Below are 72,089 nucleotides of genomic sequence, written 5' to 3' on the forward strand. Positions count from 1 at the left end.
AAATGGTCTCAGTGACCAGGGATGGTTCTTGAAAGATCCCTGGGACGCTATCCTCTGTAACAGACACACACTGCTGCTTTGCCTCAAAAGCTTAACTGCACCGGGATCGCCGAACTCTAAATGGGGTTTCCAGAAAGGTGAGGGAAATATAGAGAAGCATGAAAAATAAATAAATAAATAAAGAGAGAGAGAGAGAGAGAGAGAGAGAGAGAGAGAGAGAGAGAGAGGGAGGGAGGGAGAGGGAGAGAGAGGGAGAGAGGTGGAGATTCCCCCCAAATCCCTTCTGCGTTCCACATGCACAGGGTTGTGCTTCTCTGCACAGAGATACCTGGCCAGGGGTTTGGCTGGGAGCTGACATCCACCCAGAGGAAGGGGCGAATTTCCTCTATTATAAGTCATAACCGGGGGCTACCTACCCCCTACCTACCTGGGTGCATTTTCCCATTTTGCACCAGACACTGCTTGGAGTCCGGGAAGGGCTGTCCCCTCCGCCCTTTTCACATCCTCTCCCTGTCCTCTTTCTCAGGGTCCATCTTGAGATCTTCAACCAAGACATCCTTACTCACTTCTGTTTTGTTTTGTTTCCAGCTCAGAACTGAAAGTGGGTTAGATTTTACTGACCCAGACCATGTTCTAGAATCCTGTTTCTCAAATTTCCAGCTTGAGAGCCACCCACAGGGTGGGGTGGTCTGGGAGGAAGTAGTCTCGGGTGTGAGCTAGGCACACCTAGTTTGTTAATCCCCCACAGCCCTCTGTCCTGTGGGGAGGACTAGCTGGTGAGAAGGACTGGCGATGTCGGTGGCTGAAGCGCCCAGAGCCTAGAAATTCAGAAGCTCTAACGAGGGTGGTTCCTGGTTCTTATTCACCAAAGCTATTTCTACTTTTTAATGTAGATTTTCTATCTCAAGTGTCTCCAGCAATAAAATGTGGCCAAAACCAGTCACAGCTCACAGGCATACTAAGGTGAGCTGCTATTAGAATGACAGCACCACCAAAACCATTTAAAAAGCTTTCAAAGTTCTATCTCTTCGTTGGTATAGCCCCACTTTTAAAAACAGTAACTATAATTCATTTGTCCCAAAGAGACTTCCTTCCTAAATTAGCTACGTAAACGAGGAACCTCTGGATTTAGAGATTTTCCTCTGCAGGCCCCAGGAGCAGCTAAAGATTAGCTTCTGTCAGAATGAATCCATTTCCTTCACCAGTTTGCTTCAGAGGTTCAGGAAGGTTTGCCTTCGGCTACTGGGTCTCCCCTTCAGGTCAGCATTTCCCAGCATTAACTAGGGCGGTTGTTAAGAAACCCTGACCGTGTGGGGGGATGCGCTCCTCCATACAGCTGAAGGAGGCCTCTTTGGTGGACTCCAGCCAAATGGTGGGGGTTTTTTTGTTTTTTAAGATGTTGGGGGTAGGAGTTTATTAATTAATTTATTTATTTTTGGCTGTGTTGGGTCTTCGTTTCTGTGCGAGGGTTTTCTCTAGTTGCGGCGAGCGGGGGCCACTCTTCATCGCGGTGCGTGGGCCTCCCACTGTCGCGGCCTCTCTCGTTGCGGAGCACAGGCTCCAGACGCGCAGGCTCAGTAGTTGTGGCTCACGGGCTTAGTTGCTCCGCGGCATGTGGGATCCTCCCAGACCAGCGCTCGAACCCGTGTCCCCTGCACTGGCAGGCAGATTCTCAACCACTGCGCCACCAGGGAAGCCCCCCAAATGGTGTTTTAACCTAAACTCACTCTCTTGCCGTTACTGGAGCCAGGTGAGTCACAGATTTTGTCTTTCTTCCCCATTTTCAAAGCCAACAGACAATGAGGAAGGTGGAAGTTGCCAGTGTGTGAAGAAAGCCTGTCTGGAGCCTCCCTGGAGGCTGAAGAGCAGAGGGAGGCTGTGAAATCCTCCCGCAGCTTCAGGAGAGGCTGAGGGAAAAGCCCCTTCCTTGGACAGGGAAGAACCTTGAAAACAAACGCATGAGGGACCCTTTAGGCTGGGTCCATCAGGCCAACTCAAGAGACATCCTAACATCCAGGATGCAACAGAAGAGTGTTCAGGGCAAACTGGTGGCACGGATCCTCAGGGACTGTTACCAAATGGAAGGTTGCAGCGTGGGCGTGGGCAGGGATGGTACCCACGCTGGCCCTCAAACCCAAGGAGCTCACTAAACACAGCTGAAGTTGTTAGGGAAAAAAAGCAGCACAAATGACGAGGCTTATCTTTTTTGCTTACCCTCGGGATCAAGCCAAGTTTGAGGTCTCCCCATGATCTCATCCTCTGAAGCATTCAAGTTCCGGATCACAAAGTATGTGGTCATTTTCCCTTTCCCTTTCACTTCAATTTCACCCCTCTCAATTATTTCAAAACCTTGATTTTCCAGGGCTCTGCCCAGAGAAAAGAAAAATGCCCCTGATATCCAAAGATCACAGGTCTGCAACTTGAGAGTCGGCTGCAATGGGAAGGGTGATGCGAGAGGAGGAGTCTGGGACCAAGAAGAGGAGTACAGGGAGGGGACCATGCAAATGGACAGGGCTGCGGGATGACTACGGAACGTGGACTTGCTTATGTATTTACTGGCCGCTGAGAGATGGTGGAGACAAACCACAGAACGGTGCAGACCAGCAACGTTTCAGATTCATGGCCAGCTGCCTCAGCCAGGGCTCAGCACTCACCAACCTTCCCTCATCTTGGCCAGTTTTGTGGAGATTGCAGACCTTCACCACGCTCGTCACGTTCCCGCATTTAGCACCTGCCCTTGTCACCCTCACGCTGCTGACCATGCCTCCTACTTCGAGCCATGATCCATCCACAAAACTACAACCCTTAGAGCGGAGACCCTGCACCTTCTCATCCCGCTGACCACACCCATCCTTTCCCCCAATCTGAGAGGATGTCTTGTTCAAGGGCATCCCACCCACTCTCCCTTCCTACCTCCTCAACGCTTGGCGCCCTGGACCACCTCTTCCCTTATCTTCAGCTCCCTCTTCACTCGCCACCTCCCCTCAGCCTGCCAGCACACCAAGGTCTCTTCCATCCTAAACAGAAGTAAAAACCTTCTCACTTGATTATCTTCTGCTTTAAATCCCATACAAACACAACTGCTGTTGTAGCATGAAGGCAGCCGTAGATAATGTGTAAATAAAGATCCTGGCTGTGTTTCAATAAAACTTTATTTACAAAAACAAGCAACAGCCGAGATACGGCCTGTGACTATAATTTGCCAATCCCTGAACTGGACCATATGCTCCTTGAGAGCAAAAACTATCTTATAGTAGAGGCTCAACAATATAAATTGTCTGCCGCAATGTCCTCTGTAAGTGTGGCTTGGAAGGAAAAACACAGGCTTCCTCCACTACCCCCATCTGGTGGCTACTAGGTACTCTACCTTCTGGAAGAAAAAGGGACAAAGAGATGCATGAATAAGTGAATGGTTACCTGTAGGCCCTGAGGCTAAGATGCATTTTGTTGGGAAGCCCGTGACTTTCCATCCTACAGACTGTATTCACAGTGTCACCAAACAAGCAGTTCCATGGCATCTTGTCCCCCATGACACCTGCCAAGACTGGTGCCGTAGGGATGCCCACTCTGATCTGCAGAGAGAATCTCACTGAAAAGGGACCATCAGATACTCTTGTTTTTATTTTTAAATTAAGGTATAATTTACATAAAAGGCATACATAAAATGCAGACCTTAAAGTATTTAGCTCCACGAGTTTGGCAAATATCCCTGTAACCACCATCCAAAATAAAACAGACTAGGTCCATCACCTTTGCAAAATTATCTTGTGCCCCTTTCCAGTTAAGGTCCATCCCTCCCTGCAGAGGTCACCACTTTCTTATTTCTTCTCCCAGAGGTGAATTTGCCTGTTCTGCAACTTCACATAAATGGAGTCATATAGTATATCCTGTTTTGTATCAGACTTCATTTATCCAAATCAATGTTTTTAAGATTCACCCATACTGTTATATGTATCAGTAGTTCATTTGTTTATTTCTAAATACTAGTCTATTGTAAGAATATATCACAATTTATTGTGTCCAGTGTTCTCTTCACAAACATTTAGGTTATTTCCCATTTGGAGCTGTTGTGAACATTCTTTTACAGATCTTTTCATGGACATACATTTTTCATTTTTCTCAGGAAAATACCTAGAAATAGAATTCCTGGATCACAAGGCAGATGTATACATGTATTACAAATATTTTTCCCATTCTGTGATTTTTATATATGCATTTTCCTTAATAAGCAGACATTTTTAATTTCAATGAATGTATTAGTTTGCTAGGGTTAACAAAATACCACAAACTGAGTGGTTTAAACAACAGAAATTTACTTTCTCACCGTTTTGGAGTCTGGAAGTCCAAGATCAAGGTGTCAGCAGGTTTGGTTTCTCCTGAGGTCCCCTGCTTCACTTGCAGATGGCAGTCTTCTTGCTGTGTCCTCACGTGGTTTTTCTCTGTGCACGCACATTCTTGGTATCTCTTCATGTATCCAAATTTCTCTTCTTATAAGGACACCAGTCAGATTGGATTAGAACCCACCCTAACAGCCTGATTTTGACTTGTTACCTCTTAAAGGTCCTCTCTCCCAATACAGTCACATTCTGAGGTACTGGCCGTTAAAGCATCAGCATATTAATTTCAAAGGGAACACAATTTGGCTTAGAACAATGAAGTTAACCTCTGTTTTTCTTTCGTAGTTTGTGCTTTTTGAAGCACTAAGAAATCATTGCTTACTTCAAAGTCATGAAGTTATTCTTCATATTTCCTTCAAGAAACTTTATGGTTCTATCATTTAGGTCTGTCATATATATCAAATTAATGTTTATAAATGGAGTGAAGTAGGATTGAGGTTCATTTTTCTTCCCATATGTATATTTAATTGTAACAGAACCCACTTTTTTTTTTTTTTTTGCGGTGCGTGGGCCTCTCACTGTTGTGGCCTCTCCTGTTGCGGAGCACGGGCTCCGGACGCGCAGGCTCAGTGGCCATGGCTCACTGGCCCAGCCGCTCCGCGGCATGTGGGATCTTCCCAGACTGGGGCACGAACCCGTGTCCCCTGCATCGGTAGGCAGACTCTCAACCACTGCACCACCATGGAAGCCCCATCTTGATCTTTTAATTTATTACATTGGGGGTTTTATACAGCAGCTGTATCTGTGTTTGCAATGGGCCGGTATCATGGACATGATACATGGCCAGCTTTTACTCTGAAGACTGCCATGGACACCATAACCAGGACCTGCAGCATTTCTCAGCTTCCAAATCATTGAGGTGATGGCAAATGTGGTGCATTTTCAGAATCTCCTTCCTAGGGATTATCATTTGGGAAAATCCTATTCCATCTTATAATTGGCTTTATTTATTTTTAGTTGGCTGTTTATTTTGCAGATCTGACTGGCAGGAGTGGGAAAGGGATCTAGATTTTAAAAGACTGAGACACTGCTCTATGCCACCTCGGGGCAGTTAGGATCAGCTGAGCAGACAGAAGAAGACATTTACTTTTCATCACCAAACGTGTCCAACTTTTACAGTGTGAACAAACTTCTGTACGTGGAAGAGTAGCTTCCTGTATTCCTGTGAGAAAGGCGAGCAGATGTCTCGCTCGTGGCCACGTGCTGAAGGGAAAGCTGTTCTGAATACCTTCTGGCACCCCGGTGTCTGGACAGCTGGCTGGAGACAGTTGCACACCTCAGCCTGAGTTCCAAGCCTGTCAGACGGCATGCTGGATATACAGTTTCCCTAAGCGAAGAAAAGTGGGCTGTTTAGTAAACCTGAACCACTTGTTGAAAGTCTCGAACAAAACGGCAGGAGTTAGAAGTAAGCTGGCTCCCTATGGATCGAACGCTACAAAGTCAGTGAGGAGACGTGCTCAGCGCTGTCCTCGGTAAGGGACAAAGGAAGCCAGCGTGAATCGCATCACAATCCCGAGCTCCACAGCCTCTTCTCACATTTGAGAGAATAACATCCTAATATCTCTATTACTTAGTAACATTTGCAAGAGAAGAGACGAGTTGGGAGAAATGACCCATTTTAATGACTGTCACATACCCAGTAACCATCCGAGCAGACTACTAAACAGAATTCCACATTTTTGTGCGAGGTGGCTGGTATTAAGCAAAGAACTCAGTTGCTCTCTGCCTGGATGGGTTCTGCAGTAACAGGCTTCATCCCTTCTTTTGCAGACATTCTCATCCCCAAGGCAAAGTTAGCTATTCTTTGAGCATGGCTTCCAATAGGCACTGGTACACCCCCTACCACCATAGAAGCATCTGCTATTGCTTCCACCTGTAAGGAGCAGCGGTAAGGGGGGATTCAGAGGGTTTTCTTAATGCACTAAATATAACACTAAATATTTTTGTCATTTTCCATGTATTGATAGAAGGACCATAGTAAAGCTGGTGGTTATTTTCTAGGGGCATGAGGGAAGAGGTGAGAAGAAAAATGGCTCAGGAAACAGCCATGAAGGAGCCAAAAGGGCTTTCTGCTTTGGTGGAGACAAGTCCCAGAGAAGACAAAGCTCCTGGGGTCATTGTATGATGCTGTGTATTAGACCCACATTATTTAGGTTAGACTTGCTGCTGAAATGAAGGAGTACTATTCTCCCCTCAAAGGCAATCTTAGCATTGGGTAGTATAAGAGGATTTTTTAAAAAATTAAAATCCTAAAATGCCTCTAATTCCTTCTTAGTTCTTCCTCCCATCCCCAATCTCATCCACACCAAACCCCAGACCAGTGAGGGGCGAGGAAAAGGAGGACCCACCGCCAGGTACGTGACCTGCCTAGGCACACAGGGACACGCACCCCAGAGCAACCACATGCTTACTTTGTAGACATCGTGGACACTGGTTAACCTGTCGAACTTGGAGTATATTAAATTCAGCATATTCACCATCTGGATAGGTTTGCAGGCAGCACAGATGTTCGTAAATGTCACTGAAGACAATTGTGCATGTTTTAAATTCTCCTGCAGCATAAACTGGGTGCCAGTGATAGCCAAAGATGGAGAATACCAGTTCTACTAATTCTGTATCCAAGTGCCCTTTGGGAACCAAATCTGACTGTGCCTTGGAGTAAAGGAGCCGGAATGCCCATCACCATTCACCATCCACCCACCAGATATTTATCGTCTCTTATGATCTGGTCATAATGCTGGAGAATCTTATACTGTGAAGCAGACGGGGTCCCTGCCCATAAGGAGCTCCTAATCTAGTGAGGAGACAGAATGCAAACAAATACTCAATAAGACACGCAGAGGGGGCTTCCCTGGTGGCGCAGTGGTTGAGAGTCCGCCTGCCGATGCAGGGGACACGGGTTCGTGCCCTGGTCTGGGAAGATCCCACATGCCGCGGAGCGGCTGGGTCCGTGAGCCATGGCCGCTGAGCCTGCGCATCCGGAGCCTGTGCTCCGCAACGGGAGAGGCCACAACAGTGAGAGGCCCGCGTACCGCAAAAAAAAAAAAAAAAAAAAATTTTTTTTTGGTTTCTATGCCCAAAACTTAAAAAGAAAGGGAGTGTTTAAGTAGATCAGAATTTTAAATGTTAATAGTAGCAATAATAATAACCTCATGGCATTGGGGAAATGCCACAGTACCTAGCTTTATAATTCCCTGGCTGTTTCATATAGGGGTGTTTGATTTCCTTAGTTAGATTATAAATTCTCTGCAATCAGAGATGACCGTCAAGTGAGTAAACATTAGAGAATCTGTATCCAGCCTCCACTGGTAGGTGATGATTTGACATGTCTGTGCATTCACATAAATATCAGAGGAAATCAAAATGGCTGAAGGCATTTTAACTGATAATTTTTGGACCAATTTATTTTGCCTAATTGCCCTTTGAATTAGTTCATGATCAATTCAACTTTATCAATCAATTTTATCCATCAATTTTATCCAAGGAGATTGATAATGACCACACTTAAATGGTCACCATCCATCACACCTCCCGCAGAACAGTGGCGTGAGTGGGCACAGGCCTCTCCTCCACCTTCAAGATGCAGAAAGAGAAGCTTGGTGGAATTGAGCCATCCATGGTAGCCACAAGGATGGGAAGTGGTCACATTTAGAATCCCACCCTGCCATCGCTACTGTGTTCTTTTGTCTCTTGGTAGAGTGATTTCAGTGTCATTTCCTTTTTCTTTAATGGCAAACTTGCGCTTGCACTCACTAGTTCAAACCCCTTGGCACTGCTCCCTCCCATGCCTATCAAGAAGGTGCTGCATTCTGGTTTCTGGAGGATGCTACAATGAAAAGGAAGGCAGTGGTCCTGCCAAGCTAAATCCTAGCCTCCCAAACCCTAGGTACTCCTCAGGGACTTGAAAGGCCCCCCCAGCCGTAAAAGACTATATGACTGGGGGTGCAGTGGTTAAGAATCCACCTGCCAATGCAGGAGACACAGATTCGTGCCCTGGTCCGGGAAGATCCCACATGCCGCGGAGCAACTAAACCGTGCGCCACAACTACTGAGCCTGCGCTCTAGAGCCTTGGAGCCACAGTTACTGAAGCCTGTGTGCCTAGAGCCCATGCTCCGCAACAAGAGAAACCACCGCAATGAGAAGCCCGCACACAGCAATGAAGACCCAACACAGCCATAAATAAATAAATAAATTAATTAAAAAAAATAAAAGACTATGTGACTTACTCCTCTCCCCAGCCTATCCCCAGTTCAAGAGGGAAAGGGCCTCTTACTGATTCATCAAATACCACATGGAAGGGAAAAGCATTGCAGAATGTCTTCTCTTCAATCCAGAGCCACTCGGGATAAATTGGTTCAAAGGTGTCCCTGAGATGCCCTGGATGGAGAAACAGAATCCCGTTCACAGGCAACTCAGGCCACCAACACAAGAGAGTATCTCAAATGTTTCCCGGGCAAAGCGCAGTCCCCGCTGCTCAGCACAAGCTCCCTCAGCGTTTCCAGATGGCCACGGCAATTCTGCTTCCAAATTAAAACAAACAGAAAACTTGCTACCAGGTTGAGAAGCCCTCCTGCCCCCTGCCAAGTTTCTGCCCGCCGCTGAAGAGTTCCTGGGCCAATTGAGTGTGTCTCGCCATGAAAACAGGGCCGGCATTGAAAAGCTGACAGCCAGACAATGAGCTCGCGCAGCACAGCGCGCACGCCCGGCCGGTGTCAGGGACATTTGCCATGGAGCTTTGGAGACTGACAGTTTTGGGTGGCACATGAAAATTTAACCAACAGCCCTATTTGGCAGGGGGTAGAGATTCGAAATGGAGCCTTTTTGATATGAAAATCTCCTAGACAAAGCATGTCAATTGCATGTTTGACTCGCTTGCCATGGCTTGAGGGACTCAAAATTCAGTCCTTTGAGCCCTGCAGACCTTCTCCCAGACGCATGTCATCACGACCCATGGGGCATGACCAGGAGTCTCCAACTCCCTTCTCCTAGTGGGCCGGAGCCCCTGTTCTGACTCGGATCCTAGGTGCTGATCATGAGACCAGCTCAGCGCCAACAGGGGCACTTCTGAGAACGTAATGCCTTCATTTTGCAGGTGGAAGATGGAGGACTTAGGTTCCCCAGGGACAGAGCCAGAAATCTACTATCCTGGTTCTCGATCCAGGGTCCTTCGCACTTTGGACACCATGATTCTTATCTACAGACTTCCGGGCCAGAAATACATCCCAGTCCCGAAGGCCTGAGGAGCTGTGGAAAACTCAGTGTTCTTGATAATATGTCAGCACTCATCCTCCTTCTCTTCAACACAGTCACCAAAAGGGGTTGATTCCAATCCCCTCTCCAGCGGCTTCCCCTGATTACAAGGAGAACTTGTGCCTCCAAGTGACCCCCAACACAAATCAAAGGGGCAAAGGAAGACAAGTTAGAGTCTGATGTTTTAAAGTTAAAAACCATGCCTGCCAAGTCCAAGCTCTGAAGAAATCAGTGACATCCTGGGCTTCCCTGGTGGCGCAGTGGTTGAGAGTCCGCCTGCTGATGTAGGGGACATGGGTTCGTGCCCCAGTCCAGGAAGATCCGACATCTCATGGAGCGGCTGGGCCTGTGAGCCATGGCCGCTGGGCCTGCGCGTCCGGAGCCTGTGCTCCGCAGCGGGAGAGGCCACAACAGTGAGAGGCCCGCGTACCGCAAAAAAAAAAAAAAAAAAAAAAATCAGTGACATCCTGATTATAGAGGACTCTGCCCATTTGTGTGCACAAAGCAATCATTCTGCTCTGAGAGCCAAGGTTGGGAGAAGAGCCCACTTATCTTTTCCAAACATGACTATGCGTCTCACAACTTCCCAGCTGGACTTTTTCACGGAACAGAGACACTCAAATATTTCTCTTTCATCCTAAGGAAAGCTGCCTCCAGGGCCTGCAAATGACAGGGAGAGAAGCATACAGGTCTGGTCATGTGACAGGAGATGCACGAGGATACACTGTTCCTCTGTGATGGGGCCAGAGGAACAGTGAGGCCACACAAGGTCAACTTTAGCAAGACTTCATAAGCCCCAAAATTGTTATCCAATTAATTCTCATGCTGTTTCTCCACCAAAGGCAGCAAGAACTTTTTTACAAAATCTCAAGGTGAGGCTGGCAGGAAAATCACACAGAAACTTCTCTTCCTGTGGTTGAAGATTCTGCAGTGAAAAGACTCTGAGGTGAGCTTTGAACACTCTAAGGTATAAACATTGTGTGCTCCAGGAATCACAGACTTCTCTGGATATTCGTATGAGCTCTGTGGACACACAGAGTCGTGCACCTAATAGATGTGGAACCTAAACAGATAACAGTCACACCGCAAGCTGCAATCGAGGCAGCCAACCACAGGCTCATGAGTTGACTCCAGACCCCCAACTGGCCCCAGCTGCACAAGTGGGCACTCAGGACTTGAAAAGTCAATTTACACCATGAGAATTGCAAAATAAGCCACCAGATCCAAATTTCAAGGACTTTACATTGCTATCTTTTTTTTTTACAGGTAAAAATGTTTCAGGCTAAGGTCCATCCCAGAGAGCCTCCCAATTTTTTATCCAAATGAACTTATTCCTGTGGTTCTCAACCAATAGTGACTTTGTCCCCTACCCCTACCCTGGGGATACTTGGGAATGTCTGGAGACATTTTTGATTGACACAACCTGGGATGGAGGGGGAGAGCTGGGTGCTGCTAGCATCTAGTGAGTGGGCTAGGGATGCTGCTAAACATGCACAGGACAGTGCCTCATAACAAAGATTATCTGGTCCAAAATGTCAACAGTACTGAGACTGAGAAACCCTGCCCTAAATCCACAATTAGAAGATCCAGTTCTTTGCATAGATTGTTCCGAGACTAGTCACTCCACCAGGAGGAACTGTGCTTTCTGAAGACACAGCACACTGGTACCTCTTGGTCTCTCTGGCTGTCCTGAGTGTCTTGTGATCCCTTTGGCTTTGCCCTTCTCATCTGTCTCTGCGACTTCTGCACGATCAGAAACACAACATGCTCCTTCTTCCCTGTCCTCTCCTCCTCTTGATTCACGTCAAGGATATCCATGGTCACGTCAATGTCAAAGAAGTCTTCGGCCACAGCCTCAATGATACCTGCAGCAGAAGGATACCTATTGGTGAGGGATGGCGGAAGGCAGTTGTGTCAGCAAAAATCATAAAATAATCAGGTTATACAACTTTTGATAAATATTCCAGAGTTCACCAAGCCCAGGCCCAGCATCAAGGCAGGCAGCATATGACAGATGAATAAATTTAATAACAATAACTTAAAAGCAGAGATTTACACACTGGATACTAAATATATCCCTCCTACTCTGATTTTTTTTAACATCTTTATTGGAGTATAATTGCTCTACAATGCTGTGTTAGTTTCTGCTTTATAAAAAAGTGAACCAGCTATACATATACATATATCTCCATATCCCCTCCCTCTTGTGTCTCCCTCCCACACTGCCTACCTCAACCCTCTAGGTGGTCACAGAGCACCGAGCTGGTCTCCCTGTGCTATGCGGCTGCTTCCCACTAGCTATCTATTTTACATTTGGTAGTGTATGTATGTCAATATGTCAATGCCACTCTCTCACTTTGTCCCAGCTTACCCTTCCCCCTCCCTGTGTCCTCAAGTCCATTCTCTACATCTGTGTCTTTATTCCTGTCCTGCCCCTAGGTTCTTTAGAACTTTTTTTTTTTTTAGATTCCATATATATGTATTAGCATAAGGTATTTGTTTCTCTCTTTTTGACTTACTTCACTCTGTGTGACAGACTCTAGGTCCATCCACCTCACTACAGATAACTCAATTTCGTTTCCTTTTATGGTTGAGTAATATTCCATTGTATATATGTGCCACATCTTCTTTATCAATTCATCTGTCAATGGACACTTAGGTTGCCTCCATGTCCTGGCTATTGTAAATAGTGCTGCAATGAACATTGCAGTACATGCCTCTTTTTTTTTTTTTTCTTTTTTTTGCGGTACGTGGGCCTCTCACTGTTGTGGCCTCTCCTGTTGCAGAGCACGGGCTCCGGACGTGCAGGCTCAGCGGCCATGACTCACAGGCCCAGCCGCTCTGTGGCATGTGGGATCCTCCCGGACTGGGGCACGAACCCGTGTCCCCTGCATCGGCAGGTGGACTCTCAACCACTGAGCCACCAGGGAAGCCCCATGCCTCTTTTTTTTTTTTTTTTGCGGTATGTGGGCCTCTCACTGTTGTGGCCTCTCCCGTTGCAGAGCACAGGCTCCAGACGCGCAGGCCCAATGGCCATGGCTCACGGGCCCAGCTGCTCCGCGGCATGTGGGATCCTCCCAGACCGGGGCACAAACCCGTGTCCCCTGCATCGGCAGGCGGACTCTCAACCACTGCGCCACCAGGGAAGCCCCCCCATGCCTCTTTTAAATTATGTTTTCTCAGGGTATATTCCCAGTAGTGGGATTGCTGGGTTCCATGGTAGTTCTATTTTTAGTTTTTTAAGGAACCTCCATACTGTTCTCCATAGTGGCTGTATTAATTTACATTCCCACCAAGAGTGCAAGAGAGTTCCCTTTTCTCCACGCCCTCTCCAGCATTTATTGTTTTAGATTTTTTGATGATGGCCATTCTGACCGGCGTGACGTGATACCTCACTGTAGTTTTGATTTGCATTTCTCTAATGATTAATGATGTTGAGCATCCTTCCACGTGTTTGTTGGCAATCTGTATATCTTCTTTGGAGAAATGTCTATTTAGGTCTTCTGCCCATTTTTGGATTGGGTTGTTTGTTTTTTTGACATTGAGCTGCATGAGCTGCTTGTATATTTTGGAGATTAATCCTTTGTCAGATGCGTCATTTGCAAATATTTTCTCCCATTCTGAGGGTTGTCTTTTCGTCTCATTTATGGTTTCCTTTGCTGTGCAAAAGCTTTTAAGTTTCATTAGGTTCCATTTGTTTATTTTTGTCTTTATTTCCATTCCTCTAGGAGATGGGTCAAAAAGGATCTTGCTGTGATTTATGTCATAGAGTATTCTGTCTATGTTTTCCTCTAAGAGTTTTATAGTGTCTGGCTTTACATTTAGGTCTTTAATCCATTTTGATTTTTGTGTATTTCTGTGTATGGTGTTAGCGAGTGTTCTAATTTCATTCTTTTACATGTAGCTGTCCAGTTATCCCAGCACCACTTATTGAAGAGGCTGTCTTTTCTCCATTGTATATTCTTGCCTCCTTTATCAAAGATAAGGTGACCATATGTGTGTGGGTTTATCTCCGGGCTATCTATCCTGTTCCGTTGATCTATATTTCTGTTTTTGTGCTAGTACCATACTCTTTTGGTTATTGTAGCTTTGTAGTATAGTCTGAAGTCAGGGAGCCTGATTCCTCCAGCTCCGTTTTTTTTTCTCAAGATTGCTTTGGCTATTTGGGGTCTTTTGTGTTTCCATACAAATTGTGAAATTCTTTGTTCTAGTTCTGTGAAAAATGCCATTGGTAGTTTGATAGGGATTGCATTGACTCTGTAGATTGCTCTGGGTAATATAGTCATTTTCACAATGTTGATTCTTCCAATCCAAGAACATGGTATATGTCTCCATCTGTTTGTATTTCTAGTTTAGCATCTATTCATTTGTGGTTTTCCAGGAAGGCAGTCAACTCATTAAACAACTCTGGAGAAAATGTAAACAAAATTCAATTGTAAAAGCATTAAGGATCATGTTTTTAAAAGTGTTTCTCTAGGGATCTATCCCAGGGTTCTAATATAAAGCATGGGGAAAGCATGCATGAAGATGTTCATCACAGCACTGTTTGCAATAGCAAAAGAGTAGTAGTATCAACTAAAAGGTCAACCATAGGGGACTAGTTAATTACTACATGAAATATGATTCAGCCATTGAAGATGGTGGTTTTAAAGACCATGTGAAAACATAAAATGATCCCTTTTCTATAATGCTGAATACAAAAAAAAGATACAAAATAATATGCAGAATAATCACAACTATGTAAAAACTCACATATTGAAAATGCTGAAATAAAAATGAAAATCATTCCTTCTTTTGGTACTTGGAAACTTATTTTAAGGCTCAACTTTAGGAGTTATGGTCAAGATAGCAAAGAGTCAGACTGCACAAGATATGGAACTTTAACCTGCTACCCACAGCCAGCTATTACTCATCCTTGGGAATTTATGGGGAAAGACTTCCTTACTCTGGAGACCTCAGAGCTCTGGGTCTGGTTAAGCCACCCACATACCTGGTACAATGTGGCACAGACCACTTCTATCAGAGTAGTAATGGAGAAGCATCTTCCCATCTGCTCCTCTCTCCACACAAAATGATGGTGCATTCATCTCCTAATTAAAAGACACAGCATATTTTTCCCAGTGGATACAATTTCTCTAAATTATGTTTTTGAGGCTTTGTGAAGCCTCTGCATTACATCATGCAGAACTGTATCCCTAAACCCCCTCCAATCACATAAAAATAAAATCTACCATGGTTTCAGCCCCTGAAAGTCAGGAATTTTATATTATACCTAATCACAAAACCAACTCTATATGGCAAGCATTAGCTCCATTGTAAAGAGGAGAAAACTGAACCTCAGGGAAGTTAAGGCCAAATTCATGGTAGAACAACATCTTGACACCCAAATGAACCTTTCTGCCATGCCATGCTGCTTCTACCTACACTCCAAGGAGTGGATGGCTGCCATTCTTGGCTTGTGACCAAGTGACCATGAGCATCTTTACTCTGAAAGATCAGGGGCTCAGAGGAATTGGCAAGTGGAGAAAAGTTCATCTCTTGTTCTGGAAGGATAATGCCATCTGTTGTTCAAAGTTGCATATCTGGAAAATCAAGGATACATCAGAAGACATCATCTTTATCCAGGAATAAATGTTGACATCAAGTGTGTACCATCTCATGGTAGATTATGTCAGGACATAAGGATAAAGACTTTGCCTGGGGGAATCCCTGAGAGAAAAAATTTTCTCTCCCATTTGATTAGTAAGCAGCTCAGCACCCCGACTCATAGCTTTTGGTCTGAGTGAGAGAAGAGATTAAGGAAGTGTGTTCCTTCTGAGATTTTTGTTCTCTTCCAAAGTGGTGGTGGTAGTGGGGGCTGGAGGGGGAGTAGGGAGGAGGCGGGGAGGGGTGCTAGTTAAACTGAAGAGTTTTTTGCCAAGTATTTATCTTTCCAAAAGCATATACAACGAGAAAGTATGTATTTGTGTGTTTACATTTTGACTGAATCTAAAGAAGATTTGAGGCAGCACATATAAAAAATATATGATGAAACAGAAAATTATTTCAAAAAATTATATCCAAACCCCACATAGCAAAAAAATAATAATAACAGAGTACAAAAGGGCTGAAATTAAAATCCACAAGCTTTTGCTACCATTTCCACCCTCACTTCTCACCCTAGCCTAGGCCACTTCCTAGACGTACTTCTCGAAGTTTGTGCTTTTAATCCTTCTGGTCAATGTCTCCAACTCTCTAAATAATAAGATTATACTTTTATTTTTTTAATTGAAATAGGGTTTTATAAATGTGGAGAAGTAGGGCAATGGGAACATAATGAGAAGTTGACGAGAGCATGGTCTTTGGAGACGGACACACTTGGGGTTGGGTCCTGGCCCAGCCACCACAACCTGGGCAATTTGGGACAGTTACTTGATCTTCCTGGACCTCAGTTTTTTCATTTGTATAATGGGAAGAATAAGAGTACCTAATCTTAGGGGTAAGAGGATAATTCAATATTTATACATGAGTTAGCCCAATATCTGTCTCATAATTGGCCCTCAAATGAAACTTAGCTAAAAAATAACAAGATTAAAGGCACAGTTAAAACCAGAAATGTAAGCCTTAAGGTACTGCCAAATTACTAGAGACAGACATAAAGAAAAAAGTCAGGTTTATCTTACTGTATTTTTGCCTAAAGAGATAATCTATAACCTTTTGTCCAGTAGAAAGTACTATACAACAATCAGATATCATTGCACGTATTTTATTTCAGCTTGTGTGTGTGTGTGTGTGTGTATAGTATATTTATATATTTTATTTATCTCATTATGTGCAAAATGTCCTTACTGACCCCAGAGAAGTTCTAGTCTATTGCTTCTCTAACACTGGTTTTAGCATATGAAGGAATGACTATCAAAGGAAGAGTAGCAGGAGTAGGCATAAAAACAATGGACTTGGGACTTCAGAACCTCGGTTCCTTTCATCTTATTCCTAAGAATGACAATAATATTGTGAGAACAATATCTGGAACATAAAAGAGATTCCATAATATTTTTATTTAATGAATAAAAAAATATTAATATCTTCTCCAGAACTGTGACTTAAAATATTAGCCCAATTTTCAAATGCAAGATGTGATATTTAAAATACTATGAAAGATTACTTAAGGGCCTTAATTATATTTCTTTCCATAGTAATTGTAGTGCTTTAACAAAGAAATTTAAAAGGAAGTTGCCATATGAATTATTGTAATTTTAAAACTGGCCATACATAAAAGAGAGGAAGAAAACATAAAGGAAGGAAGTTATTAAACATGGAATGCCTTATCTGGACTGATTACAATGCTAGAGATTTCTACATGTTATCTCCTGTAATCCACACATCACTATGGAGTAATTTTTTTTTTCCTATTCATTCCTTTTTGTCTCTCTGTGTGTCCAGTGCCTAAAAAGTACTTGGCACATAGTAGGTACTCAATACATATTTATTAAACAAATAAGTGAAAAAAATTGAAGACCAGAGAGGGCAAGTAACTTGCCCAAGATCACACAGCTAGGAAGTTGCAGAGCTGGTCAGACAGCATCATAGGCTCATGTGACCCCACAGCCAGGGCTCTCTTCACTCCCTCTTCCTGAGTAGTTCACATGATAACAACAGGACGGATCTGACTACTCATCCTACTTGAAGTCAATTAAGTCACCAAGCCTCTTATTCCTTACTTGAAAATTGGAGGAAATAACTGTTTTCCTATTTAACACCTATGAGGATACATTGTGGTTCATGAGGCACTTTCACATTCATAATCCCACTTTCTCCTCATGACTACCCGTCAAGGATAGTTATGAGCATTCAATATAGAAACGGTAAAGAAAGAGCTTAGCGAACTCTGAAGGGCCCTAGAAACAAATATTAACTATTTTATATAAAATAATAAACTATTATTATGATATGTGCAAATGCCACTTTGCCTTTTCAATGAAACATTTTCTTCTTTAAAGAAGAAAAGGGAGTCTGGCCATTTAAATTTCCAATGGTCTCTACAAACAAGAAAACCAAGGACTGAACTCCAGAAGGACATATCCCAGTAGGGAAATTAGTTTAGCACCTCAGGCAGTCACTTCGTGGGTTAATCAGAGTTGGATGGTTTCCGATTCCGGCTCTTGGCCCTGTCAAGTCTTTCCTTCTAATACATGAATAAATGAATCTGGCTGCGCAAGTTATTTATCAGCTCCTTCCAGGCCAGGAAACCTGAGGAGAGATTTTGCAAATCCACTGAAACCTGACTGGCTCCCAGCCTTTGTTCCCATTGTGATCAATCTTCTGGATTTAATGTCAAACCCCCCACCAACCGCCATCAGAATAGGCCCTCCCCCATCACAAAGGCGACCTCTCCAGCTTGCCCTTCTTTGATTCTTGCCGGCCAGTTTATAAAAATGGGCAACAGGTTTTCATTTTCCATTCCTTCCCCCAGAGAACTCAGCCCACTGATGCCACGTACCAAGCATTCCACAGGCCCCTGGCAACTGCACCCTCTTGGGGGAGGCGGTGAGATGGCCCAGAGCTGCTAGAGTCACCTGCTTCTTCTCAGGGCCAGCAAGATCAGACCTAGATAGGCTTACCTGATAAGGGAGTGCCAGGTAACTCTGGAGGGCATCTAGGTTTTCAATAAACTCCGTGAGATTTCCTCCCAGTGTCCGTAACATCCTGTCATCGCCAGACATCTTGCAGGATTTAAAGAAGTATTCCCCAAAGAGTTTCAGAATGGCTTCCATGGAGACACCTGTGGAATCCAAAATAAAAGCACCGGCCAGGTATTCATTCTCATTTTCACAGTCTTCATTCGCTTCCAAAGGATTCCAATCCCAGCTCTGTGATACGTTTCTGAATTCTCTGTAAGGCTTCACTTTCCTCATCAGTAAATGCCAATAATACCATCGAGGTCACGGGGCCATCATGAGAAGCCCCGTGCAGCCTGGCATCTAGTAGGTGCTCGTTAAATTGGTGAGTCCCCCCAGTCCTACCCTGGTCTTTTCCATGGCTCCTATGGCAGAAATTTCTCTAGAATCCGGAAGGGGGTTCAAAGCTGTCAGATTCCTGTGACAATCTCTCCTGCCATCTTTAGACATCTTTGAACACAATGGCCATTAAGTGAACTAAAAAGCTACCTCTGAGAAATAACTAATACTGCAACTGAAAAACAATACCAACAAATTCATACTATATCAATTGAGCCAAAAGAGGATACCAAATATTTGCAGTGGTTTTTCCTTTCTTTCTCATCTCCTCAGCATCCTAGTCTTCTTTTTTTTTATGATAAGACCAATTATGCAAATATTTATTTTTAGGATCTTTATATGCTATTTACTCTTTTTTTTTTTACAGCAGGTTCTTATTACTTATCTATTTTAAACATATCAGTGTATATATGTCAATCCCAATCTCCCGATTCATCCCACCACCACCACCGCCCCGCTTTCCTCCCTTGGTGTCCATATGTTTGTTCTCTACATCTGTGTCTCTATTTCTGCCTTACAAACCGATTCATCTGTACCATTTTTCTAGATTCCACATATATGCATTAATATATGATATTTGTTTTTTTTCTTTCTGACTTACTTCACTCTGTATGACAATCTCTAGGTCCCACCGCGTCTCTAGTCTTCTTTTCAGGGCAGTTTTTACATTACAGCCTCCACAGAAATTTCTCTGACTATCCTACATCACACTGACTTCTCTCTTCCTGAGTGCTGCATTTTTCTTTTCTTCCTGACTGTATGGTAATTCTGAAGGGCAGTGACCTCACACTACATGTTTTCTGAGCTGGACACAAAGTGGGTGCTTGAGAAATCCCTGGGGGTAGGTTTTCGGTGTGAGCGGGGCTATTGCCCCATCTGCTCTGCTGGACTAGATCGCGTGCCATCATTTGCTTTATGGAGGGGCATGGAGTGTTTTTAAAGAATGCTTTTTATAGTTCCTGAAACAGTCATTAATCAATGTTATTTTACTCAGTGCTTGCCAAAATCTTGTAAGAGAGATCACCTTATTAACATGTCCCCTGTTTCACAGGTGAGACCATGGAGGCTGACAGTCACCTATGTGAATTGACCTAAATTACCCAGGGTGGCAGAGGCTCTAACTCTAAATGTGGTGCCTTTTGTGCCATATCCCACAGCCTCTGGAGGAGCAGTTAGAGAGAAAAGGGGTCTCCCCCAAGGTAGGGGCTGCTTATAGGTTTTTATTATTGATACAGGAGACAGTACATCCATTCTCTGTGAGAGAACACTCTCTTATTTCGGCTGGTGTGGTGAATCACGATAGGTGGTGTGGTGAATCACGATAGGTCCTGAGGGCTGGGAGAAAGTCTGGAATACCCAGGCTGATGGGAGAACTGCCAGATTCACAACCACCAGAATCCATGGCTGGACACTTGCAGGTTCTATGAGGCTCTGGCTGAGTCTAGAATTCACAAGTGGTTTTCAGGTCTCCAATTCCTACGCTATCCAGGACCAATTCCTACGGGAGTGGCAAAGGATCCGAGGAGGTCTGGGCACTTTCCAGCCTCTACTTGCTTCCTAAGATGGTCTCAGCAGCAGCTTCCCTACAGCTCCTTGTCCATAGCCAGACTATTGGACAGATAATTGTTCTGCAATCTGAGCAGAGAGTCCCCGCTGAGTTGGTCAGGTCTCATCAGAGATGAATTATTTATACGTCCCAAAAATGTATTAACCAGGTCTTCAGAACCCAAACAAAGCTTGGGACGGTAGGGTGGATGTGGTATATGGCTTGTGGTAATTGCCTCTGCCGGGTTCTCTGCTTGTGGGTCCATCCCTAGCTGGATGCAGGCAGGTTTGTCTATAACAGCAATCAAGAGCCACACGCTAACCCCCAAGGGAACTGGAATAATAAATTCCACTCCTGTCTTTTCCAGTGCTGATGAGCCCCTGGGAGGAGAACTCCTGAAAAGTACATGGACACGTGTGAATTGTTCCTTCCTCTTTCCTCCTTCCACCCCTCCTCTCCTGCTAAATCTAGCTTGTTCAAGCTGAGGAAAAATAAAATAAAATAAACAGCTGTGCTGCACATCCCCTAGGCTGGAGCTCTGAGCAGGTGCATCCTGTAACCTGCTGGGAAAGCACAGTTCCAGAGGCCTCCCCGTCCCAGGGACCTCTCTCAGGTGGACTGGGCTGTCTGCAAGACCAGCAAAGTTGTATTAAAGTGGCAGTGGCAGCCTTGTGTAGAAAGACTGTCTGCTTGACTTTTAGGTCTATAAACATACAAAAAACCATGAAGTTTCTTATTCCAGACACTGGTTATTTTGTCTCTGGGCACCTAGCTGTCTTCATAGGAAGGACTTCTGGCTGAGTGGCCAACTCTTCCTTGAACAAGCATCTTGGGTTTGGGTGTGTTCTTTTCCATCTGTGCTGGGTTTGGGGCTTCCTGTAGGATTTGTAGTTGAGAATACTTGTCCAGCAGAGGACAAAGGTCACTTTTCAAAACCAACACCTGAATAGTATAGTTATGCAGTTTCCCCTCAGTGAGCTTAGGATTCCATGAGTTTTCTAAGTCACAGGGCGTCAGAAATATATAGGAAATGCAAGGGAGAACAAAACACAAATCGTAGATGCCTTAGCATACTTTTTGATAGTGCAAAGGAGAGTCTATAGCATGCTTAGTATTCTGTCTTTTGTGTAGCAAATAAGGGGAAATAAGGAAATATGCATCTATCTACTTATTTGTACAAAAATAAACACAAGAGACTATTGAGACTGTTTATCTACAGGGCACTGGGAATGGGTAGAAATGTTAGAATGGTTGTGGAGTGTGTGTGTATGCAGGTGGTGGGGAACTTCTCTGAGTGTAATTTTTTGCAGAGTTCTGGTTTGCAGAATCATGTTAATGATTCATACGCTTAAATTAAAGAAAATAAGATCAATAAGGGTAGGGAAAACTCTAAGATGGAATACAAACAGAAACATAATTAATAAAACAGTATTTCAACAGAACAGTTCTGAATAACCTAATTGCCCAAGAAAAAAATAACCCAGTAAAATTTGAACATAGTATTTAGACTTTCTCCTTAGGCTAAAGGAAAAACAAAATTTAAACAAATATTTGACTGTAGTGAGTAGGCTTCCTTCTCACAGCAGTACGGGTCAGCAATTCTGAAATGACTTTCTAAACACTCAAGGCTGAAATCTGTAAGTAAATACGTGGTAAATGATGGGAACCAGCTTTCTCATTATGCGAGAAAGAAGAAGACTAGAATGAAGCCTGTGGTGTAGATTAGGAAATCTACCCTAAGAAGACCACAAAACCCATCACAGTTTCAGACAGATGGATAGAAAGGAAGAAAGAGAGGGAGGAAGATGACAGATAGATGGATGGTGTGTGTGTGTGTGTCTGTGTGTGTGTGTGTGTGTGTGAGTGTGTGTGTGTGTGTGTGTGTGTTCAGGGTTCCTTGGAGAAATGGCAGATTTCAGGACTGGGGCAGGAAAATGATGAGTTTATAACATCTTGTCACACCAGAAAGTAAAGAAGTGATCAAAGAATGATGGGGGAGGGAGGGTGGGAGGGAGACACAAGAGGGAGGGGATATGGGGATATATGTATACATATAGCTGATTCACTTTGTTATACAGCAGAAACTAACACAACATTGTAAAGCAATTATACTCCAATAAAGATGCTAAAAAAAAAAATAAGAATGATGGAGACATGTCAAGGACACAAGGACCAGCTTGGAGGGGCTCTAACTGGCTAAATCTTGGAGAATTTGAGCATCAAAATAATTAAAGGATTACAACCTACTAATAAATGAGTCGAGCATTCACACTGGGATGGATGGATAGATAGATGGATAGATGGATAGATGGATAGATAGATAGATAGGGAAAATTCTTCCTTATAGTAGAAATTCAACTAATAAGTGTAAAAGAAATGATATACTTAGAAAATCACCATTTGGCCACTCATAATTATTAATTCAGATAAGAATCACCACTGAATACTAAAATTAGGGAAGGAGAAGTTTGAGAAACAACAAGATAATATACATAGTCTGAAAGTATCTTCTCACAAGATACTAATTTCAAAGGGAAAAAATAATAACTTTACAGTGGAGAAACCTGGAAGATTCCATATTAACTAAGCTATCAAAGTTAACACCAATAATGGGACAAATTGACATAAGATGCCTCCTGATATGATGAACTGGGAAGGAAAAAACATTACTCTGTGGTCTTTCCACCAAGAAAGCATAGCCTGAATTGAATCATGAGAAGATATTCGATAATCCTGAGTTGAGTGGCATGCTACAAAATAGCTGACCAGAACTTTCCAAAGATGTCAATGTTATAAGACCCAAAGAAAGACTTGGGGACTGTTCCAGACTGCAGAAAGCCAAAGAAATGTGACAACTGACATGATCCAGGGTTTTCTTTTGTCCTACAGGTCATTACTGGGAAAGCTGGAGAAATCTCAATGAAATCTGTAGATGAGATAATAGCACCATATCAGTGTTCACTTCCTGAGTTTGATAGTTGTACTGTAGTTACTTAAGAGAACTTTTAGGGATAAAGAGACATCATTTTCTTAACATACCAATGATTCAGGAAAAAATATATAGATATAGATATAGAGAGAAGGATAGAGACAACATGGTAAAATGTTAACATTTGGGGAATATAGATGAAGAGTCTATGGCAATCCTTTGTACTATTCTTACAAACCTTCTGTGAGTTTGAAATTATGTCCAAGTAAAGAGGTTTTTCCGATTGTCCTGAAAAGACCTTAGGAACTGTAATATAAGAAGACCACAGTTATCCACGGCCAGCTGAGATACGGCTGGGTCCTGGACCTCTGTAATATTCTGAATTTTGAATTTTGCTAGGTATAATCAGGGTATTATGATTATGCTTTAAAATGTCTTTATGTTGTTAGAGACTCATACTGAAATATTTACAGGTACAATTATGGGAAACCTGAGATTTGCTTTAAGACTTTCCAGCAAGAACAAAACCAGAAAAAATAGTAGAGGAACCAGAGAGATGAAACGAGATTGGTGAAATAGGAATAATGATTGAAGCTGGGTGAAGGGTATGTGGGCTTCAGTGTATAATTCTCTTGACTTTAGCGTATGTGTGAAAATTCTATTAAAAAGTGGGTTTTTTTTTAAATAGAAGACTTCTTCAATGGCAGGGAAATTTAAGTGTCACACAGTGTCTGTGCTTGGCTTCCCAGGAGAGCTGTAGAGCCTTCTGGGGAGTTTTTCAATTGGAATGATGTATAAACTCAAACACTCTGACTTAACAAGCTTGGCTCTTTGGCGTCACCAGGAAATGTTTACTAATTGCTGGGCGACAGCTCAAGGGAATGGGAAGAGCAGAGGCAGGCTGTGCAAGGCAGTGGGAGGGGACAGCTGCTCAGGCTCAGTGGGGGCCCCAGAGCCACTGCTGCCCACGCTGGGCCTTCTGGGCAGAGGGCTGCTCAGGGCTGGACTGCCCATGACCTTGCCTGATTCCCGTCACCCAGAAACAGGCAACAAGATCTACACCTCATGGTGGCCCACTTGAGGCACCCAGAAAAGCATGTGCCCTTCCACAAGACAGGGAAGTGATTGCCACACTTTTTTTTTTTTTTTTTTTTGTACGCGGGCCTCTCACTGCTGTGGCCTCTCCCGTTGCGGAGCACAGGCTCCGGACGCGCAGGCTCAGTGGCCATGGCTCACGGGCCCAGCCGCTCCGCGGCATGTGGGATCCTCCCGGACCGGGGCACGAACCCGTGTCCCCTGCATCGGCAGGCAGACTCTCAACCACTGCGCCACCAGAGAAGCCCTGCCACACATTTTTGAGAGTTTTCTATTGAAAATGGGTATTTTTTCTCCCAAAGCTTTGGTTTCCAAAAGAATAAGTTTAGGTATCAGGAAAGAACTATTCATCTAGAGTACTCTCCTTCTCAAATAATACATGGCTTCAGCCAGGCATGAGATAACCAGTGGGGAAATCTTCTTTGAGGAGATAGAGGCCTTTAAGAAACGGAGAAGGGAACTTCCCTGGTGGTCCAGTGGTTAAGACTCCACGCTTCCATTGCTGGGGACACGGGTTCAATCCCTGGTCGGGGAACTAAGATCCTGTATGCCACTGGGTGTGGCCAAAAAAAAAAAAAAAGAAGAAGAAGAAAAGGAGAGGCACAGCTGCCCATGTTGGTACCATAGGTTGCAAGAAGGAAACAGACTCTAAATTGGGAGGGCTGGGTTCCAGGTGCAGCAATAAGTTGATCAGGCAATAGAGAAAATGGAGCTGGGTAATGGATGCAGGCAGCTTAGGTGGGAGACCCTTTGCAGCCGGGATGCAGTCTCACTCATGCCTGGTATAAGCTGCCAGCTTCCTGGTGGGCTTTGAAACAGAGACAGTGGCCCAACTAGGGGTCCACTGGGTGGTCTCAGTGGACCTGCTTTGCTGGTCCACTGAGAGAGAGGGGCCTGCTTTGCTGAGTACCCACTCTGTGGTAGGCACTTTGTTTACACCACTGGACTTCATCTTTAGGACAGTCATCCAAGGTAGGTGCTGTAGGTACCAGCGATGTTTACCAATGGGGAATTTGCCCCAGGTTACCCTATTAGGAGACGATACAGCCAGGGGACTCACCCAGGGCTCGCTGACTCCAAAGCCCTCACCAGAGATCTCATGCCCACCCAGCCAACTGCCCCTCCAGCCCGCAGGCTGCAGCGATGGCCTTGGAGCCAGGACGCCTGAGTTCCAGCTCCATTTTTGGTTGGTTGCAGGGTTTGGGTTGCTTATCCTACCTCAGAGGGTCACAGTAAAGGTCAAATATGATAAGGCCTGATTTCAGGACTTTGTAAAATTTTATGCTGTTACTCTTCTTTTTACAGAAGTAGGTGCAGAGAAGGCTTGCTGGCATTTGCCGATGGCTGACTGTTGAAATGCGTTTCACTACTGGTTTCTTAGCGAGCAAAGTCTAGACGGGCACAACTGTGTCCAATGGCTGTTGTGTGTTGTTTTGAATTTTGTCACTTCAGATCACTAATAACCCACTTACAGACTAAGTAGGCACTTATTCATATACAGAATGCAAGGCTTATGCAAGGCTCAACCTGCCATCTGGTCCCATCCTGAATTATGCTAATTAGAAAGCACAGAGCTATGCAGTGGCAGAGTGGTCTGGAAAAGTCCCAACAATTGCTTAAAGGTAGAGAAACGGCATTCTGGAGCCCACTTGGAAGGCAAAGCACTAACGAGTGGAAATGGAGCGTGCTTTTTTCTTTGTCTACGGGAAGAGTTTGTCTCAACTGATGAGTGTCTTTTTTTTTTTAATTTTTATTTAATTAATTTATTTATTTTTGGCTGTGTTGGGTCTTTGTTGCCGTGAGCGGCCTTTCTCTAGTTGCGGCGAGTGGGGGGCTACTCTTCGTTGCGGTGCGTGGGCTTCTCATTGCAGTGGCTTCTCTTGTTGCGGAGCACGGGCTCTAGGTGCACAGGCTTCAGTAGCTGTGGCTCGCGGGCTCTAGAGCGCAGGCTCAGTAGTTGTGGCGCATGGGATTCGTTGCTCCACAGCATGTGGGATCTTCCCAGACCAGGGCTCGAACCCGTGTCCCCTGCATTGTCAGGCGGATTCTTAACCGCTGCGCCATCAGGGAAGCCCCTGACGAGTGTCTTTTATTAAACAGTGAAATGTCCTTCCTGCAGACTTCTTTCCTTCGGCAGGGACTTGCTGTGTTTGATTCATGGGAGATAGATGTTAGACATGATAGAAAGATAGATAGATAGATGATTGATAGATAGATAGATAGATAGGCAGGTAGATGTACAGCCAGGGCACTCACCCAGGTCTATCTGATTCCAAAGCCTTTGCTAGAGACGTAGTCAGTCTATATATCTATATCTGTATCTATTTCTATCAATAGATAGATAGATGTGGAGAGAAACCACACAGCCTACGCTTCCCAGGGCCATCCTGACTCCAAGTCTCAAGCATGTGTTTACTCAGATTTGAATCTCAACTTTTGATTTGAAAAATGCATTCACTGTACTTATATACCCTTTCAGGGATAGGCCAACAGATGTCGTTAAGATAAACAAGAAGAAAACACCCTTCTGATTTTCAAAGCTGGACAGATAGAAATCACAGCGGTAGACTTTGGCCTTTGGTAGGAAGGCGGTGTGAGTCAGACCACACATTGGTCTATAAACTTGTTGCTGCCTCTGAACGTATTAGTTGGTTTGGAACTGTGAATACACTGGGGCAGGTGTGTGACGGGGTCTCTCTGCTAAAGGTACTGCTACACCACATGGTGTCCACAATCATACATAGTTACAAAAACAGCCTGGGCGTGATATTAGACGTATGTAGCATTTCTTTCTGGACATATAAAAACTTATTAGATTCCTGTACTGGTCTGTCAGGGCTGCCTTCACCACATACTGTAGACTGGAGGGCGGCCTAAATAACAGAGATGTATTTTTTCACAATTCTGGAGGTTAGAAGTTCAAAATTAAGGTGCCAGTGTGGCCGGGTTCTAGTGAGAGCTCTCCTCCTGGCTTCTCTCTCTGTCCTCACATTGTGTGTGTGGTGTGGGGGGGTGGAGGGAGAGACAGACAGACAGAGACACAGAGAATGAACTCTCTCTAGTGTCTCTTCCTATAAGGGCACTAATGCCATCATGAGCCCCATCCTCATAACCTCATCTAAACGTAATTATCTCCCCAAAGGCCCCACCTGCAAATACCATCACACTGGGGGTTAGGGCTTCAACGTATCAATTTGGGAGGGGGCACAATTCAGTCCACAGTAGTTCTTCAATAAAAAAGAGATTTTCAAAATCTTGAAAAATGTCTGTTCCTTACAGATCCATTCTCCAGATCATGAGATGAGTATACTTTTCCTGTAAGGGGCAAATAGTAAATATTTCCAGCTTTGAGGGTCATGTGGTCTGTGGAGTAGTGCGTGTTAGAGTAAAGAGTGCGTGCTTTGAAAAAAGATATTTAACACCATAACCACATATTTAAAAATACTAAAAAGCAATGGTTAAGAAAATGAACCCCCAAATCTCTTCGGCATGTGTGTTAAACCAGAAGATGGAGAGGTAACACCTTGGACAGGAAGGCTGCTACTTAGGAGCAGAACTGAGTCTGGAAGCCGGGGCTCTGGGCTCCCAGCCCAGGGGTGGCCCAGCGCTATGAAGAGCACACCCTCTGCGGTCAGACTCCTGCAGGAAATCTCACTCCACCTGCCTTTCGACAGCCCAAGCCCCACACAAACCTCCCCCAGCATCACCTACGGGGATGACAAAGGAGTCTGGGAGCCCCCAGACAGGCAGGACAGAGTAGGAGTGGGGTTCGCAGGTGGCACTGGTCTGCTTTTTCTCCAGAAGCTCTCCCTGTGAGCCCCTTTGGAGAGGGGGAGTCAACGGGGGGATGCCCAGCTGTGACTGCTGGGAGGCCACGTGAGCCCTGCCTACCAACCGCCTGTGTCCTCTTTCAAAGGGTCACTGCCAAGGGAAGCTGGGCACTGGCTTTGGAAAGTGTCCAGAGACGTTGTTGCTCTTGGATCCCAGATTCAAGGAGCTAAACGATCGAATGAACAGTTCGCTCCCTGCACCTTATTTCCAATCTCAGAAACAACCTTATCGAGTTCTGTTAGGAGGCGCAGGTGACAAGTGACTAGGAGCTGACAAACCTCTGACTGGACCCATTGATGCTCCGGATTCATCCTCGCTCCAATCACCATCATCTTGCCAGCCCTCGTTGGCACCGCTGGCCCCTGCTTGCCTCAGACAGACAGCCTGATGAGCCAGGGGCAGCAGGTAGCCCAGAATGGTGGGGTCAGCAGGTGACCGCCCCTGGCTGGGAAGGGTCTGCTCGTCACACACGTCTACCCACTAAGCCTCAGCGACCCCCCTCGAGGCTTTGCAGACACTCCCAGCTTCTCCCGGATGCAGATGCCCAGAAGGTTTTCTGCATCCAGGAGGTGACCGGGGACATGAGAAGACACAGATATCGGTCAAATCGCCATGTGAAAATCCAGGGAAAAGCCGTCTTTTCTATTGGATCCAGGTGCATGAGGTTAAGGCTGGCATATTTATTTTTTAATCAGAGAATTCTTCTGAGATTCAAAGGAAGGGGAAATAAACACAGTGCCTCACCTGACACAGGCACGTTACACATCGCTACCACGTTCTGGAGGAGGCACCTGTGCCTGTGGGCTGAAGCTTGGCTGGCTGCCCAGGTGTGTTCTCCAGCACACCTGCTGGGCTGGTTCTGCGGGGCCTGGTGGGGCTAGCTTTAACCTGTAACCACCTCAGCAAGAGGTCCCGAGGACAGCAGGCCAGTTGTCTGGGCCCTCAGAGGCACCATGAAACCAGCTAGAAACTGCCCCCTGCCTCCTGATCCTCTGGGGCTGCACAGCAACCAGCTGGAAGGCCCCGAGCTTCCAGGACTCACCCACATGTCCAACAATTCTGCCCCAGGGTCTCTGATGCCAGGTGAGGATGCTGATCCAGGGACCACCTGCGATAATTCCTAAATGCCATCTTAGCATGACCCAAAGCCACACTGCCTGTTGAGGAACGGGCAGGGGAAATTTAACTGGGACTGACAGAGAGGTGTTATCAAAAAGCCTGGAAGTGCTGGGAGCCTTTCTCTGCTTCCTGCATGCAGCCCCTAGAACCTGCGGCAGGTATGATAGAATGAATTTCTGTTGTTTAAGCCACCCAGTTAGTAGTACAGTTGATCCTCATTATTTGTAGATCTGTATTTGCAAATTTACCTACTCCATAAAGTGTACTTGTAACCCCCAAGAGCTTTTGAACATGCATGTTTCTGGCTAAGGTCACAGGAGGCAATGCTCTGCATTCTGGACTCGGTTCTCAGACTATAAACAAGTGTCCTCTCGGCAACCTATGTAGTACTACGTTTTTGCATTTTTGTTCTTTTTGTTGGTTCTGCTGTTTAAAATGCTCCAAAGCATGGTGCTGAAGTGCTGTCCAGTGTCCTAAGCACAGGAAGGCTGTGATGTGCCTTACAGAGAAAATACATGCCTTAGATAAGCTTCATTCAGGCACGAGTTACAGTGCTGTTGGCCGTGAGTTCAATGTTAATGAATCAACAATACATATGGAAAAATGTGTCTTTAAACAGACACACACACAAAATAAAATTATGTATTTATGAGTTATGCAAATGAAAATGATTGTGGCCAGAGGCTCTCAGGAACCTAACCCTATCTTTCCTATAGGAACAATGGCTCAGTATTTGCTAATTCAGTGTTTGTAAACTTTATAGACCAGAACTACTGCAAATAATGAGAACTGATCATACTTTGCTACAGCAGCCCCAGGAAACCAAAAAAAAAGTCCTATTCAGACTTACTAAGAACCTTGCAAGCCTCTTGGATGAGCTTAATGGTGATGATGTCATCATACACTGTGTAAGTCGTGAAGGCATCCTGCACTTCTGCAGAAGCTCTGAAAGATAAATCAAGGTGCAATGGAAATCCAGCAACTGGAGATCTGCCCCAGGAATATATCCACCGACCCAGCAAGATATAGAAAGAACACTCCTGATCATAAGGGATGGGAAGCATTAGAGTGTTTGGGTGTCAGCTCTTCAAAGAAGCCTTCCCTGGAGCCCAGTTTGGATCAAGAGCTCCCTTCTTGAGTACCCACAGCAGGCTATGAGTTTCCCCAACTTCTATCCAGATTATTGGTCTTACCCTCTAGACTGGGTTCCTTGATTGTGACATCTTTGAAGCCCCTGCAGATGGCACTGTGCTTGGCATGTATTAAGAACCTAATACATGGTAGTGAACTTGGAGCTCTGTGGTCATGGAGCCTCCTTCTCTGAAGCAGGTAGAGTAGCTCACGGTTTTACACTGTGCTTGGCTGGGTTGTGGGAGTTACTGCTGGACTTTGGTCTTGCAACAGCTAACCAGACCTGGTGAAGAGAGGCTTAACCTGGGAGTCAGAAAGTTTGCACTCTTGGCTTGTCTCTTGTGTGAATCACTAAAGTGTAGTTAGCAATTCAGTCAACTTAGGGGGAAGGAGGCAGGTCAGGGAATGCTTCACTGAGAAAGGGAGGTTTCATTGGAACTGAGGAATGGGTAGGCCAAGAGGAGCATTCTGGACACAGAGAATATGCTTCGTGGCAGCAGAGAGCACATTCAAAGAGCAGCGAAGAGTACAGAACATTTGAATTTATCCCAGAACACACCACAGAATCTTGGAATTGGGAGAGGCGAGAAATTTCCTAATTGTCCAATTTCCCACCTTATAACTCAGTTTCTTCCTAACAAGAATCTCACTTCCCTGCAAGGCAGTACATTCTATTCACAGACTACTCTCTCTGAAAGAAGGTTCTTTCTTACGTTGAGCTGAAACCTACTTCTGAGCCCTATTAATACCTTCTATTTGTTGAGCATCTGCTTTTGGCCACAGATGACAGATTATTTCCAATGACCCCTTGTACTGTTGAGGGAACTGATGCTCAGAGAGGTTAGTGTCTTGTCAGCATCAGCCAGTGGACAAATGAAGACCACATGCATCCTGCATCTTGCTGCTGCAACTGGCCTTAGTTCTGCCCTTAGGGGAAAGGCAAACTGGGTTGGTCCCACCTCCAGATACCTAGCCCTCTGTATTTGAAGATCCTTACTCACTGCTAAATCTTTAAATTTGTCTCCTTTATCTTTCTGGAATTCATCTTCTTCACTGCAAAATATGGTAATGATAACTGTCCCACATTTCTGACAGGAGTATGGATAAGGATAAAATCGGATGACCAAAGGGAGAGAGCTTGGGGAAAATGAGAAACACCCTCTCATGTGCCAGGAGGAGCTGCAATAGTACTGAGGACACAGAGGTGGCCTGGGAAACTGGGGGGTGACTCGCGCTGGGAGGCAGGAGACTGTCCCAGGCCCATCCTGACACAAATGAGCTCTGAGGGAAAAATCACTCCCTCTCTTTAGGCCTCAGTTCCCTTATCTGTAAAATAAAGGAGGTGGTTGGTGAATTCAGTGTTCCTCAACCATTTTTTCAATCCATGTTCCTCCTCTTCATATACATACTCACTGGGGATTCTCAGACAGCCCCAGGGGCCCTGACCCTGCGGTCGTACATGACTGAACTAGAAGCTCCCTGAGTTTCCCTCTGTTTGTAAGGCTTCCTGCTCGGGTGCATGTCTATACAGTGGTCCCTAAGCATCAGCAGATGCAGCTCTTCAGAGAAACTGGTGGGGCCCGGGGCAGATGGGGGATCTAAACCACCACCTCTCCCTTAAGTGGGGTGCTCTCTGCCATGTGGCCATCACCCTCCACCTCCTCCCCAGGGCCTGTGGGCCTTCGTGAAAACACGTGCCCTGCTTCTGTGGCTATGAGCAAAATAGAAACGTAATAGGCAAGACCCATATTTAAACTTGACATGGTGCCATGGTTTGTTCTGAAGGCCCCAGAAAGATTATGTCATCTCCAGGGCCCTTGGAAATGGAACAAACTCTGTGGCATCCCCAGGCCTTTGGTGGGACCACCCATTCATACCTGTCTGGGTCTGGCAGCCTCTTCTTTCCTGTAGGCTGAGCTCATAGCACTTTAGTGTCAAAGTGTGTATATGTTGCACATTTCTGGAATGCCAGACATGCCCAGACTGTTATGATTACACAGAGATTGTCAGCCTTGTTTACTGATCCCAGGATCTTGCATCTAACACTTCTCACAGAGTCAGTGCGTGCTTACTTATAGAGTCATTTGAATCGCTTTAGTGAAACAGTATGTTTACCAAGATTTAAAAAAATAAATAAGCCAATTGGTATCTTTCTAATGAGATGGCAAAGCCTCTGGTAAGAGGAGAAGGAGAGAAAACTGGCCATCAGAAAACATGTTAAAAGAGATTGGGGACTGGAAACTCAATGAATGTGGGAAACGAAGTAAGAGGTCAACGTTTCCAGCTCAAAACAGAGCAGAGTATTTCATGTAACACAAAAAGTGCCAACCACGTAGGTGGTCACATAGACGCATATTCAAGAGATCCTGCGAGTCAATATTTAACTAAAACAGTCAGCCATTAAATGTATCTTCCTCTTTAGTTGGTTCCAGCTAATGATACCCAAAATATCTGGGCAGGAAACCACGGCCAGGCTGCCTGTTCCAGGATAACTTGGGGAGCAAAATAAACGTACAGATTCCTGGCCCCTGGAGGTGGTGTCTGGAAATTCATATTTTTTTAACCACTTGTCTCTGATGACTCTCCAGGCTTGGACACCACTGCTCAGAAACACTTTCTAGGATTCAATCTGGCAAGGCAAAGGATTACAAATTATAGATCTTACATTGTTCAACATGACTAAACTGATGTAATGGTTTCTAAGAGTCCAGAGTGAGCCGTAAAGCCCACAGGAAAAATAAATAGCACTCTGTAGCCAGTTTCAGGCCAAGAAAATGGGATTGATTCTAAAGCATGGGAAATTGTTCCTTCATGAGTTCCCTTATGGCAGGTGGGGAATTCATATAACAAATCTGAGTGTCACCGCGTGACACTCAAGGTATAACTGGGGAAGGGGAGGTGCTGAGAATTGGTGGGGGAGGAGGGGTGTTGTCCTAGTGTCGTGGCCATCTGCTATTTGGAAGACGCACCAGCCTGTCACCCAGCCAGGCGTCTGGCTGGTATCCACAGCTCCCCAGGCTTTCATGACAAGTCCAGACTTCTCGGGTTGATGCAGACAGTCCTCCATGACCTAACACCTGGACCACCCCCACTTCTCTCCTCCAGACTCTCCTCTAGCCATTCCTCCAGCTACTCAGAATTCCAGCCATGCCCATTCTTCCTCCCTCCCTTCCCACAGACTCTCCCTCCATGGGAAGGGCCCTCACTCCCTCTTATCTGGCTAACTTTTGTTCCTCCTTCCCAGCTCAGCCTAAGAATCACTGACCCTGGTTGTTCTGAGCAACAGTCAGATGCAGGCATCCCTCCTCAGAGCCCAGAGCCTCCCCGTGTTTACCTGCCTTAACACTGGCTGCAAGTGGAGGCTTGGATTTACCTGTCCAAATGCTCCCTAGACTACAGAGTCCCAAAGGGCAGGGAAATGTCATTTGACTTCATATCTTCAACGCCTACCATTGTACCTGGCACACAATAGGGCCTGATGGATATTTATAAGAGAATTTAGCAGATGAGAGTCACCTACCTTGACAGAGGCTCACACATTCACTGCATGTGAGTCAGGAGACCTGGGAGCTAATCCTGGTTCGGCCATAATGCAGCTGGATAACTCGGAACAAATCTCACTGTGCCTCCATTTCTTCATCTTTATAATGATAGCATTGGGTTAGGTCAATGTTTCCATGGAGATTTTGATGTCCATCCCTCCCCTCTCATGCCCTCCACTCTCCCCAGCCAACACATGACATGATTCACTGAGAAAGACTCTGATGCTTCAACCAGCAGTTCTCACACTGTGTTCCATGGAACCCCTGTGGGTCCCTAAGATGCTTTTAGGGGTCCATGAGGTCAAAACCACTTTCATAATAAAATCAAGACATTATTTGCCCTTTTTCCTGGTTGATATTTGTGCTAATGGTACAAAAGCATTGGCGGGTAAACTTTTGGTGCCTTAGCATGAACAGTAGTGGCATTAATCTGTACTAAGTAGTCACTGTATTCTTCACTGCCACACATTCACGGTTTAAAAAAGAAAAAAGAGGAAAGGTCAGCTTCACTTCAGATCATCCTTTATGACGCAGTAAAAAGTATGTTTTATTAAATCTTGGCCTTGAGTACACATCTTCTGACCATTCTGCATGACAAAGTAGGAAGCATGTGTACACAGAAAGCACTTTGCTGTATACAGAAGTGTAGAGGGTCACCTCAAGGAAAAGCACTTCTGCAATTGTTTTTGTGAGCTGAATTAGTCACTTTTTTCATGGAACATCATTTCTACTCGAAAGAACCACTGATAGACAAATAACGGTTACTCAGACTTGGATATTTGGCAGACATTTTCTTAAGAAAAGAACAAAGTTAGCTTGTCATTTCAAGGAAAGTAACTGACAGAATTTGTTGCCAATGATCAAACTCAAGCTTTCAAGTGAAAATTGGAATTTTGGAAAACTTGCATCTGCTACTGTGAGCTCATTAGCTCCCCAATTCTAAGAGGCTTTGGTGAGATTGTGGTGATATTGACAAATGTGACTTTGATATTGTATAATGTACTGTATCATGTCAACATTCATAAGATCTGCATAACTCAAGGAGCTAGTATTTTCCAAATGACAAATGCATGACAGCTCAAAACGATGATAAAAGATTTATTTCAAAGGGTAACACAGGCCATGGGACTTGCACATAACAGAGTACAAAAAGGGCCATTGGTGTGGTTTCACACTCAATATTGTAACAGATCTTTGAGAAACAACCACTTGTGGAGCTTTGGTAGGGTTTAAACGATTCACCACAATTATCTAAAAAGAGCATTAAAATACTTCGTGCTATATTTTCATCATATAGTTCAACCAAAACCACAGATCACAGCAAACAGGGTATGGAAGAGAATATCCAACTATCTTTTAGTAATTCAAATGTTAAAGTGATTTGCGAAAGTCTGAAAAGAGTGACATTTCACTTTACTCCCTAATTTTTTTATTTGAATAATGCAGTTATTTTTCATAAATATAATATTTATGCTGACATGTAATAGGTCTATTATTGTTATTTTTAGATCAATTAATAAGTGACTATTTTTTAAAGTTTCTCAGTTTAAATTTCTAATATAGTAAATGCCAATAAATGAACAAACATCCTTGGGGTTTTTAATAATTTTTAAGAGTAAAAAGGCTACCTGAGACAAAAATGTTTGAGAATTTCTCATTTACACCTAGAGTGAATCAGATTTACTTTTGAAGCCAACGAGGCTGAAGCTGCTAGGGAGGAATCAACCCTGCCCAGCCCCGTCTACCTTGGAGCCATCCCCAGCATGGAGGGGGGATCCCTGTGTGCCCTGATGGTGGTCCTGGGTGCCTGTGGGAGGGACTTCTGGCCACCCGGCCCCCAAGGGCCACCTTCCCCTGGAAGACTCAACAAGCATCCAGACCTTAATGTGACCCCCAAAAAAGGCATCCAAAGGAAAGGCCACAGTCCCTTAACTGGGGACCATCTCATCCCAGAGGACTTGATAGAAGGTGGGGGAAGACTTGGGGAGACAGGTAGAGATGAAGGGCTGGCCTTCTCCTGGGACTTGCTACCAGGAAAGAAGCATGCCTTTGTAAGAAACTGCTGAGAAAGTTATAGATGTACAGAGAGAAATTTGTCTAAGCTATCCATAAAAATAAAACAATAAAAATAATTTTCAGCCAGCCATGTCAGAGGAATATTCATTCTATTCTCTTTATGGAAAATGATCTTATTAAATCATTGTCATATGAATGGGCAAACCAAAAGCAGCCAAAGATGTGAGTAAAAATGTTATAAAAGTGGATCAATAGTTAATTAATGATAGTAATAATAAATAAACTTTACCTTTGGGGCCTTTGATGTTTTGTAATCTGTCAGCTCTTAATTTTTTTCTCATTCTAAATAAGTGCTCACTTTTGTAACTAAATTTTTATTTGTAATTTTATATTCTTTTTTAAAGGAGGCTCTCCAAATTATAGAAGCTTCAAGACCTATAATATCTGTTTTTACCCCTGCTAAGTTTATCTTCTATATCTTCCCACTGAACAAAAATATTTTTCAAGTTTTACTTTCAATGGTCTTTACTAGAAAAACAATTTCTATTATATATATAATAATATAATATTAAATACGTATTATAAAATTTTCTAAGCCCTTGAATATTCTGATATGATCTTTGGGGAATAAGTCCCCCAGTTGCGATATCCTAACCAAACTGATTTCTCAGGGCCCTTCTAGTTCTGATGACCTGTGATTTCAGGCAGCCAGACAAACCAGCAAACACATCCATGGCCAGAAACGGAGGATGAGTTATATGACAGGCAGCATTCCTGGATAGAAGTTAAAAAATAGAAACTCTTGGCTTTCAACTACTTTTAAACTAGACATTATTTACGGAAAAAGTAGGGAACTTGGAGGGAGTGAGTGCTCTCAGCCTCTAAGGAAGGCTTGAGAGGCTTGGCGAGTCAATGGGAACAGAGGAGGTAAAGAAGAAAAAGCATGAACGGGAACGATCCTGATTGTTTCTTACTCAAATAGTTTTTCAGTAGATTTGAAGGGATGCTTTTCAAGATGTCAAAAGGTTAGGAGCATTTCTCATTCAGTAAGAACAAAAATCCAAGAATGTATAGGCAGGGACCCTTGACTTTAGGTCCTAGAGCTCTTGGAGATTCTGATGGATACTATGGACCTTCTCCCCAGAAAATACATGTAGACACATGTACACATTTTCATAGATGATTTCAGAGGTTCTCAGACCCTCCCAAGCCCATTCAAAAACCTCCAGTTAAGAAGTCCTAACCCTGAGAGAAGCCATGTAATTCCACCCGCCTCTCCCTAAATGGATTGGTTTGGGCTTGGTAGTCATCACCCACCTACCATTCATTAATTTACCTCCCTTCATACATACATAAGTCATCCCTTCTCCATGCATTGTTTACACGGTGGAGAAGATACGCCAGTCACGGTGGCTCTACACATAACTCTTCTTAGGGACCCTCCCTTCCAAAGTACACCTGATTGGGCTTGGTGTGGGCACGTGACCAAAGCTGGCCCATCAAATCCTGCCTCAGAGCATCTGGAGTTGAGACACTGAGAAACTGAGTCAATCAGATGATGGTAATCTCTTGAGTCAAAAGGACATATAGAAAAGTTTGAACGAAACAGAAATTAAGAGACTTGCAGAGGCAGCCAGGAGAAGAGAGTAAATATGAAGAGAGACACAAATGGAGTGAGTCCTTCTGATCTTGCATTTCCTCTGAGGTCTCTCTGTACTTCCTGCAATGGAACTGTGTGAGTCCCCTGAATCCTTCACCTAACTCTTTCAAACTTCAGTTCACATAGTGAATCACCGATCCTTGAAAGCAAAATCCTGGACTAAGTTCTGCAACCAAAGTGCCAGACACTCCACCTATGTTAGCCATCCCAATCCTCACAAGTGCATAAGTGAGTCCCATTCTTACCCCCATTCACATGTGAGGACACGGAGGCTCAGGGACCTCAGTAACCCATTGCAATTAGAATAAAATTTCAACTGCTTTCTGTCTCCTGCTCACCTATATTCTGATCCTTAGCGACTTCTCCACTTCCATCTTCTACCAGACTCTCACTTCAGTCACACTGAATTTCCTTCTGGGTCTCAAATTCACCAAACTCAGTCCAACCTCAGGACCTTTGCACTTGCTGTTCTCTTCACCTGGAACACATGTACCTCCCTGTCTCAAAGCTGACTCCTCCCTGCGTTTCAGCTCAGATATTACCTTTACAGAGAGGTCTTTTCTGATCACTTCAGGGAAACTGGCGTCTTCTTTCCCTGGTTGCTGTCAAGTACCCTATACTTTTTATAGCACTTAGCCCAATCTGAAAGATTTACTTTTATTTATTCTTTATTTACTTGTTTATAGTCTGCCATCCCGCCATGGAATACACATTCTCAGAGAACAGAGCCCTCATCTGTTTCCTCCATCACTATTCCCAGGGCCAGGAATTCTGGTTGGCATATACTAGGAGCTAAATAAATACTTGAGTAAATAAACTTGCCCAAGTCAAACAGCTAGTAAATGACCCAGGCCAAAAGTAAATGTTTATCTGATTCCAGGAGTCTTACTATATTTAATCTATTAGTTGCTTCTCACCGTTAAGTCTTGATAAAGGTTTTAGCCAGGAGGTTATGAAAGAGTGGTTCATAATTAGAAATCTATAAATCTAGGGCATATGAGAGGGAAATAAACAATGCAGACAAAGGAGGAGAAACATCTGTTTCTGATTATTTCATATAAAATAAAAGTTATGTTGTAAAATCTGGAGACATACTTTATTTTACCTGATCGTTTCTTCTTAAAATTTCTGTAGGAATTGATGGGGTTTTCTTTTTTAGCTAGAATTCTATTTTAAAAGCACCAGGGAACTTGTTATTTCAGTGTAGCCTGAAGGAGATCTTTGCACACAAATAACCTTGCCTTAATTTACGTTTTATAAGTTGCGTTTTCTGCATTACAGGTTTTGTGTTTTTTTAAATGTGTTCTAATACGATGCAATTTTTGTCACTGGTTGAGCTTGTTAGATAGGCTTTTTGCTTTTGGTTTAAAGATGCATTTCCAATACGATCACATAAGTGCCTAGTGCTTTACATACAAACACATCCTTTGAGACTCAATTAAGCAGAAAATTGGTACTTCAAGATTAAAGAGGTGAAATCTAGTGACACAAACTCAGGACATGGCCCCGCCGGCTTCTTTGTCCCTGGACATGTTCCTCTGATTCCCTGGCACCTTTCTGCACCCCTTGCTCAAATGTCCTGATCACCTTTGGTGTCTGTGGATGCCAGGGCTAGCCGTTTGTTTGGGGATGCTGTGAGAAGTGCCCCACTGGGGCAGGAAGAGCAAATGTACCATTTTCAGTGACGTCACACCAAAGATCCAAAATGGAAAACGCTTCTTCCATCTACTTACATACGGGAAGCTGGCGTTTTTTTCCCCTAGATTTGCAAAGATACGTTGAATATCTCAACCAATCAAGGTCCTGAGAGCTGGTCATGCTACGTCTGCTCCACATGCAAGGGAGGGCAGGAGGCCTTCTCTAAATAACACGACTCAGCTGCCTGTCATAGGCAGACAACACCTTGTTTTACCTCCAATGATGTCTAAGTGCTCCAGCTACTTCTGGTTATTTTCACTTATTTCCAGAGCCCTGACCTCTCTCCTAGTCAGGACAGACTCTTCTGGGCCTCCAGCTGAGCTAAGGCTCAGATGGTATAAGGTTCATCAATCAAAACTCAATCAGCAAAAGCCTATCCCTCCCTCCCTCTCCCGGGCTGGTCACTGGTGTTTATGGGGGTCCTCCAGGCAGGTCTGGACAATGGGTGTCGGGGACATCAGTCCGAAAAGAGGAGCAGAGGCAATGCCATCCACCAAATGATGCAAATTTTAGGAGCCAGGTTTCCTCTGGGCAAAGCAGAGGCCCTAGAGGAACACCTGCCTCTTCAGGATGGAAGGCAGGGTTACCCGACCAGCAGCAAAGGGGTGCCTGTTAATGTCAAATACAGTCTAATCCCAATGCTGCACCTGGATATTGGAGGAGGAATGACACTTACTGGGTACCTACTACGTACTTCGGGGTACCCTAGGAGGCCCTAGAAGACAGGGTCTTCCCCTTTCATCAGTGAGGAAACAGAGCTACAGAGAGGTGAAATGACCTGTCTTAAGCAGCAGAGCCAGGACTCAAGTCCAGTCCGGTGGGATGTAAACCCCACCGCCCCTCGACCTCCCCCCGACCCACCTGAGCACCAGCATCTGGAAAACAGTGAGCATCGGCTTCAACTACACAGCTTACACTTGTTCCTGTTCTCGCCACCGACCAGGCATTTTGTTTCTCCTAAGCGTCCTGTTTGTATTATCTCATTTAACATGTGAGACAACCCCTACGAAGTTAGCTACTCTTATTATTCTTTTTTTTTTAATTTCAGTTTTTCCTAATTTTTTAAAAAATTCTTTTCTTTTTTTTTTTTAAGCCCCACCTTTGTTTATTTATTTTATGTTTTTGGCTGTCTTGGGTCTTCGTTACTGTGCGAGAGCTTTCTCTAGTTGCGGCGAGCGGGGGCCACTCTTCATCGCGGTGCGCGGGCCTCTCACTATTGCGGCCTCTCTTGTTGCGGAGCACAGGCTCCAGACGTGCAGGCTCAGTAGTTGTGGCTCACGGGCCTAGTTGCTCCGCGGCATGTGGGATCCTCCCAGACCAGGGCTCCAACCCGTGTCCCCTGCATTAGCAGGCAGATTCTCAACCACTGCGCCACCAGGGAAGCCCTCTTATTATTCTCTTATGTTGAAACACCCGGGTCACATCTGGGTGCATCTGGGCTTCCACCCCAAGCGTTGTAGCTCCAGAGCCCCTGCTGACACCGACTTTGACATCCCAGGGAACTGCTGCCGTATCTGGTGTCTTCTGAGACTGCAAATCCCCCATTCCCCAAGGTGGTTCCCACCCACCCCACCCGGCAATGTCCACCCAATGACCTCTGCGCTCACCATCTCTCCCTTCCTCCTCTGTTCCCCCTAAGACTGACCGCACCCTGGTAGTGGCAGCTACCCACTGGCAGGCAGAGGGGGCTGGGCTACGGCGGACCTGCTCCCGCCCAGCTTGTGGCGGAGCAAGTGATGCCAGTTTCCCATCTGCCATGGACTTTGGCACTGGTCCCTATGTCTGAGATACACAGGCAATATTTCTACAGATTACAAAACCATCCAGGCACAATGGCTTATTTGATTCATTAGTCCTCCAGTGTTTTTCACAGAACCAGGCATTCTACAGGAGCTCAGGAAATCCCAGTTTAAAGAAATGCCCCTTGCTTTTCACACACTCGGTCTGAATGGAAATTCATTGCGTTGCCAGTCACTCTTCTTTCCTCCAGGCAGTGTGGCCTATTAGGAAGAGGAGTCTTTGCAGTCACAGGCCTGGGTTCGAGTCCCGGCCCTGGTACTTAACCTTGTGGCCTTCAGCAAGTTTCCTTCTGGGTGAAATGAGACAAAAACCTGCCTTGCAGTTCTTATTGGGTTTAATAAGATCCTTACGGAAGGGGTATGACCCAAAGCAAGTGCTTAATCCAAGACTGTTCTCTTCCTTCCCCTTCTTATTTAGTTCACCCTTTACAAGGTAAGAGCCATTAAAAAAGTCTCAGAGTCTTCAAAGGCTTCTGTTCCCAAGGCCGCTTAGGGGGCTGAAAAGGAGCACTTCAAGATGCTGACATTGCATCCTGGCCCTGTTGCCAACTTGCTGTGCAGTCTTGGGCAAGTCTCCTAACCTCTCTGGGCCTTAGTTTTCTCATCTGTAAAAATGAGAAGATCTGGGCTAGAGGATCTCTCAAGCATCCACCAGTTGAAGCATTCTCTGATCATAATTACATAATGTAATTACATAATTACATAATTACTGGGTACCTACTATGTACTTCGGGGTAACCTAGGAGACCCTAGAAGACAGGGTCTTCCCTTTTCATCAGTGAGGAAACAGAGCTTCAGAGAGGTGAAATGACCTGTCTTAAGCAGCAGAGCGTTTCTCTGTGAAATACTTGGAAATGAGTAGTCTTTGCCTATATAGGCCAGAGCTCCTTTTTCCCACCCAAACTTGCAGCACGCTAAGCAGATTACCCCAGGGATGCTGTGGAAATGGCCTGGGCTGCCTTTTCCTAGACAAGTGGGTCAGGTCACACGTGTGTAGGCAGTGGCTGCTGTGACATGGTCAGAGGGGCCGAGGCTGTAGGGCCCCCCTGGCTCCTCCTCAATTCAGTCCCCTGCTTATGTCCCCACAATTCTCAGCTCCAATTACTTCACCTGTAAAATGGGGGCAGGGGTGAGGAAAGTTTGCACTAAGCATTTTGAATTGTTTCTACATTACAAAAATAATGAAAAAATACAGGTATTAGAAAAAAAAAGTCAATCATCTAGCATTTTATCTTGCTGACAATTACTATGAATAATTAATTATTTTGTTCTTTTTTCATTTGTGTAGTTTACTCAGTGGCTATGTAAGTTGGTGTCTTGTTTTGGGGAGGCTTTTTGTTTGTTTATTTGTTGTTGCTGCTGTTTTTACTTAAATTGTGAAATTTCACAGGTTGCTTCACGATCTTTGCAATCGTCCCAATAATGGCGCATGTTTCTTTTGCCATTCCATTTGTTTGTTGGTTCGTTTTTGAACATTTAAAGAATTTTTTCTCTTACTATTTATAAATGTAAGGCTATGTTACATATACATGCAAACCCACCCATATATATGTTGTATATAAGTATGTGTGTTTCTAAGGGTATCAATTCTCAAGAATGAAATGACTACTTCAAAAGATTTCCATATTTTCATAGTTTTGGTACCTGTTGTCAAATTGCTTTCCAAAAGGGCTTCACTAACTTAAAATGCCATCAGCAATTGCCCATTTTGCTGCATCTTAACCAGAATTGGTTATCATCATTTAAATTTTTTTGAGATTTAATAGACAAAGCACTGCCTAATTGTTTCCCTTTGCATGTCTTTCATTAACTGAGGAAGCGAATCATTTTTCCATATTTTTTAGTTCCTCCCTCTTCATAGGACCAGGAGATTTCTGAGACCCCTTCCACTCCATCCCCTAACATTTCAAGGCTGGGAGACTCCTAGAAAGCCAATGGACAGCGTAAGGTTACTGGAATCAGACAAGAGACTATCTGAAGATGTAAATAACAGTGTTAAGTGTTTAATAGACAGAGGCAGAGAGGAAAACTATAAGTTATCTAAAGAAAACCTAAGCAGGGATTCTGGCTAAACCTGAAAGGGGATCCCCTCTTCGGTAGGATTTCGGCAGCTCCATTTATGTGTCATGGAAATAATGCAGTTACTTTCTCTTCTGCAATTAAAAAGAGTAAATAAGAACTCATCCATGAAATAAAAGGTAAAATAATGTTGGTCTTATTCATATGAGAGCCCTGTTTTAAGGCTGGTTCTGGGAATTGAGACAGAAACCTTCCTTAAAGGCAGATATGAGATACCAGGTTTTTCTGTATTTACCTGGTGTGTTCAAGGAATTTGAATTGATCTCCCTAGTAACAACTAACTGGTTTAATCAAAAGGTTAGTAAAAAACTTTTTAACCTTCAAAACACTGGAGGCTTACCAATTGTACCAGAGGGTTTTCATTTTTCCTTTAATACACTTACTTCAGCTTTTCCCAATGTCTCTTCACCAAATTTCTCTATCACAAGAGACTGAAGACAGGTGTTGACGAATCCATACTAGAACACGAAACGAAGGAGAAATATGGATACTGAAGCATGGAACCCCCAGTCATAGACCTCTGAAGGGTTGCTTTTAGGAAACGTGCAATGGCATCCTAAAATGAGTGGGAAGTGAATTATACCTTTTTCCTGTTTCTCGTGAGTTTACTGTGCTCGTTCCCAACTTAGGGAAAAGTCATTTCCATAGAGAAAACGTGAGCTAAATTTGAAATCAGATTAGAACTGGAAGAGGTTCATTGTAATCATCTTTGAAATAGGAAATCGTTTGGCTAGAACAAAGGGGTCAGAAACACAACGGTGGCAAAGGGATTGTTTAGAGGGATGAGGACTGGCACTCATCTCCTGTCATGTCAGAAAGGCAATGAAAGTACAGTTTTCTTTCCTTTATAAAAATGAATCTAGGGATGGGTGTGATTGTGGAGGAAGACATATAAAGTGCAGGAAAATAAAGGGAGACAGATGCCAACAATAAAGAGCAAGCACTGGAATTAACAAAAAGAATTTTCTACTGGGTTTACTCTTTCATCTGTGATCTGCCTTCTTCCTTCCTTCAGATTAAAAAAAATTTTTTTAATAAAAAAGAGGGTCCGTGAATGCCTCTGCTGAGTGAAGGTCAGTGCAACCGACGCAGGCCAGCCCACTGTCCACAACACGGGCTCCTAACCAGGGGGCTTGTGGATGAGTGGATTCTGTTTACAAGCACCAAGAGGGCTCAGTTTTAAAAAGGTATCTTTGTAGAGTGAAGAATCCTCCTGTCTCACAAATATCAGCCTGAAGGTTTATCTTATAAGTTTGAATTTTCATCTGTGGGGATTTCTCAAAGGGCACAAGGCCAATGCCACCAGGAAGGAGAGGGCTCTAAAGCCTAGCAGCTCTTTTCTGGGAACAAAACGTGTGTCCTGCTTGGCTGTGTCTTCGGCTCCCCTTAGATGTGGTCTTTTCCCCTTGCTTCATCTTTTCCTGGCTCTCCCTGCCCCAACCCAAGTGCCTTCTGCTTTTCCACAAACAGAGAGCACGTCTCCGATCGTCTTCTCCCCCTTTTGTTCAGTCACCTGTGGCAGGTCTCGGCTCCATTGCCAACTTGTCTCTAAGACCATTACTGCTCCCTGCACTGGACACTGGCTGACGTTCCCTGTGTCCCAGGCTTACCATGAGACCCCTCTGTGTCCTCGTCACCATGGGATTGTCTTGTTAAAATATCACATGCATGCACACACACACACACATACACACGCATATTTCCTATCTATCCACCTATCTATCTATAACGCACGTACCCATATACACACACAACACATGAAATGTATGTGTTATATGTATACATACATATATACTATTTTTTCCCCTCTCCTTTGCTAAATTACAAGTTCCCTCCTGCATCAAAAAGTAGATATAATTTATCTGTATTTCAACTAAAGTGCCAAGACAGTCCTTGGCACATAGGAAGTGTTTAATAGATACTTATTGAATAAATAAATACTGAATGGAAGCCTCAAGTCCAAACTCATGAAAATTGTTAAATACATTTTAAAGGCATTTAAAATCACTCCAACATTAACAAAGATAGTAACTGTTCATCCTAGTAATCTTAGCAAAAAGAGTGCCGAGTCCAATGAAAACATCATGCCTAAGCCTCCTAGCGTGTGACGAAGGAAACCAGGCACAGGGGAGTCCAGCTGTCAGTTGTTGGGTTATAACCACATGGGGTAACGTAGCTCAGTTTGATGACTTAGGGTCAGTCTAGCACCCTAAGTCACTCGGGGGCATTCAATGGCCCCCAAAGCTGGTGGCATAACTAATCATTGGGGGCCCTGAGCACATAGTTCAACCTCCTCACCCTCTGCTGATGATAAACATGCCTTTCTCCTGGGCGCTGAAATCATGGGACTTCCTCTGTCCCCAGAGAGAGCAAAAAAGTCTGGTCCCACATAATTTGTTCAATGTATGTCTTAGGTCTTTTGTATTCACTTCTCACACACCAGGTCACAGGGATTTTTCCCCAACATACTCCTTATACATTTGAGGGCCTAAGGGAAATGGGTAAGAATGACAAACAGCACCCAAGTTCTCTAACACGTGGGAACTGGCACTGATAAACAGGTTAGTTCATCAGGCAGGTGGGCACTCTCATGGGCTGATGGCATCCAAATCTTTCCAGGGCTACTTGAGTAGTAACCATGGCACCTCTGAGGAACATCAGTGTTCAGAAGAAGCAATTTGTTTCTTTTTATTTAAAGTCCAAAAATGTTAAGGTTTCACTAAATCTCCAGTAAAGATGACTTTGCGTTGTCCAAATCCAATCCTGTCCACTGTGCCTTCCATCTGCTGGCTGGGGGGTGGGGGTCCACAATGCCACACAGCCCGGGACAGGGGGTGTGGCTGAGAGGAAATAGCTTGGGCTCTGAAGCCAGAGGGGTTTCTGTCTCTGGGCCCTACAGCTGTGTGGCTTCGGGTAAATTACCTAACCTCTCTGAATCCAGTCTATTCACAAGGTAAACTGGAAATCAGAGTGCTTACTCTTGGAGGACTGTTATTGGGGTTGTAGAGTAATAGTTCTGGAGCCAGACTGCAGGGGTTGATCGCCCACCCCCATGTCTCACCAGCTGTTTGACCCCAGCCCTTCACCAAATCTCACTGGTCTTTAGTTGTTTCATCTGGAAAATAGGGATGAGAATGGTCCCCACCTCACAGGGTTGCAGTAAGCATTAGACAGGATAATAGGTAAGAGGCACTTGGCACTTAGCAAGTGCTCAGGAAAGGACAGACAGTCTTCTTAGATAATAAGCGTTATGATTAATAGCTGTTGAGGGGAAGTCAGGGCAGAGGATGCTGAGAGCTGCTTACCATGTCCTCACCACCTCAGCTTCAGGTCTGAGCGATCACAACCGTCCTGTCTGCCCCCAGTGGTTTGGGAGAACCCTGGATATCTGCGGAAACCTGTCCTGTAGAGGCCGGGCACCCCTACACCCACCCTGGGGAAATCAGAGCTGACCCCCGGCCCGCAGGTCAGGAGCTAACCGTGGGGCCCTTATTCACCAAGGGAGTAAAAAGTAAGGCTGCCTCCCCACCCCAGGAGAGCGCATGGGACCTGCTGCCAGGCGCCCCGGGCGCACAACCCCAAGGCTGACCCTGAACTTCTCCCCGAGGGGCCGACACCACAGCAGCGCCTTTCTGCCAGCTTGAGTCGAGCACCGGGGAGGTGGCCCTCGCCGATTGCTACCCGCAGTGGGAGAAGGCTTGGAGGACGAGCACATACTGATCATGCTGGACCCTGGGGCTTACGGCCGCTTCCCACTTAATCTCGCTGCAAATTCAGAAACTCACTTTGCTCGCTTCCCCGTCTCTTCCTCCTCAGCGAGGTCGGCGCTGACTCTCTATGAAGGCTTTGTTCCTGGATTGGTTCATGGGGGAGGTCAAGATCCTTGAACCATCCGAGGCTTTTGCAGCCATTCATCCTTTCATTGGTCAGATTGTTGGTCACCTACCTGCGTGAGGCCACCATGATGATGAGCACCTGGGGAGCGTGGAGGCGGGTTGGTGCTGTGCTCTCAGGTGGCCACTCATGGCCTCAGAGCACGCCCAGAACCTGAACTTGATTTTAAGGATGCCCCTGGGATCCTGCTGGAAGACTGCCTCCGACATGACATTGCCTAGTGAGAGGTCTTTTTAATTCTTCTTTAATTAAACCTCCTTGAATGTGGTCCAGGAAAGGCCTGCCTTGACCTGAACTTGACTCTATAATGTTATGATGTGAAATTCCCTGGTGCCTTAAAGCTTTATCCTCCACCTCACCTCCCCCACTGCTGCTCCCTTTCAGGCTCTGGTAGGCTATTTGCTAGAGGTCTATTTCTTGAGTGCTGTGATCAGAGGTGAGAAACCCAGAAACTAATCATGTCAGTGAACCCTGCCTGCAGCACTTCCAACAGACACGCCAGCTTTGATGTGAAAACAAGAGTAAAAATAAATAATTATAGTAAAATCGAGGGGTTAGGTAAGCCCTCCAGGCTGCAGTGCTCTGCCGAGGTACAGGACAGCCACATGGATGTGACTCACAGTCAAGAGAGCATGTCGCAAACCCAGCAATGCCCGAGACGGAGCCATTCCCCGGAAGTGAATTCCCAGGCAGCTGACACGCCCTCCTTAAAGTACAAGGCACCTTTATCTTTGTATAAGTGTATCCAACACTTACAGAAAAATTCCAAACAATGTTGAAAGGTCTCTCCCTTCTCACTGGGCACTACATCACCGCCCCCTGCGCATCAGATCGCTCCCCCATCTTGCCTCCCGGCTCCTGCATCTCCCCTTAGAAAGCCCTCCCTGCCTCACCATCCATTAAGCGTTTTTGGCTCCCTCGTCTGTTTCCCTCCTGTCTGACTTGCACTGTCCTCTCCCCGGAGAGACCTAATACTTAGAGAGGCTGGTGCTTGTTTAAACAGCGCCCTCTTCTTCCTTTCTGAAACAGAGACTGCTTATTCTCGAAAGCTGGCCTGTCTATGGGCTGTTCCTATGTGGAAGGAAACATGTGGTCAGGAAGAGGGAAAAAAAGGCTCTGGAATAGGTGATTTCCATAATTATGCTTCCCAAGCCTTTGCCACCATTCAGCTGACAGTCTTCTTTCTTCCCTGCCAAGTGGGCTTGCTCTGGCTCGGTCTTATGCACCCCCCCTAAACCCGGCCCCCAACCCTGCTTTTTCAAACACACCAGTACTCTCACATTTCACAATAAGTAAATGGTTAAAAAAAAAAAAAATCTCCATTTCTTTTTCATGCAGCAGATGGCAGGTCTCAGGAACTCAGTGGAAATGAGGCTTTCTGATTTTCTAATAAATTTCAGCATCTCACACAAAAAGCACAAGCTCATTTTGATTCTGATGTTAGTACCATATGGCATATCATTCTCGAGCTGTGGCAGCTTCATCCTCAGGGTAACAAGGAAGGCGGATCTTTCCTAGAACAATGAGATGGAGTTGGTAGGGACCAACTGGATGCCTCGGTGAATACCATTTGATAATAATATTGTATATGGCAGTGGAGCAATTATCTCTCTTTTATGGTATGTGTTAATTTTCACTGCCAGTTTTCCTAATTTCGACTGCCACCCAAAGGACTACTTCCTGTAAATACTCTGTAAACATTTGAAAAGACATAGGACATGTGAACACCAAGACAAACGTCCTTGGATTTTGAAACTGTCTGGAAAATTGGCTGACGTTTTATATGTTTTTCCATCATGTAGACAGCCTGGTGAGAACTTGCAGTACATGGAAACTCCCTCTCTCTTCCATGACATAAGGGGCCTCCTGTCCCTACTGTGACTGTGGTTCTGAGAACCATTTCTCACTGCTTCTTCTGTTGACCTTCAGTGTGCAGTTCCATGAACTCGGACAAATGTCTACATCCGTGTAACTCACACCCTAATAAAAAGATAGAACATCTCCATCACGGCAGAAAGTTTCCCCATGCCCCTTCTCAGCCTGCCCTACCACGCCCAACCACTGCTGTTCTGATGACTCGCTCTAGAGATTAGTTTTGCTTGCCCTTGAACTTCATATGAATTGAATCATAGAGTATGTTTCTCTTCGGTGTCTGGATTCTAACTTTTAACCCATGTTTGGTGCATCGAAGAGTTCAAACCACATTCCCCAAATTCAACTTAAGTCTGTAAACATGCAGCCTCATTTGATACATAACCAATGATACTTAATGAGATCCTCCGAGACACCTGCTAATCTCCTGTGGTCCGTGTCTGACATGCAGTGAGACACACAAACCTTTCCTTTTTCATTGGACAAGTGGGGGAAGGGTGAGCTATCAGAGGGAGTTTCCAGGGGTATATCTCTATAGATCGAGGAAAGAAATGAGGAGAGTGTGAAGAAAGAGTATCTGGGAAGAAAACTTTCTCTGATCAAATATAACCGCTATCCGTTTTTATTCGCTTGTTGAATTCCTAGGACCGCAGCGGCCATACTCTTGTTGGGGACCCCCAGTCTACCTCTGGTTCCCTCTCAGGGCCTAATACAGCAGGACCACCAAGTGGGACGTGGCCAAACTCCTGGGTTCCCAGACGCCCTTCTGATCAAAAATATCCCCCGCTCCCCCCGTCCCTCCATGGGCCTGCCAGGTACCTGAAATTCTCATTGCTTTTGGCTACAGCTTTGAAAATTCTGCCAAAATGAAAATAGTATCTATTTCTTGGGCTAATGATATCAGCTAGTATTTGCTGGGCTTGCTAAGAGGGAAGGAGACACAGAAGAGAGAAGCTCTGATGTGTGTGCATCAGAAAGACAAGTCTCAATACCAGTCCCAGGCATAGAGTGCCCTCTTGGACAGGCCAGCTCTGTAGGGGATGGCAAAGGGGGACCCTGGACCCAGAGAAGATGAGAATTCAGCTTTACTCAGAAAATAGATGGTACCATTGCCAGCCTTAATCTTCAACCTTGCTGGGACTAACCTTGCTGAAGGAAGGCTTTAGGTAGAAATGGCTTGGCTAACAGCATAGCTGTGATACATAGATTTCTTTCAGGCATATTTTCATATTTGGAACTTTAGTCCATGGAAACAACAGGGTCCCCTGCTAGTAAGAATCTTCAGGAAAAAATTTCCAGAAGACAAAGCAGCTTATTTTCTAAATGTTCATAGTAAGGGCTTGTTGTACTCTTGGCATGCTAGCTGTGATAACAGCTCACTTCCACCAAGTCTCACTATGGACCTGGCACAAGGCACTGTAGGATGAACCACATGAAGTTGCTGGTCTTGTGGGTCAAAGGCTGTTGGATATCGGCAATGTCATTTGATTGCACTTAATATTAATTCATCCTTACCACAATCCTATAAAGCAGGACAGAGGCTTTTCCTCAGTTATTGAACCCAGCTCACCTCCACTCCCTTACAGCCCCTCGCTCCCTGGGACCGGTATCTATGCTGTTCTGAGAAAGGACACACCTCCTCCGCTTTCCGTTTGAATTTCAAACCTTCCGTGATACGGCAAAAGAAGCAGCGGAATTGTTAGGCATGAAGCGCCACCGTGTGGCCCAATGACCACATAGCATCGGGCTGCTGTGTAATTCCTCCATCCGAGGGAAGGCCGCCGTATGTGGCTTTTTTTTTTTTTTAATCTTTATTGGAGTATAATTGCTTTACAATGGTGTGTTAGTTTCTGCTTTATAACAAAGTGAATCAGTTATACGTATACATATGTTCCCATATCTCTTCCCTCTTGCGTCTCCCTCCCTCCCACCCTCCCCATCCCACCCCTCCAGGCGGTCACAAAGCACCGAGCTGATCTCCCTGTGCTATGCGGCTGCTTCCCACTAGCTATCTACTTTACGTTTGGTAGTGTATATATGTCCATGCTACTCTCTTACTTTGTCACATCTTACCCTTCCCCCTCCCCATATCCTCAAGTCCATTCTCTAGTAGGTCTGTGTCTTTATTCCTGTCTTACCCCTAGGTTCTTCATGACATTTTTTTCTTCTTAAATTCCATATATATGTGTTAGCATACGGTATTTGTCTTTCTCTTTCTGACTTACTTCACTCTGTATGACAGACTCTAGGTCCATCCACCTCATTACAAATAGCTCAATTTCGTTTCATTTTATGGCTGAGTAATATTCCATTGTATATATGTGCCACATATTCTTTATCCATTCATCCGATGATGGACACTTAGGTTGTTTCCATCTCCTGGCTATTGTAAATAGAGCTACAACGAACATTTTGGTACATGACTCTTTTTGAATTATGGTTTTCTCAGGGTATATGCACACAAATCCTGATCAGGTGGAAGAATACAGCTCAGAGGACTGGAGTCAGGTTTGCGTCCACTCTCTGGGACCCAAGATCTGGATTAATCGTGAAAAAATCATTCAGTCTTCCCCAGTTGGCCGATCTTCAGGGTGGTAATCCCGGAACTGCAAAGTGAATACACGTTTGCCTTTGCACCTTACATACAGAAACCAGGCAAGACTGGAGGTGAGGATCAAACAATGGCTTGGCGCTCCTCTTACGGCTAATTTAAGACCACATTCAGCAACCTTCAAATCTAACCTAATCTATACTTTCATTTAAGTCAAGGAAAAACTGCAAATAAATCAGGTGATCTGGGGGCCATATGCAGAGACTGCATGACAGTAAGGGATTCTCACATTGTAATCAATCGAACATACTTATGTATTTTTCAAGAGCGCATGATAGTACTGATTGCAATATTCATTGGGTGCTTGCTGTGTGCCAGACACTGTGCTCGGTGCTCAACATGCATTACCATGTTAGGTGCTCTTAATGCTCCATGAGGTGGATATTTGTGCTGTACCATTTTACAACGGGGAAACTGAGGCTGAGAGTGAGTGGTTGAGTATCATGTCCAAGGCTGTCCGGTGGGTGGAGGGGCTGAGATTCGAGCCAGACCCCTGACTGCAGAGCCTACTCTTACGCTGATGTTGGTTCAGTGCGGTCTTCTTCAAAACAGTTATTTCAAGAGGCTATACCTTCTCCAATGATGTCCAAAACATTTTAGAATTTCTCTTTTACATCTATTTTCAGAGTATGTGGCAAAATCTCTGACTATTCTAAGTGATGGTGAATCCCCATCCACAACGACTAGATAACAGGCACTTTAGCAGGTAGAGATCATTTCACCCTCACCATGACCCTGCACGTTAAGAACTAGAATTATCATGCAGATTCACATTTGAGAAACACAGGCCCAGAGAGCCTAAGTCACCTGCTCACGTCTACACATCCTGGGCTCCCAGGTCTGCAGAGGACCACCAGGTCAGAGAGGGTAGTTTGCTCATTGGATGAGCCAGCATGAGGGCCCTGAAGTCCACTCCAACCCCACCGGGTAGGGACCAGAGGCCATGCAGAGGAAGGGGCGCCTGAGTCACAGAAAGGCACCACTGCTGTCTGCAGTGGTCCCAGAGGCCCTGGTCCATCGGAGAGCCTGAGTGTCCGAAGTAATCTGGAGCCGGGCCTCGTGAGAAGCCAGTGAGCTCTCTGGATGTAGACGATACCATTTTGAATCAAAATCAAGGCTGCTTTTCTCACCTGGCCTTGGAGCATGCGCTGCTGGTCTTGCTCCCTACTCCCTACTCCCTAAATTTGGTGCGTTTTCTCATACCGTACATGGTCCTTCTAGCCTCTCAGTGTTGGGATACCCCCGGCCTGGTCCTCCACCTCACTGCCCTCCTAGACCTCCACTCAGTACCTTCGTGGCAGCATCTCCCTGTGGCTTCCAACCCCATCTCTATGGTGGCAGCTCCCAGTTTTAGATCCCTGGTTCCACCCTCTCCCCTGGGCTCTGCACACAGATGGCTAATTTCCCACTGGGAGCTCTATGGAAAGCTGAAGTGAATATATCCAAAATAGAACTTTAAAAAAATTATTTATTTATTTATTTATTTATTTATTTATTTATTTATTTATGGCTGCATTGGGTCTTCATTGCTGCGCTCGGGCTTTCTCTAGTTGCGGCGAGTGGGGGCTACTCTTTGTTGCCGTGCGCGGGCTTCTCATCGCGGTGGCTTCTCTTGTTGCAAAGCACAGGCTCTAGGCATGTAGGCTTCTGTAGTTGTGGCACGTGGACCCAGTAGTTGTGGCTGGCGGGCTCTAGAGCACAGGCTCAGTAGTTGTGGTGCACGGGCTTAGTTGCTCCACGGCATGTAGGATCTTCCCGGACCAGGGCTCGAACCCGTGTCCCCTGCATTGGGAGGCGGATTCTTAACCACTGTGCCACCAGGGAAGCCCCCAAAATAGAACTTTTGATTTCACTCCCCACCCAAAACCCCCTGCTAACCGGCCCCTCTCTTACTCAGCTTCATAAAAGGTACTTTCAGTTGCTAGTTCTCAGGCTAAAACCCCAAATACCCATGTCTAATTCACAGCAAGCCTGAATACCTCTAGGTCCTCCTTCAGAGTTTATCGGAAGCCCAATCATCTTGAATTACCCCATTCCCCCACCCAGGCCCCAGGCTCCACCATCTCTTGGCTGGGCCACTGCCCAGTGACCCTACTGGTTTCCCAAGTGTTCCTTTTGACCCCTACATTCCAACCGCCACCCAACAGCCAGAATCATCTTTTAGGGACTAAATCAAATTATGTTACCTTCCTGCTCAGAACCCTCCAAGGACCACCCGGCACATTCCCTTCTGCATCCTCGGGGTCCCCTGATGCCGTCCTGCCTCCAGACTTCCCGTTGGTTCCTACCTTTCCTTTTCCTGTTCACCCCTCATCTCACTCAATGCTCGCTCACAGGTCTCTGTTCAAGCATCACGTCCTCTGAGAGGCCTTCTTGACTAAGCGCCCCTCCTGCCCGTCCACTCTCTAGCCCTTTCTCTATTTTACTTCATAGCATTTATCATTGCCTGGCACTTTATTATACTTAAATATATATACACATAATATACACTTGTTTACTGCCTGTACACCTCTCCTCCCAAATGTATAGGTGCTGAAGGCAGGGATCTCATCCTGTTGTTGTGCTCTCAGGTCCTGGAAGAGTTCCAGGCAAATATGGGTGCTCAGTAATACCTTAGGTATAAATTAATGACATCTTTGATTTCCCTCAAACATGCCATACTCCCTCCAGCCTGAATTTGCCCGCGACATTTCCTCAGCCTGGATCTCTCTCTGCAGTCCCACCCCTTTACATTTCAATGCCTCATTTTCCCCTACAGATCTCAGCTCATTGTCACTTCATTCATTAATGCCAACTCTTAATCAGTCGTTCAGTCAACAAACACTTTTGGTGCAGGCACTGTTCTCGGCGCTGGGGATAGAGCACAAATAGAACAGACCATGCTACTGCCCTCGTGGGCTCACGGTCAGATGGGGTATAGTCGTGTGTGTAAGTGTGTGTACATGCTCATGTGTTAGATCACGGTACACATGGTGTAGCCAGCATAAAGCACAGTGGAGATTAGGAGCAGTGATGGTTGAGACATGGTGGTCTGGAAAGGCCTCTCTGAGGAGGAGACACTCGAGTGTTGGAGTGTGACAAATGAAACCACTCGGGATCTAGAAAGTCCTTCCCAGCCACCCTGCCCGACTGGCTCAGAGCCCCCCGCTTACAAGTTCCCCAGGACCCAGAGGACCTCCCTCACAGCGCTTGCCACAGTTCACATGAAGTGGTGTCATCCTCTGACTCCTGTCTTTCCCAGCAGTCTGAAAGCTCCGTGAGAGGCTCTGTTTAAATGATTTCCCCAGACGAAAGGCTGGGACATAGTACACACTCACAGTCTTTGTCAGATGGCAAGTAAGCAGATAAACAAACATGGGCAATTCCCCCAAGAGAATGTCCAGCAGCCTTTGGCATCCTCCGTGGCCTGTGAGGTCAACCAAAGTGGCCACGTGAATTGACTTACAAAGTGGATCTGCCCAACCCCTCCCCTCGCTGCCACCACACACCCCCTGCTCCTTCCAGGGAACGCTGCCCGGGGCACTCCGTGTTTGATGTGCACGTGATCCACACGGGGACCCTGGGCAGGATCTACCACAGAAGTCAGACCTGGGGCTTGAGAGCCTCTTCCTGAGGACTTGGGAAGCTTCGACTGGTTTAATCCAACAGCTTTTCAGGGGCTAGCCTCCAGGCTCCACCCCCTCCACAACTAGACTGCATCTTCTGAGGGCTCTGTTCTCCTCTCTGCAGCTCAAGATGGGATAATGCTCAATTCTTTCTTTTTTTTCTTTACATGTTTTTAATTGGAGTATAGTTGAGTTACCATGTTAGTTTCAGGTGTACAGCATAGTAATTCAGTTATATATTTTTTTCAGATTACTTTCCATTGTAGGTTACTATAAGATATTGAATATAGTTCCCTGTGCTATACAGTAAATGCTTGTTGCTTCTCTATTTTATGTACAGTAGTTTGTGTCTGTTACCCTCATCCTCCTAATTTATCCCTCCCCCAACCCCTTTCCCCTTTGGTAACTGTAAGTTTGTTTTCTATGTCTGTGAGTCTGTTTCTGTTTTGTATAGAAATTCATTTGTATTATTTTTTTAATTCCACATGATATATATTTGTCTTTCACTGTCTGACTTCACTAAGTAGAATATTCTCTAGGTCCATCCATGTTGCTGCAAATGGCAATATTTCATTCTTTTTTAAGGCCGAGTAATATTCCCTTACGTATGTAAACCACATCTTCTTAAGCCAATTGTCTGTTGATGGGCACTTGGGTTGTTTCTATGTCTTGGCTATTGTAAATACTGCTGTTATGAACATTGGGGCGTATGTACCTTTTCAAATTAGAGTTTCTGAGTACTCAATTCTTTTTTTTTTTTTTTTTTGCGGTACGCGGGGCTCTCACTGTTGTGGCCTCTCCCGTTGCGGAGCACAGACTCTGGACACGCAGGCCCAGCGGTCATGGCTCACGGGCCCAGCCGCTCCACGACATGTGGGATCCTCCCGGACCGGGGCACAAACCTGTGTCCCCCGCATCAGCAGGCGGACTGTCAACCACTGCGCCACCAGGGAAGCCCTGAGTGCTCGATTCTTGATCCCCATCTGACCAACTCTACACTCCTCTTTTGACTTCCCCCAATCTATCCATTCTAGCTTTCCATGGCTACTCAGTAGAAACCTTGCCCTTTGGTCAAGGTCATCCCCTTACTGTCCACTTTCTGCAACTGTCCTGATGACTGTCCTTTTGCACACTGCTCCCCCCAGCCCCCGGAATGCCAGCCTTCCCCAGCACTCAGTGAAGCGATAGGTGCTCAGCACCGTTTTATCTGAGTTTGTCCTATCTTCCCCCTTTTGGATGCCAGTTGCCAAAGGGCATAAAGTGGGGCTTATACTATTTTGCTTAGTGCATAGCAGTTGCTTAATCAACTTGATAGATTGATTGAAGGAAAACATCACTCTTGACCAGCAGCAGTGTTTATGTAGAACTGCTGCCTGTTCCAAATCCTTACAGGGTTGAAGTGCTAACGTTTTTCCACTTGGGAATTTTGTACAATTGAAAAGCCTTCCTGAAATAGGAACCTGTCAGACAAGACAGAATTTCACTTTGACAAAATGACAGGGTAGCTGCTAGAACCAAAGGAATTTGGAAATGTAAGCTACGTCAGAGTTTGCCATAGATACTGGGCTGTTACAATCAAGCTTAAAAGAAAGTTGGGCCAGATTAATAAGAAGAGCTAGAACATCTTGTGATACGATGTGTGGTAGGCTGAATAAGAGCCTCCCAAAGATGTCTCCATCCTAATCCTCTGGACCTGTGAACATTACCTTATTAGGCAAAAGAGAATTTGCAGATCTGATTAAGTTCAGGGTCTGGAGCTGGGGAGAGGAGTGTGGATTATCCAGGTGGGAGTGATAGAATCACAAAGGTCCTTTTAAGAGGGAAGCAGGAAATCAGAGTAGCTGGAGATGTGACCACAGAAGCAAAAGGGCTGGGGTGAGGCAAGGAAGGGGTCACAAGCCAAGTAATGCAGGCGGCCTTGGGAAGCAGAAAAAGGCAAGGAGATGGATTCTCCCCTCAAAACCTCCAGAAGGAACCAACTCTGCCCACACCTTGATGGAGCCCAGTGAGACTGATTTTGGTTCTTCTGACCTCCAGACTGTAAGAGAATAACCTTGTGTTGTTTTAAGCCCCTAAATTTGTGGTAATTTGTTACAACAGCAACAGGAGACTAAGCCACCATGAAAAGGCCATCAGTGATGACGGGACTGCAGCTTCCTGTTAGAACCACTCTGGGCTCTAAGAGTGGGCACCAGAAAGCTGTGTCCTGGCAGCCCTGTTCTCAGTTGCCTAGCAACCAACCAAAGAGCTGGATGTATATGATTCATTCTAAAGGCTCCCATATCTCTTTCATGTGAAGGAGAAGATATTTTGGGGTGGGAGTAGAAACCAAGGCTAGAGAACAAGCCAGATGCCTGGGACTCACGTCCTCTATTTGGACATTCTGTCTATGGATAGGTAGATTTTCATGTATCAAAACAGAGACAGTCCTGGGAAAGCTAGGGCCGCTAACATTGCATGCCAAAAATGAGCTGATTGAACAACTAGTCAATTCAAGGGAGAAAAGAATCAGCTGATTTTACTGAATTGACTTCTATTGTCTCAAATGTTATTCATTTCAAGACCCCAGCAGACACCACCTCAAGATTCCCCAGGCAGAGCCTAGATCCTGGGGTTTATCACCAATTTCAAAGACCTAAAATCATCCCCAAGACAAGCCAGCCTTATGTTTCTAAATCATGGAATTTTTCAGGCAGTCTGTGTATAGTCTCATGAAAGACAAAAAATATATACAAAACATGAAGCAAAAGAGAAAAGCACAGCTTCATGTTCCATAAGCAATAAATGCTAAAAAAAAAAAAAAAATCAAGACTCCAAACATCCTATCTGTCCTGTTTATTTTTTTCTTATCTCTACAAGCAAAATATATACAGTGTCTTCACCACACAACGTCAGGGTTGATCTACGATAAACTGTAGTTTGTTAAGAGGCAGAGTGAAGAGATCTTTATTCTGAGTCTATCCTGAGCAGTGAACTCTCATTTGTGGGGCTTCAAAACAAGGCCACGTTTGGGGAGAAGCAAGATATATGGTGATGTAACTTGGTGGGTGTTAATGCAGTTTATAAAACAAATCTCCCAAACATTTATTCTTCAGTCAAGCTTCTGGATATAGTGGGCTTAATATAAGCAACAAAAAGAAAGGAAACTCCCAAACATTGACATTGGCACTCAAAAAATAATAAAGGCAACTATTAAGACATTTCCAATATATTTTCATTCTGAAAATGTGTTGATATAAAATTTCTTGCCCCACCCCATGTTTTCCTCTTTCAACACGCAAACCTCCAAGTCATCAATTCTCAAAGTATGGACACCAGACCAGCAGAATCAGCATCACCTGGGAACTTTTTTAAAAAATTTATTTAAACTAGAAAAAAAGAAAATTTAAGCATGTCACATAATTATTAGGCTTTTTTTTTTTCTCATAGCAGTTACAAATACTTAGATTCAGACAGGTTCACGTAAATAAAAGCTTCTTTCTACAAAAAAGCTGAACCATAAGAACATCATCACATGGGCCTCGCGGCAGGGAAGCTTTATTCAGTTCTCAGAGGGACCTTAGCCTAAAGCATCCTTGGCTTAATTTCGATTACTACTGTTTCCTAGTCTGTCTCCTTCACTTATCGCCATTAACACTCCTGCACCACCCCCAACAAGGTGACTTCTTTTTTTTTTTTACAAGAAAATGCCAGAAGAAATAGGTGAGGATGGATGAAGTGCAGTGTAGTCTCCAAACCAGTGGTTCTCAAACTTGAGGGGTCAAACTATATGCAAACGCACAAAAAGTATGTGAGAAAAGAATATGTTAAATATGTAATTCAGACGGTTATGGAGATCAGAAATCCTTTCCATTCCAAAAGGTTCTGATTGCCCTCTGAACTGGGGAAAGGGAGGTGCGTAGCATTCATACACTGGCTGTACGGGTATCTATTAGGATTTTGGAGGCTGGGGGTGCCCAGGCAGGACACACACCTTCCCCCATCCCACTGCCAGGACACTGGCCTTGTCTTCAGCCTAACCTGGCAGAAGTTTCCAGAACACTGTGAAAAGGGTTAGGGTGAAAAAAAGCTGCTTCCCAAACTGCACAAAAGAAGGCAACTTCAGTACATGACCATAACGTTTCTGAGCCCTGTGGGGAGAGGAGTTGCCTCTTTGAAAACTTTGGCCCAGAGATCCATGATGGGCAAATTTCCTGGTTTCCTGTACCAAGTGGGACGCTCGCAGCCACCTGGACAGATGCATGGAGAGCCAGGGACAGGCCAGGGGAGGCCGGGAGTGAGCCTGGACCTTCCATTATTTCTGCTCTTGAAGACCAGCAGGGCTGTAATGACCAGCCAACCCGCCCGTGCTGGGAAAGCCAGGCTCCAGAAGGCCCCTAAGGCAGGCCTTCCAGGAGGCCACGGGTATCTTTGGCACTGGCTGGGCACCGGCAGGCAGTGTGCTCCTGGGCCTGACTTCGTGACAATGTCCATTTTTAACTCTACCAGACACCTCCTTCTGCAGTGAAAGCCTTCGGGGGAACCCAGCCTGAGCCAGGCTGCAGGGCTGAGGCAGTCAGGGCACTGTTCGTTCCCAGAGTCTCTCCCGAAGCAGCCACTGCCCTCTGGGGTTCTCTGTCTCGTAGTGGTCCTCCCCCGGGGATGCCAGGGGCTCCAGTGCAAAGAGCTCTGCGTCCCCGTCCGTGTCGTCCCCCGAGAAGTTGAAGAGGATCTGTCTGGAGCTCACCAGGCTGGAAGGGAGGAATGAGGCAAAGGGTTTAAGTCTGGCTTGGCTGGCCACACGGAGAACGGATGCTCTGATTTGCCATCCTGATGGAGCCCATTGGATGTTCCCCTAGTGCTGGGCCTCGTGGAGGACAAAGCAGTATCATCGTGGGGGCTGTGGGTGGACCTCAGCTGGACCTCAATGTGGCCTTGGAGGGGAAGGACGGGTGATGAGGGTTGAGTCCTGGTTTTAATATGTCCAGTACATAGTCCATTTTTATGGGAGGAAAATGCCATTTAGAAAAGCCCTGAACCCATCAGAGCTGGATGGCTCTTGTAGAAACAGAGGAAGACAGGTGGACGAGCCAAGACAGGCCCTTCTGTTGTGAGAGGTGAGCTCCCTGCAGCATGGCCTAGGGTGGCCAGATCAGGAGCGCACATACTTCTCTGAAGGAGTAAGTCACGGGGATTTGGGGGTTAGAGGTGGCAACTCGTCTTGGGAGAGGAGGGTCTGTAGGGAGAGAGGCCAAGAGATGGTGGCAGGAGGGCCAGGTGGGGCCCAGTCAGCGAGATGTTCTCCATCCGAGCCTGGCAATGCCTTTCTCCAGCAGGGCCATCTAATTGGTTCAGTGTTGCTTCCCTCATGGTGCTATGCCCTCCTCAACCCCAAAGTCTCATTAAAAATCTGCAGCACACAGTGTGTCAGTGGCACTTGGGGGAAAGAGGGAAAGAGGATGGACAGAGCATGAGGGCTAAGTGGGCCAGAAAGGGAGAGGCCGGTCCAGAGCTCAAGGTGCAGTTAGGGGTGGGGACAGTGGTGAACCAAGCTAGAATGTGAATATAAGACTATCAAAAAATGTTTTAAACTAAGACCTCCCTCCCCCCATACACAAAAGAATGATTTTTCCATGTAAGATGGGGGTTCAGGGCACCTAAGAAGCCACCCAAGAGTCTGGTGCACATGAGAGCCTCTTGGTTATGCTATGTGACCTGAGCACTCACTCTTTTTTGCAGGCTTTGGGCTTAAATTTCAACGTGCTGAAGGCCCCTTCCACAGCCTTGGGCAAGTAGATGGGGCGCCTTTCGAGCCTCTTCTGGGTGCCGAAGGCCCTGCGCTCCGTGCTCCTCCGGAACTGGCCGGCTGTCGTGTGCCCAGCGATGTCCTCGGAGCATCGGCGGGGCACCCGCAGGATCCAGTTGGAGTGCAGGCTGTGCTCCCGGGAGCTGGTGGCCACTGGAAGAGAGAAGCAGGGCCCCCGGGAAAGGAGGACTCACCACGGGGGCGGGGGAGCAGAAGGCCACGGAGAGGACAAATCCAGGTAAGACCCCACAATACATACATACGTAAAAGAGGAAATTCTTAGGAAGGCCCGGAGAGCCAAGCAAAGGGGATGGTTCAACTCTGCAGTTTTCGTTTGGGGAGACAATGGACTAGCATGTGTCCATTAAAGACAAGCACATGGGGCTTCCCTGGTGGCGCAGTGGTTGGGAGTCCACCTGCCGATGCAGGGGACGCAGGTTCGTGCCCTGGTCTGGGAAGATTCCACATGCCGCGGAGCGGCTGGGCCCGTGAGCCATGGCCACTGAGCCTGCGTGTCCGGAGCCTGTGCTCCGCAACAGGTGAGGCCGCGACAGTGAGAGGCCCGCGTAATGCAAAAAAAAAAAAAAAAAAGACAAGCACATAGACCTATGTTTACTGACTTGGAAAGATGCCCATGACGTATTGTAAATTGTTAAGTGAAAAGAGTGGATGAAAAATAGCACAGGGATCTTGTTTTTGTTGAAAAAGAGTAATACAGTGAGTCTGTGTGTGTTTAAAGCCTTTTTGAAAGGACGTACACCAAACTGTTAACAGTGATTATTAACTCTAGGTGGTAGAATTACAGGTCAAACTCTTTACTTTCTTCTTTAGACTTTGGCGTATTATTTGATTCATTTGATTTACAGTGAACATACGTTACTGTGGCTATCAGAGAAAAAACATGAAGTCATTTCCATTAAAAAATTATAACTGTGACGATGACACTTGCATCCTCAGTAGATTTCATTGTCCTTTCACCAATGTCTGGATTTCCCAGGCCCGACTCTGAAGGAGAGGGCTGTTCTTTGTCAGGGGCTGCAGTGGGAGCGGGGGCAGATCAGTTACCCTGCGGGGTACAGTGAGCTTGGGGAGTGGGCATCCCCTCCCGTGAAGCTCCACAGAACCCAGTGGGAACCGAAATCTCACAGGTACATGTCCATCAGGGCTAGAAAAATAACAAACGCATCACAAGAATGTAATCTTTGAGCATGAAATAAAATATTTAATATTTAGTATTAAAAATTATTTAGTATTGGTACCAAGAGCTGTTGCCTCAATAACCAGGGGCCAGTAACCGCTAAATTAAATCATCATTAATACACCATGAGGGGCAAGTCGACGATGAGAGAAACTGACAGTTGAGTAATGGAATTTAAAAGTGCGTTCAACTCATGAATGTGGCTGTTATTTGCTCTCCATCAGAAGACAGCCAGTGATACACCTTGGCAAGGAGAAAAGCACCACCCTCGGCCTTCACCTCACTCCCTCTCCAACAATCCAGACTGGGCTTGAGCAAGCACCCCGGCCCTCTCCTGTCTACACATCCTCGCAGAGTGGTGGCCCATGAGGGCCACAGGGGGAGTGCTGGGGGGAGGGGTGGAGAGGGGTGACAAAGTGGGTGAAGGGTCAGAGTCGGGTCCAGCAGACAGGGCTGCCCAGGGCCAAGTTAGCTCAGGTAGGGTCACAAGCCCAATTTTTAAATATAATTTGTCTATTCCTTCTTTTTTCAATTCTGGTAAAAGACACATAACATAGAATTTACCATGTTGCCATCTTGTAGTGTACAGTTCAGTAGTGTTGAGTATATTCACATCATTATGTGACAGATCTCCAGAACTTTTTCATCTTGCAGAACTGAAACTCTAAACAGACTTGTGGTTGCCAAGGGGGATGGAGTGTGGGAGGGATGGATTAGGAGTTTGGGGTTGGCAGATGAAAACTACTACTTATAGAATGGATAAACAAGGTCCTACTGTATAGCACACGGAACTATATTCAATAACGTGAGATAAAACAAATAGAAAAGAATATAAAAAGAATGTATACATATGTATAACTGAATCACTTTGCTGTACAGCAGAAATTAATACAACATTGTAAATCAACTATATTTCAGTAAAAAATTAAATTAATTAAATTACATTAAATTAAAAAATCACAACAGCTGTTTAAAAAAAAAACTGAAACTCTATACCCATTTAACAACTCTCCAACTCATCCCTTTCTTTAATTGTTGCCCTATTGCTTTCCCTCCTGGAGCCTTACAAAATTCCACCCCATCTCTGCTGTGGAAAATGGACCCCAGGGAAGGAGTTTTTGTCCGAATACAGCCTGAGGATTTAAGGGGTAGCCTGGAGCGGCAGCGGCGGCAGCAGCGACGACGAAAGCCAGCGCCCCAAGGGGTAGAGCAAGCTCAGGGCCAGGCTTTGGCTTGCAGATGTGAGTTTCCATTTAATCAAAGAAAGTCCACTCCAGGGACCCCACTCCACCCACCTCCTGCCACCGGGATGACACTCACCATCGAAGTCCACGTCTTCGTTCTGTGGGTCAACCTCAGCAGCCCGCGGCCGCTTCTCCGTATCCAGCTCTGCCATGATGGAGTCAAAGAAGGCGATGGCCTCCGCCACATCCGCGCTGAACTGCGAGTGCTTCTTGGGCGTTGCTTTCTGCTAGAGATGAAGGGCGGAGAGGAGAAAGCAGAGCTGCCTGAGCCAGCCTTGGAGCACCCACACACAAGTGCCATGGAAAAGGACCACATGTTGCTGAAACTAAACCAATGTGAAGTTATGAATTTGCAGGTAAATTTGAATAAGTGCCCTTGAAAGGAAGGTAGATACTCCAGATCCACACTTGCTGTAGGTCAGTGGATTTCGGATTATCTCCAGGAGGGGGAGTGAAAGGGTGGGTAGATCTGCCTCTGTCTTGGTCAGGGGCTGTTATGGACCATTAGGCAAAATAATTTGTCTTTCTTTGGCCTGTTGCCTGCTGATAAACCCAGTTAGGAGATTGTACAGTTCCTTAGGTAGGCGATGAGATGCTCACAGCAGGAAAGAGGGGACGAGATATGTTGAAAATAAAAGACTCCAGAAGAGTTTTCAGTACCTAAAGTGGCCAAATTTCGGTTCAATCATGGAATAAATTGAAGACAAATTGGTGCGATTGTTTGAACAGTGTAAGGAATAATATTGGGTTGGCCAAAAAGTTTGTTCAGGTTTTTCTGTAACATCTTTAAAGTAGTTTAAAAAAAAAATCTACAGAGAGCCTAACTAGGTTCCAGGTTCTGTCCTGAAGCGTTCTTCATGATGTTTTCATCACCATCACCGCCATCATCATCATCATTCTCTTCACAACAGCTCACAGTCAGTCACCAGCGACCGGCATCACGGAGGTTCAAGCACCATGGTGGACTTCAATGGCGAACTCATGATGTAGGCACAGAATCAGCATGTGAACTAATAAAAAGCTCCCTGAAGAATTTAGGCAATAAGAGAACTCAGGGAGAAAAAAGAAAGACAATATGTGTTAACCTGGGCTACTTGGACCAAATGTAGAGTTCTTTTATTTTTTGTGTGCACTTTGAAAGTGGGATGGTATTAAAAATGAAAGTGATTTAATTACAGATTTGCATGTTAGGAAACTAAAGGATGACATCTTTATATATGCATAAGATTTTGGTAAAACGTATGCATTTTGTACCACTAGGAAACATTTGTACCACTAGGAAGCCACGCGGCTTGCAGGATCTCAGTTCCCCGGACCAGGAAGCGAACCCGTGCCCCCAGCAGTGGAAGCACAGAGTCCTAACCACTGGACCACCAGGGAATTCCCAGGAAACATTTTTAAATAGAGGATTTTTTCCTTTTATATTTGTAAGGAGCATTCTTGGAGAAAAAATTTGGAGAACCACAACATACACTGAACCTTTTCTGTTAAAAGTGGAAAACTATTCACATGTAGTTATCTCACCCCCTTCAAAGAGCCCACTAAAATGAAAGTGGGCGGGGGGAAAGTTGAAACCCAGTGTCAAAGAGAACAAGAGAGAGGTCATCGGTGAGAGAGAGATTTCCAAGAGCTCCTGCCAAATGGAAAGCAGTTGAAGCAGGGGAATTGATGTAACAGAGCAGAGGGACCGCCCTCCCAGAGAACCACGGGTGGATGAAGCAGCTCAGAAGGGAGACAGCTTGACCCTTGGAACCAGAAATGCTCCAGACATGGCAACTCCAGGCACACCAAGGGCTGGAATGAAAAACTGAGGGGCTGGTTGAAAGTCTGTATGAGCACAGAAGCCTGGGCCACCAGCATCCTTCCTGCAGGCAGATAACAGGAAGGCTCATATCTGGAGGCAGGTCCAAACGCTTTTATTCTCCCTGTGTTTTCTCTTGCCATCCCTCTGCTTTGAATGCCTTATCTGGCCAACTCCTATCCAACCATGAAGATGTGGCTGAGACAGCTCTTTCTCCAGGAAGACCACCCTCTCCTGGGCTGTTTCCCTCCTCCAGGCTCCATGGTCCTCAGTACCTAATCTAATTCTACGATGGCACATATTATTTTAGAGAATTTTTTGTGAAGTGGAAGAGAGAGAAGCAAAGAATCGAGAAAACCACATGATCTGGACTGAGCCCCAAAGGAAGGTTGAATATTATTTAATAGAAATGCAAGGTCTGTAGGTTTTCCCATCTCAAAACCCATCTCCACCTGGAAGGGATATCACTAAGTCCCTAGTAGCAACTGCCACCAGTGTTTGGCTGAATGCAAGAGTCTCAACCTTGCTCATGGGCACCATATTCTTTTCCATCTGGGTCACCCTATAATTTCATCTAAGCTGTTCATTCCTCAGCGTCCCCAGGAAGTAGACTTTGGCCAGAAGCTCAGAGCAGCCTGGATCAATTGCTTTCATTCATTAAAAGGCTTAAAAGAGGGGCTTCCCTGGTGGCACAGTGGTTGAGAGTCCGCCTGCCGATGCAGGGGACGCGGGTTCGTGACCCGGTCTGGGAAGATCCCACATGCCGCGGAGCAGCTAGGCCCGTGAGCCATGGCCACTGAGCCTGCGTGTCCGGCGCCTGTGCTCCTCAACGGGAGAGGCCACAACAGTGAGAGGCCCGTGTACCTCAAAAAAAAAAAAAAAAGGCTTAAAAGAGAGTCAACTTTGGTGTCTTAACTATTAAAGGCTAAGAAAACAGCAACGAGCACACTGCCAGTAGTTAGGTTAACACAAGCCCTTGACTGTGGCCTCTTGTGAATATCCCCAATCTCCTCAAGAATTATCCTCCAAGAATAATATTTACAAAATAAAAAAATAAATTACCAGCATATACATCACCACCTCAGCCATTGTACTCTCTGCCCATCAAAACTAATGGACAAAGACCCTTTCAGCTGCACATTTCGTTGGTTATTCCAAATATTCAAACATGTTTCTTGTTTGTAAAATTTCAAGCTTGGGGACTCAACACTCCCGCACAGCTCACCCTCTCTGCTGTGCTTAGCAGTGATTGCCTTCCTGGGCACAGCCACAGACACTGACAGATAAGCTCCTTGGCCAGCACTTAAGAGTCTGCTCTGTGGGGCCTCACATCCGGGGCTCTGCTGGACCATTCAGTACACTATCACCGTTATAAAGCTTGTTTCTGTTAAAAGAGCTTTTGGATCCTGGTGTGGCTGGAGAGTGAGACATTGGTGACATTATTTGTGGCCGACCCCTATGTACCTGTGTGACCAAGTCTCATCCCCAAAGAGAGCTTTCCCCAACTTGCCTCAATTACCATCATCAGTTTCACCCAAGGCCTTCATGGAATGAGGGAGGAACATAAATAAATGAAAATGAAGAAACAATTGCTTTCCTTCCTTCCTTAGCTCTGCCTTCCTTCCCTGCAAATGAAAGCACCACCCCTGAAGGAGTCTGAGGACCCATTTGGGGGTGATGATGGTTATGAATGGTTATGACTCCCCCCTCATCTCTGTCCGGGCGGTTCTCACAGTGGAGCCCAATCCCAGCTGGAAGTTGGACCCTCAATGGATGCTCTTAAAGAATCTCTACACTGGCCCTTTCCCAGATCAATTAATTTAGATAACCAGGTGATTCTAATACAGAGCAGTTGAGACCCTCTGCTCTCTAAGGATCCAGGCATAGGGAAGGGAGCAAGAGGGCCTGTGCTCCCCACCTCGGGGTCTGGTTTAGGATGAAAACCTTAAATACCAGTCTCATGCCCTGAATTTGCAAGAGCAGACAGGAGTGTCTCCATGAAGACAAGGACACAAGGGACAGGACCCAAGAGGATAAGCCATAGGTCAATGAAGAAAGGACAAAGCGCCTGGATTACAGGGCCCGGACCCTCATGGCCCTGTGTATTTCCCATTGCTCAGCACATAGAGACCAGGTAAAGGGACCCCACCCCCACCCTGCCCCATCCCCTTACTAGCTATAGGTATGAGGGCATCCCACTCATAGGCATTCACCTACCTTTCCCACCCAGTCCCCAAACGTGACCTAAATCACCTCCTGGCTTGGGGGGGAGGGCAATTTCCTCTGCTTGTATTCATGCAGTTTTGTTTGCATCCTGGGTGTAATGTTTGGTATTCATCTCTGCTAGTCTTCATTTTGACTAGACATCAAGTTTTTTGTTTCTCCATCATTTCTTTTTGAAAACACAAGCAAATGTATATTAACCCACTCTTTAAAAAAACAAAAGGTAGCATACAATATCCCCCTGTGAATTGCTTTCTTCACTTGGTGTATATCCTAAGAATAACTTCACAGCAGTAGAGACCCTCCTCTTCCCTTTGAATAGCTGCACAGTTCTCCACTACACAGACACACTGTAGGAAGGAACTACAGTCCCCTATTGTCAGAGCTTCGGGTTGTTTGAAATCTTTTGCTGTTACAATTAGTGCTTACACATACATCATTTTGCACTTTGCCAATAATACCCTAGTATAGGCTTCTAATTGTAAAGATTCAGCTCGTTTTACAGAGAGAACGGTAAGCATCAGGTGATCTGGCAGGTCAGTTAAGTAAGATTTGGTTAACAAATCTATTGTACTTTATAAAGTATACTTTTAAATGTCTCCAGATGAATTTTGTGATGATTTATCTGAGTACCAATGAAACTGTGGGTAATCATCAGTTAAATCCATTTCACCTGTAACCTGTCTTCCCGCATCAAGGTTGTTTTCATTGTTGCTACAAGACTTGCCTGTCCTCCAAGAAGCATGGAGCCTAAACAAGGTGTTTGCCTGAGTTGTTTTCTTGGCATCACCTGTGTCTAGTTGCAGCTGAGCCAGTTAAGGCTGGAAAGGACTACCAACCCTCCAACCGGGCATGCGCGAGTCTGCTCCGCGCCATTTTGACGTCAGAGGGCTGAGAACTCCGCCCTCAGATGGTGCTGGGTGCCTCCATTTTTGGACGTGCAGAGGCCTGTAGGGTAGTTACAACTGCACAGAACAACAATTACCCCACCTTTTCCTTAGTTCCCCACGCCCCAGACCGCCCTGCTTCTTTTTTTTTTTTTTTTTTTTTGCGGTACACGGGCCTCTCACTGTTGTGGCCTCTCCCGTTGCGGAGCACAGGCTCCGGACGCGCAGGCTCAGCGGCCATGGCTCACGGGCCCAGCCGCTCCGCGGCATGTGGGATCCTCCCGGATCGGGGCACGAGCCCGTGTCCCCTGCATCGGCAGGCGGACTCTCAACCACTGCGCCACCAGGGAAGACCCGCCCTGCTTCTTTATCGCACAGGTACCTGAGCCCCCTTGCCTTCCAGGAGGTGGATTTGAATTTGTTCTCCTGTCACCTCGTTTGGCTGCCTTGTGAATAAACCCTCTCTTTGCTGCAAATCTCGGCATCTCAGCGTTCGGGCTTGCTGTGAATCAGGCAAACAAGCCTGGTTTGGTGACACCAAGGCTAACCTACAAGTCCAGGCTCCCTGGACCTTTTCAAGTCCTAGTTTAAACTCAGGCTGATTCTGGCTTTTCCTGCCTTTCCCGCAGCTTCCATGGGCCTTTCTGGCCTCTACTACGACCTTCTCTTGGTCTCCAGCCAAGACAACTAGCATAAGAGCTGCACAACTGAGGCTCAGGGCTCAGGCTAACATCACAGAAAATCTACTTTACCAAGCAGGGGTTGCACAAAATGGGACGTCAGTTATCAACACCCCTGGGTGAGACCCAAATGGTTCTCCCTCTCTGAACTCAGGACTCTAAATAACAGTGGACTGCCTCGTCCCGCGCCCCCACCCCCCATCCCCCATCTTGACGTTTTCCTAGCCCAGAACTGAACTACTTTGGAAAGGCTGCGTGTAATGCAGGCTGCTTCCTGTGGCACCTGCTCAGACCTGGGTTTCGCAGGGCTCATGTTCCTTCGCCAGCAGCCCTTCCGCAGCCCCAGGGGAAGGCGCTTTCTCTGAAAGCCATCTGTACTGCGTTGCCGACTCCCCTTTAACCTTCAGTGGCCTTAAGGTTATCATTTTCCGAGCCCCCCCCGTCCCACCCCCTCACAACAGGCCTGGGTCTTGGATTACTTTCCCCAGATAGAACACTTGCATCTTTCCAAACCAAACTCCACCGTATTTCTCAGTTTAATTTTTGAGTCCCCCGCGGCAGTTTATTTTTCTGCATTTCGTATCACCTCCCATCCTGCCTGGTTTCACCTGCCCTTGGGGTACTTGAGCTTCTCCAATCTGTTTACTTTTTTCTGGGATCTGTCAGTATTTGTCTGCAAGAGATCCGGATGCTACAAAATGAACTTCCAGTTGTAAACAGAAGTATTTTGTCAGAGGTTAGGGTAGGGGGACATTCTAAAGCCACCCGACGTCAAGAGGTCCACCACGAAACATCTAGCCCCCTCTTCCCCTCCCCCTCCTGGCATCACTCCCCGCCACCTCCTCGGAGGGCCACTCACATGGCACCTCCTTTCCGAAGCTTTCACTCATTGCAGCAGACAGACCCACACACGTCTTTTCTATGCTCATATTCTGCCTTGTGTGGACAGCAACGTTGTATTATACCCTCAGAGCCCCACACTGGACCCGTGATCCTTAACCTCGTCTATGAAATAGCTTTGGCAAATAGCACTCACAGATAAGACTGTCTTTGGATAGACGCTCACTGCCAGCCACTACCTACATGAGACAAGTTGTCGGATATACCCAACCTCCAACATTCTCGTTGTAATTCTACCTGTTTCTCTTCCAACACACCAGTGTGGTTCAGGCAGTGATGCTGAGAGTTGCAGCTTCAGATTATGGGCTGCGTCAGGGCAGGCGGACTGGCTTTCCATCTATGAATGTGGAACACCTATTTCAATGCCTGACACGGAGTAATTTGTTGAATGAATGAATGTATGTTATATACATGCCATTATCATATGTTTATATTCTCCAACCAGTTTGCATGTTGCTAATGTATACTTTTGGATTTAACTTAGCAAATTTTGAGAACTCTGTACTCCTTATTTTTATGGAATCTTATAATACTGTCTTGAGCTAATCGTACCTGGAAATCAAAATGTCAGTTCATTGTGATGAAATTTCCAGGATCAAATGTGGGACTGGTCTGTATTGGAGAGATCATTTTCCCTTGGATCAATCAGCTGGGTGAAATGAAATGCAAAACAGCTCAAATTTATCCACAAGCAATTTAATGTCCTCAAAAGAAGCTTTTCAGGATAAACCTTAAAAGCTCTAATACATCCTCTTTCCTTCTGCCATCCTTGAAATGGCTATTCGAGATCAAGTCCAAAGCAATACTTATCTTTTTTTTTTTTTTTTTGGCTGTGCCAGGACTTGGTTGCGGCATGCATGCAGCATCTAGTTCCCTGATCAGGGATTGAACCTGGGCCCCCTGTATTGAGAGTGCAGAGTCTTAGCCACTGGACCACCAGGTAAGTCCCATCTTATCCCTTTTATAATACATCACCTAAGGAAATGTGTACCCATCATTGAATAGGGGTTTGTGATAAAAGAATACGAGCTTAAGAAATGAGAACTGTAAATCTGAGATACAAATAACTTGGGAAAAGGTATAATCACTGCAATTTAAATACATATGTACACGTACTCACATCCAACTTTTCAATAGATACGCTAATGGTAGACTTGTCGGAGCTGAAGGGAAAAAATAGTGATATAGACAATAGAGCTGAGAAAATCAGCCCAAAGAGATAAAAAGAAAGGACAATGTTTGTCACACTCTGTAGTATAACTAAACTTGGGTAGTACCTCTCGTAGCTAAACATTACAATCATTTTGGAATCGTAGCTGCGCGTCTTTTGTCTTTGGTATTAGAGGTTTCAGACTCACAGTGTAAGGCTTAGTCTTTTTTCTCCCGCTTTATAATCTGAAGGCTGTTGTTTCCTTTGCTAGGACCTGGTAACTCCTCCCCTTAAATGTCACCTAAGTGACCATTTCACTTTAGTTCAACACTGGGTGAAGGTTTTCTGCTCACATTTATCAAACTGTTCGCAGCCTAACTAATAGAACTGAATTAATATGCTTGAAACATAGTATAAAAATCTTCACGCCTGGGGGCCTCCCTGGTGGCGCAGTGGTTGAGAGTCCGCCTGCCGATGCAGGGGATACGGGTTCGTGCCCCGGTCTGGGAGGATCCCATATGCCGCGGAGCGGCTGGGCCCGTGAGCCATGGCTGCTGAGCCTGCGCATCCGGAGCCTGTGCTCCGCAACGGGAGAGGCCACAACGGTGAGAGGCCCGCGTACCACAAAAAAAAAAAAAAAAAAAAAAAAAAAAAAAAAAAAAAAAAAAAAAAATCTTCACGCCTGATACGTGAAACATCACAATCCAATGAGAGAAGGGGTGGATTTGTCCATAAATGGTGTTGAAACTTTTCTATTTGGGAAAATTTCAAGTTGGACTCTCACATCCCACTACATGTAAAAATAAATTGCTGAATAGATAAGAGGGTTGGGTTTTTAAAAATGGAACTATAAAAAAAGGAGAAAAATGGCAAATATGCAACTGACCTTGAGCCATAGAAGGACTTTCTAAGCACGAAGCAAAGAAGTATCAAAGACAACAATCTACATATTTGACTGCATAAAAATCAATAGTATTTGTAATGATAAAATTGTACTCTTAAGTAAAATTAAAAGATGGGCTTCCCTGGTGGCACAGTGGTTGAGAGTCCGCCTGCCGATGCAGGGGACACGGGTCCGTGCCCCGGTCCGGGAAGATCCCACATGCTGCGGAGCGGCTGGGCCCGTGAGCCATGGCCGCTGGGCCTGCGC

At 45.4% G+C, this 72,089-nt stretch overlaps 2 protein-coding genes across 2 annotated transcripts in view; both read right to left on the minus strand.

Moving 5' to 3' along the window:
- Window positions 1-734: 734 nt before the first annotated feature.
- LOC307064919 (guanylate cyclase soluble subunit beta-2-like) lies at window positions 735-43,541 on the minus strand (the record flags this gene model as incomplete). Its single annotated transcript, XM_079721626.1, is given in 16 exon segments — window positions 735-818; window positions 1,728-1,858; window positions 2,215-2,366; window positions 3,418-3,572; window positions 6,124-6,270; window positions 6,809-6,914; window positions 6,916-7,049; window positions 7,099-7,191; window positions 8,672-8,775; window positions 10,201-10,251; window positions 10,254-10,308; window positions 11,317-11,513; window positions 14,639-14,738; window positions 18,249-18,409; window positions 30,015-30,109; window positions 43,473-43,541. Coding segments are annotated over 14 exon segments (1,662 nt in total). The 5' UTR covers window positions 18,402-18,409; window positions 30,015-30,109; window positions 43,473-43,541.
- Window positions 43,542-59,626: 16,085 nt separating this feature from the next.
- The window catches only part of LOC307064854 (uncharacterized protein C13orf42), a gene marked incomplete at both ends in the record, with an annotated part of 19,919 nt that continues 7,456 nt past the window's right edge, over window positions 59,627-72,089 (minus strand). The window contains 3 exons of the mRNA XM_079721566.1: window positions 59,627-59,801; window positions 60,778-61,009; window positions 63,375-63,522. Of these exons, the coding sequence (XP_079577692.1) occupies window positions 59,627-59,801; window positions 60,778-61,009; window positions 63,375-63,522 (555 nt within the window). The remainder of the gene's footprint in view (window positions 59,802-60,777; window positions 61,010-63,374; window positions 63,523-72,089) is intronic.

Source organism: Hyperoodon ampullatus (assembly GCF_949752795.1).
Source record: "Hyperoodon ampullatus genome assembly, chromosome: 16".
In the NCBI taxonomy this organism is placed as follows: domain Eukaryota; kingdom Metazoa; phylum Chordata; class Mammalia; order Artiodactyla; family Ziphiidae; genus Hyperoodon; species Hyperoodon ampullatus.